Source organism: Procambarus clarkii, chromosome 39 (assembly GCF_040958095.1).
Source record: "Procambarus clarkii isolate CNS0578487 chromosome 39, FALCON_Pclarkii_2.0, whole genome shotgun sequence".
Classification (NCBI taxonomy): Eukaryota; Metazoa; Arthropoda; class Malacostraca; order Decapoda; family Cambaridae; genus Procambarus; species Procambarus clarkii.
The window spans coordinates 19,712,140-19,784,228 of NC_091188.1; the positions used below are offsets into that span (position 1 = coordinate 19,712,140).

The 72,089-nt window shown below is 40.6% G+C and overlaps 1 protein-coding gene across 1 annotated transcript; it reads left to right on the forward strand.

Annotated features, from left to right (window-relative positions):
- The first annotated feature begins 33,757 nt into the window (after nucleotides 1-33,757).
- LOC138372592 (proteoglycan 4-like) lies at nucleotides 33,758-41,447 on the forward strand. Its single transcript, XM_069338079.1, has 2 exons — nucleotides 33,758-33,851; nucleotides 40,663-41,447. Exons 1-2 carry the CDS (start codon nucleotides 33,758-33,760, stop codon nucleotides 41,445-41,447), a joined length of 879 nt encoding a protein of 292 aa, XP_069194180.1.
- Nucleotides 41,448-72,089: the final 30,642 nt, after the last annotated feature.

Genomic DNA, 72,089 nt, shown 5'->3' on the forward strand with positions numbered 1-72,089 from the left:
TTCGCCAGATATTCGTCTTTTTTAAGAATGACATATATTGGCGACTTAGCACCTCTCCTGACGACTATCTCCTTGTTCTCACAAAGGCTCTTGGATGCCGCTTTGAGCTCGGGGGACAGTATGGTGCTTCTGTAGTTGCCTCGAATCTTTCCTCCTCCTGCAATTATTCTCCTTTACAATACATATCAATACAGCTATTCTCCTCTACAACTGTTTTCCAGTCTTCAACTATCCAATCCTCACTATAACTATCCTGGGGAACTCTGTTATGAATAATAAGAGTATATGAATAACAGAGGTCCCAGGACAGAGCCTTGAGGCACTCCACTTACAAAATTTTCCCACTCTGACTTAACTCCATTTATACAAACTCTTTGCTTCTTTTGGTATAGCCATGCCCTAATCCAACTTAATATGAACTTGATTTTCGCACTGGTTTTAGTGATTTGTTTTATTAACGTAATCATAGTGTCAAATATAGATGCACAAAGTTCACTAGTGTATCCCATTCTTCAACGCAGCTGCTCTTGTTGGTTGAATGATGAGTTCAAGCCCTGAAGCACAGGACTTCAGTTGCTTCTCATTCCAGTAAGTAATGTAATAGTGGCATTTATGCATCGGTTCCACATATATGACACTCTTTAACTATTGGGTTTATTAACTTATAGCAATATTTGAAGCAAAGTCTGAATATGTGCATGGCACCTGCAATGTCTCTGGATAGGTTTTTGTCAGGCTTCAAGGAGTATTACCTAGTGGCTAATTTGTACCACATCGCAGTGGATCTGCCTTCGCTACTTTGGCTCTGTGGCGACTTTTGATAGTTGGGAGTATTTTCTTTTTGATTTGCTTCTTAATCTGTGAGAAGCTTGGAGGTATTTTTACCTGTCCAACAGGTAGAGCAGTGGCAGTTTTTGCAAGTGAATCTGCCTTTTCATTACTATCTAATGCCAATGTGACTTGGCATCCAATTTAGGGTGATTGTTTGTCCAAAATTGTGTGATTCTTTTCCAATACGTTTGATTTCAGTGATGAGTTGTACATTATCTCTGGGCTGGCTGGATAATGCCTAGAACGAAGATTTAGAGTCGGTACATATGATGACATCTTGTAAATTATTCTCAACTTCACAATTAATGGTCTCTTTAACGGCATGTAATTCTGTTTGGAATGTGCTATTCTACCCACTATTCGTGCTCCAGTAAGCTTCATGGTTGTTGGTGTAAACTGCTGCCCCGGCAGAATAACTTTCTTCATTAACTGATCCATCTGTGAAGGTGTGAGTGGTTGTCGGTCTTGAGATGGTTTCATTTATTGCTCTATTATTGCTTTGAGCCTCTGTGAGTCGCAAGGTTATTTTCTAACCGGTAATCCTTCATTGATTATCTCTAGACTTGATTCTTTCCATGGAGGATGCTACCGAAAGTGTTGATATGAGCTATCTTCTCCTTTGTTTCTAATGATTCGTTTCAAGTCCACCTTCTCTAGAATCTTTCTCTAGAATATCGATTATCCGTCCATACACTGGTTCTATATTGAAGGTTCCTGTAAAGCTATCTATGTATGTTATCTTTGATTGAAAGTCTGGTTGTGGTTCCAACAAGTGTTGCTGTTATGGTGGCTATTCTTTGTTTAATCCTGTTTTCTTAGGCTGGCAAGTTGGATTCCATTCTTAGATTTTCTCGCCGTGTCTACATAGGTAATCCCAGCATTGGTTTGAGCGCATTATTTTATGTCTCCACCAGTATTTATGAGTTGTGTCATTGGTCAGTAGACCATGTACTGACCAGTGACCACTTTGCTACAAAAACAGTTATTAATATAGCACTACCTCCCAGATCTTCAGCTCCCGAGCCCGGATGAGATTTTTTCAAATCAGATTGGACGACGTTTCAGGAACTTCTTGAAACTTGATATCAAAACTACACTCCAACCTGACAACACCGAAGAAATGGAACAAGATTTTGTAAATGCAATACAAGGAGCAGCAAATCACTTCATCCCTACGAAAATACAATTGCATAGCAACATAAGAACCATAGGTATTACTGTGATAGAATCAAAGAACTACATAACAGACTAAATTGTGCACGGCAGAATTTCAGAAGAAACAGAACCGAAGCTAATCTACGACTTCTTAAAGCTGTCGGAGATCATGGGCATGAAGAAACAGTAAAAATCAGAGAAGAAAAATGACTTGATTGGTGTGCCAAGTTTAATCAGCATACATCCTTGGGCGACATCTGCAGACAGATCAACAAGGCCTAAGGAAAATAGCCTCCTGCTTCGCCCCTTCTTGTTCATCCAGAACAAGAAATTGAAATTGAAATAAGTTTCTTGAGGTAAAATACACAAAAAGGGATGATGTAGCTCAAGCTATTCTCACCCCGTTCAGTACAACGTGTTCATACATACATAGACACACATCACAAACAATAAACATATTGCCGAACATTCTAAGAGATAAACATATACAATTCCTCCATTACACAAGTAGTATGGTATCAGACGTACACACAAACATTTTTATGACTTAGGTATACTGTATAGACAATTTGCAAGATACATGCAGATAATTTAACAAAAGTTTACAGTCTTGTGCAAAATTCTTATATCTCTCCAGAATATCATCAACCTTTCCGTTGTGACACATCCAGGCTATTTGTTCAGGAACAGTCCTTATCTCAGTGTTTCTATATACATTAATAAACGGACAATCAAGAACATAATGGGCAAGGGTGTGAGACCTTAACATACCAAACAGTTTATACTTCGTGTCATTATCATGAACATCTATCCCATATTCCCAGTAATATTTGTACCCCAAGCCTGAGCCGCATGTGCACCGAGTCACTCCAAGCATTTCTCCTTTTACCATAAGTGAAATGGGTGTTTTGACTCACATACATGTAGTGTTGCAGGGTTTGACTTCCCTCATACATTATACCTCTCCTCGCCACTTCTGCCTGTGCCTGATTATTTCTGATTTTGCTTCTTATTTGTCTCATTGTGAATTCACATTCGATGTCAACTTGTGGTTTTGATGTGGCACGTTTGGTCAAGTCATCCGCCACCTCGTTGAGCACTATTCCAACATGAGATGGAATCCACATGAATTTCACATTGTGACCTTTCAGCTGTATCTCAGTTATCCGTTTCTTACAATCTTCAACTATGGACATGAAGACTGGATTTCTGTCCAAAATTTCAAGGAATCAAGGAATCAAGTGCTCCTCGGCTATCGACAAATACAAAAACATCTTTGTCGTCATGACGTACTTCCTCCAAATACACCAGAATGGCCTGCAGTTCAGCTTGTGTGGATGATATATAATTACTAAGTCGAAGTTTAATTATCCTGTCCACAGTCCCAAACCCAGTATATTCCCTTATTAGGACACCACACCCTGCCCTGCCATCCTCCACCACCGACCCGTCACAATATACATGTAAACTATTGCCTTTTTGTAACCGAGAGATGCTTCCATACAAACACTGTAATTGTCCCTGTTCATGACGAATCTTTTTCTTCTTGAAGGATACAATTTCGACGTCTATTTTTCTGTACTTTCCAGGGAGCAGACCTATTACACTATCGAGTGGGTTTGCAGCAGTCAAGTACATCGTATTTCCTGAGGTCATGAGCTAATCCCCTCGTGTAGCGTGTCTCTCTCAGTTTCCTGGCACTGTGTACGTGATTCAAACAGGTCTGAATGCTCTGAAATAGTTATCCCCTCCTTTTCTCCGCATGAAACGAATAGATACTCTAGCGTTAATGTCATGGACTCTTTCATACACACTCTGTAAATTGAATTCCATTCTCATTATTTCAATCATTGCATTTCCTTAACATCCAAGAATAATCCTCATAGCCTCGTTCTGTATCAGCTCTATTTTTTTTTAATTCTGCCTTGCACTGTGTAAGACAAAACGGGTGCTGCTTAGTCTTATCAGGGACCGAACAGTGCTTATGTATAACATCCGCAAGATAGCAACCCCAACACCTTTACCAGAAAAAGCAAATGCTTTTAGAGGATGCAGATGGGCTTTGCATAAGGTGCTGATATGATTTATTTCAGCATTTTTACTCTCACATGTGTATCCAACTTACATGCCCAGATACTTGTACTTCTGAACACGGCTCAGTTCCACACCATTTAGAGTGTTATATTTCTTCGTTTCCTATACTCATATTTGGTTTTGTCTGCATTTATAACTAAGCCTAACTTGTGACAGGTTGTATCAAGTATGTTAAGAGCAGTTTGTATTTTGTTCCCAGAAGTGCTTTGTATAAGAATGTCATCAGCATATATAATCGTCGTGACCCCTGGAGGATACATCTTTGATGCTAATCTGTTCATTAATACATTGAATAAAGTAGGACTTAAAACTCCCCCTTGTGGGGTACCTAACTGAAACCTCTGTTCCTCAGATATGTATCCCTGGTAATACACCTGACCTTTTCTCCCTTGTAGATAATCTCTTATCCAATGTAGCAGTCTCCCTGTTATTCCCAGATTGGCTAATTCGTATAAGATTACTGTTCCATTGGCTTTATCAAATGCTCCTTGCAAATCAACAAAAACTTTACAATTGTCATCCACATTAGACAAACACTTTAAGTGACAGTCCGCAGTACTTTTGCCTTTGATAAAACCAAAGAGATTATTGGACATGTTATCACCTACAAGGCAAAGTAGCCTATTTAACAAAATCCTTTCCATCATTTTACAAAAGTAGGATGTTAAGGAGACAGGCCTGTAGCCTCCGTTAGTCTTAGGGATAGGAATGATGACAGCCTCCTTCCATTTTTCTTGGTAACTTTCCCTCCCTATAACTAATGTTAAACAAATCAAGTAAGGGACTAGGTTTCATACCGGCTAAATAATTAAGAATGTCATACGTTACTCCATCTTTCCCTGGAGGAGTAGAGGTGCCACTTTTTATAGCATTCCGTAGCTCATCATAAGTTATCTCAGTGCATGTTACAGATCCTGTATTTAAAACACATAAAGTTATTCCATTTCTAATATTTTCCCATGACTCAATGGTGACTCTCGTGTCTGCAGGTAAGGACTCCATACCAGCAGCACTAGCTCATTTATCTACTAAGTCATTAGCAACCTTCCCAGGATCTGAGTGAGCTATGAATTTGGGCTTAAAACCCCGGATTTTATTTACTGCTCTCCATATGTCTGTAAGGTTCTTAGTATTACCAATGGACTGAGCAAAGTCTTGCCAGTATCTGTCCCGCGCCTCCTTCCTCAATTGACTGCATTCCCTAGCCACTTCCAATATTGTATTTTTCTCTTCATCCCTCATTCCATTTTTTAACCATTCTTTATGTGCACTCCGTAGCATTCTCTCCCATCCCTTCACTTGCTGATCATTGGAATATTTAAATTTCTTAGGTCCATGCGTCTTGCTACCCCTGCCCCCGTTATTTTCTCTCTTTACTATTTTATCTATGTTCTCGACCATGTCCTCATAAAAACTATCAACGCAGAGCGGCGTGTATTGTTGATACCAATCTCCCATATTTTGAAAAAAATATTTTTTCATATCTTTATTAATATTTAGTCTTTTCCTTTGAAAGTGGACTTGTGTTTTCGCCAGCGGTAATTCAACGTTCAAGGCAAAGTGATCACTAAGTAGTTCCCGAACAACCCGAGCCTCCCCCATAATCCCCTGAGAGTTTAAAATGCAGGCATAGTCAAGCCTTCCTTCCCTGATGTGAGTTGGTTCATTGTTTCCCAAGAGACAGGTATCTGGATGGTCTTGTAGCAACTGTAACCACTTGACCCCATTAGTATTAATACTTCCCACTGTCCCAAGGCTTGTGTGCCGAGCATTAAGGTCCCCAATTACCAGTGAAGGATTAGTATAAGTGCAGTCAGGTAGATAGTGAGCGTCGAAGCAGTTCCTGGATACATACAAATTAACTACAATAATTTCCCCTTCCCTTAATGATAATTTAACATAGACACTCTCTATACTTTGCCTTTTTGATGGCAGTTCTACTAATTCTGCTGGTATGGAGTTCTTAACATAAATCGACGTCCCTCTGATGTTATTTGCAGCGAAGAGGTGAAACCCTTTATAGCCATTTAATTTCAATAAGCCTTCATTCCTATCCCCTGTCTCCTGGAGAGCTACAACATCAATATCATTTCCCATCACATAACAATGAACATCTGTAACCCTGTTTCTTAAACCATTAACATTCCATGACAACATTTTCAGTCTAGGATAATCCATTATTAAACTATTCACTTTCTAAGTCATCCACAATAAGTTCACTAAATGATAGCCATACCTTGTATAACATCTCCCACCTCCTCCCAACTTCACCGGTAAAAGCAACATTGCGTTTCTCAAGAGATTTTTTCAGTCCCGTGATGTCCATTATTGGCCCAAATGATTCCTCCATTTTATGTTTAATTACAGAGTTCTTCCTTTCACTACGACTACCATCAATTACACACACTTCACTTTCCTTCATTTCACCACTCATTGTTGCATTATTGTCCTCAACCACTATTTCCTGACTTTCCTTCACTGTTTTGTGACTTTCATTGACCTTTACCTGAACGTTTAATTTCTCCTCGATGGACTCGATTCTCTGTCCAAGATTTCGGAGAGACTCACCAGTTTTTCTTAGATCAGCCCACACCTCCTTGACCATATCATTATGGCCCTCTTTCTGAGTCCCAGTAACCACTTCACTCACCGTTACATTGTCACTGCCGGAGTCCTGAGTGGTGGCGTGGCTGCTTGTTGCTTGAGCCTGACGAAGTAAAGATGACTCCTTTACCCACGCATTCGTCCTGTTCACTGGCGCTGTTTGAGGCAGACTATTCTGCTGTGCTCCCGGTGTCTGGGTAAGAGCTCATGCCTGCTCTGTAACATTCACCGGCCGGGGAACATCCATACTCGGCCTCTTGCTACACACAGCCGAGCTGGCGTTGTGAACACCTCCACAGTTGCAGCATCTGGGAACTATTTTCTCACCCAGATTAAGTCTGTTTCTACACAGAGAAAGGCGAGACTTTCTGCAAAAACGACATCGTGGTTCATGTTGACACCTCCAGGATTTATGCCCTCATCTGCAGGATTTCAGGCATATTATGGGTTCTTACACATACTTTGCTACATGCCTGTAACCCGCCCCGGTGATGAACACTCGGGAATTTCACCTTTCACTAGAGCAACAACCGGATTCCTAGCCTCACCTATAATAAGGTGACGCTTGGCCCACACAAATCGTTGGTCGTCGAGGATGAATTCGGTGTCTAGAATCTGAGGATATTTGTAGATAATTACCTTCGTCAGCTTCTCGTTCTCCTCCGGTATTTGCATAACAATTCCATCATATCCTTGCTGGGTAAGCAACACAACTGCCTCCATAGAACCTACCGTTAAGTAAGGTCTGTTCACACCTTCCTTCAGCAGGGGCTCGAACTTGCGGTGCTCTCTTCCAAGTTTGACTATCCGCAGCAGCTTGTGGTGGTAGGCCAGCGTGCATGAGGCAGGGAAGAGAAACCTCCACCTCCGCTGACCCTCACCTTCCTGACATCGTTCTGTCCTTTCGTCGATACTGGTTTGATCAGTCTCAGCGTCGTTCCTCATTCTCTTGTCGTTTCCATTAGGTACACTATCACTGTCAACACTACGCCCCACATTCTGTCTTCTCCGTTTCTACTGTCCCTTGGTAAGAACTTCTTGAAAATTACTCTCTTTTACTGGCTGGCTGCTTTCCACGTTTGTGTCCATGTGAATATTGCCGTGGGGAGTAGCCAGTTCTTCTGTTGAGCGATTCTCCATCTCAGTACCCAGCATGGGGGGGATGGAAATGTATAGAATGCGATATGTTGTAGAGGTGTTACCCAGGCAAGGGTGCAGGAGAGACGAGAGCAGCGGACCGACGTCCTCACCCGTCGACTGTATTGTAAACACTGTCCAGAACAAGAAGCAGAATGATTAACAAATCGATTTGCTTCAAGAGCCAGTTCCACTCAATTTCCTCAAGCAACTCTGTCTCACCAACAAAGACTTCAAGCGGCAAGATGGAACAAAAACATACGATGCTTTAGAACTAGAACCTGATGAACTAGACCAACTTTTCAATCTGAAAGAACTCAGAAGAGCTACAAAGAAAACTAAACACACAGCTCCAGGTGAGGACAAGGAATTACAACACGCTGGCCACCTTTGGAGGAAAAAGTGAATCCTTTCTTAATCTCATCAACAGAGTATGGGTGACAAGAACTCCACTACTCTCTTGGAATAGCGCAATTATTGTTCCCATTCCAAAACCCAAAGACCCAGGAAATCCAAGACCCATTTTATTAACAAGTTGTCTGGCCAAAACTGCAGAAAGAATGGCTCTTAATGGAATCGAATGGAAAGCCAAACCGCTGCACAAAAATGTTTACTTACAGAAACGGTGTTGGAACCACAGAATGTCTTACCTCCCTCCTGGATCAAATAAATGACAAACCCGGAATCCTAATTTTTCTGGACCTTGAAAAAGTCTTCGAGCTAGCCAATGATCCAGTTACACTGTGCTGCCAGGTGGATAAGGAAATCAAAGGACCCATATCAACTATAGGTTAAGGGGGGCATAACTGCGTTTCTTATAAATTGTTGAATTGTTCAATGTCAACCAATCTTTTTTGATTAGTTGTACATAATAAGGGCTGCAATTATTCAAAGTTTCAGTATTGCAGCCTAAATAGAAAGGGAGATTTTTTCAACGAATTTTACACATTTTGAAATCGAAACTACAACCACAAGTTTCAAATGAAATAATTTCTATGACACTTTTCTATCACATTTGCATATAATAAAAGGATCTGTTTAGCGAACTTTTTAAAATATGTTTAGTTTTACTGATACAAATAGTCAAAGTGCCATAAAAAAATTATGCAAATATTTGATGGTTTATTACTATTATAAAATCACTACATAAATTTATGAAAAAATGCTTTTTACAGATTTGTAGAGTCATAACTCTACATATAAGGTGTAAGTTTCATGTAAATTGAATATAAATGAAAGAGTTATAAGAACGTTTATGTCACTTGATTTTTTTTTAAATAAAGTCTATGGTGCTGCCATCTGTGGTTGAGATTGACATCAACCAATTTCCTGGCACCCTTGGCACTCTTGGCACCCTTACAGATAGGCTTACGTGCAGTCAGGTGTATACGTTTCATGGAAATCGTCCGATAAACAAATAAGAAAAAAAAGATAAAAAATATATTTGTTTTAACTAAATTTTGTTTGGATAAAACTAATTACTAAGTATTTTTATTATATACTATTGTGATAGCTGAGAGTCATAGACATGACTTTAGTTGACACTTGTGTTTGATGTTAATTTTTGACCATTTTAGAAAATTTTTGACACATAATTCAATATTTTTTTCTCCTTTTCTATTTATGCTACGATGCTGAGACTTGGACCAGATGAAACCCTTTTCATATACAACTAGTCAAAAAAGTTTGATTGAAATCGAATTAGTTTTCATTTATTGCATATTTTTGGACTGATGCTCTCTTAAAACTGATTCTAAAATCACCATCAGGAGACGAATTTAAACTCATTAAAAAATACCGCCTTCTTAGTACTCTGGTTGTTATGTCCTGTCACCCATCCATATACGTCACCCTTGTCACCCATCCATATACGTCACCCTTGTCACCCATCCATATACGTCACCCTTGTCACCCATCCATATACGTCACCCTTGTTACCCATCCATATACGTCACCCGTGTCACCCATCCATATACGTCATCCTTGTCACCCATCCATATACGTCACCCTTGTCACCCATCCATATGTCACCCTTGTCACCCATCCATATGTCACCCATCCATATACGTCACCCTTGTCACCCATCCATACACGTCACCCTTATCACCCATCCATATACGTCACCCTTGTCACCCATCAATATACGTCACCCTTGTCACCCATCCATACACGTCACCCTTGTCAACCATCCATATACGTCACCCTTATCATCCATCCATATACGTCACCCTTATCACCCATCCATATACGTCACCCTTGTCACCCATCCATACACGTTACCCTTGTCACCCATCCATATACGTCACTCTTGTCACCCATCCATATACGTCACCCATCCATATACGTCACCCTTGTTACCCATCCATATACGTCACCCTTGTCACCCATCCATATACGTCACCCTTGTCACCCATCCATATACGTCACCCTTGTCACCATCCATATACGTAACCACTGTCACCCCTTACTCCAGCGCTCTTGCCTTTGACAAAGGACGTCTGTTCAACAGAGAAGCTAAAGTCAAATTTCAAGGAAAAACATTCTCCTCAAAGAGGCTGGAAAATGGAACTCCGCAGGGAGGTATACTAAGCCCCTTCCTCTTCAACTGTCTCATGGAATAATTCATGAAGCTCAAATTACCAAAAACCAAACTGCTTAACTATACAGACGACTTTGTTATCATTAACAATGACAAAGGCGCCAGGAATAATGCACAAAAATGCCTAGACATCATCAGCAGGGAAGCGGAACGCATAGCAGTGAAAATAAACAACAATAAAACCAAAACAATGGTCGTTAAGATGAGAACTCAAAACATCAGACTCGCAATACAAGGACAAGAAATTGAGTGGGTCACCTCTTATCAATACCTTGGTGCAACCCGTTCTCGCGCTTTCTTTTAGTCAATATTGACTTATTAAATACGTGCATATGTGACATACTAATTTATTGTGAATATTTTAGTTTACCTTGAAAAGCTTCATAGAAAACACCGACCTTACCTAACCTTCTTAGTATGTTAAGATACACATCTTATTGCTTCGTAATTACAATTATTACTTAACCTATTATAGGTATAGGTTAAGTAATAATTGTAATTACGAAGCAATAAGATGCTTATCTTAACATACTAAGAAGGTTAGGTAAGGTCGGTGTTTTCTATGAAGCTTTTCAAAGTAAACTTAAATATTCACAATAAATTAGTATGTCCCATATGCACGTATTTAATAAGTCAATATTGACTATAAGAAAGTGCGAGAACGGGTTGCTTGGTGTCATAATAGACAGCCAGTTGAAATTCACTCAAGAAATTTAATATCTTCGGCAACGTCGCAAAGCCAGAAACTCAGCTTTGCGCTCCCTGACAAGTCTTAGAGAGGGTCAACTCTACCAGTACTCAAAATGTACCACGTTCAAGGAGTTAGGTCACTAATTGACTATGCTGCTCCTGCCCTTACATCGCTCAGTGATAACCAATGGGAGAAACTCGAAGTGTTAAGCTTTGCCAATCTCTCGTCGTATGACAGGTTTCTAATTTGAGGGATTAACTTTGTCATCCTACGCTGGACGTGTTCTAGTGAATTGATATCCATTCTATAGTATAGCGACCAAAACTGAACTGCATATCTTAATGGGGCTTAACAAGAGCAAGATATAGCTGAAGTATAACACCATGTCTTTTATTACTAACGCTTTGAGAAATAAATCCCTCTGTCCTATTCGCCTTATTATGAACATTTATAAATTTATTTTTGGTTTTAAATTCTTACTAATCATAACTCTCAGATCCCTTTCGCAATCACAACACCATCTAGCTCGTATCGTGTAAATCTATCATCATTTCCTAGTCTCAAAACCTTACATTTGCCTGCATTGAACTGCACCTGCCAATCTTTTGACAATTTCAAAACCCCATTTAGATCTTCTTGCTATGAGAGGAAATCTTTTTCAGTGTTTATTTCCCTTCCATTTTCCCGAATTAGCTCTCTCTCTGCAACAATCCTGCCTCACTACAACAATCCTCCCTCACTACAACTATCCTCAATCACTACAACTATGCTCCCTCACTACGACTATCCTCCCACACTCCGACTATCCTCCTACACTACGACTATCCTCCCACAGGACGACTATCCTCCTACATTACGACTATCCTCCCACAGGACGACCATCATCCCACACTACAACTATCCTCCCACACTCCGACTATCCTCCCACACTCCGACTATCCTCCCACACTACGACTATCCTTCCACACTACGACTATCCTCCCACACTACAACTATCCTCTCACACTACGACTATCCTCCCACACTACGACTATCCTCCCCCACTACGACTATCCTCCCACACTACGACTATCCTCCCACACTACGACTATCCTCCCACACTACGACTATCCTCCCACACTACAACTATCCTCTCACACTACGACTATCCTCCCACACTACGACTATCCTTCCACACTACGACTATCCTCCCACACTACAACTATCCTCTCACACTACAACTATCCTCTCACACTACGACTATCCTCTCACACTATGACTATCCTCCCACACTACGACTATACCCTCTCCCCCTGTCCTATTTCCCTTACCATAACCATCCTTTTGTCTCTCTCCTCTCTGCGACCACACACCAACCCTCCTGTTCCTCCCCTCTCCCTTTCCTGCCACCATCCCACACTGCACCTTACAACTAGCCTCTCTTTTATACTTTTCCTTTCCCCTCGTTCTGCCCTCATATTCTTTACATCCTCTCGCAACACAAAAGGTGAGTGGCAGAATCAGAGTGACTGGGTGCGAACCAGTGCCAGCCACTGCCATTCACCCGTCCACAAGCAACACAAATCTGGCATTATGGAGACCCTCCCTGACACCGCCACACTGAAGAATACTGAGAAGCGGTGAACGGGGCTGCAGGGTGGAATGTGTTATGGGCGAGGAGAGCCGTGTTGTGAGGCGCCCGGCCATATACATATTGAGATTTTACATAAACCTGATTTCCAAATTCCTCTTCGCAGTTTCTTACCCCTACAGTTGTAGTAAGTTAAACTAAATATTTATGATGCTAACGAATGGTTCGGAGTCTACATTGATTACGTAAAGAATATCACCAATGTTAAACTTGAATATTACTGCTCTTCGTGACATGTTAGTTAATACAATATGATAGGAGTAATTTGATCTTAAATGGTAATAGATCAAACAAAAATCCTGCTTGATATGAGCTTGGTCTTGAAACCCAAGACGAAACAGCTTGGTCTTCTAACCCAAGACCAAACAGATTAGTCTTGAAACCCAAGACGAAACAGCTTGATCTTGAAACCCAAGACCAAACAGCTTAGTCTTGAAACAAACACAAACATAATGAGAGCTGTAATGTAATCCAGTAACATGATTTGGGTAAAGTTTAAGCCACCGAGGCAACATTTATTGCTTAAAAGAGGAGGAATCAAGGTAAGGGAAGGAAATTATCAGGCGAAAGTGCCTAGCCTGTATGCCTATATCGCACATCGAAGGTGTATGAGAACAATGAGCTAGGATGTTAGGATGGATTGATGGAACGTGCTCAATCATTTAGACCATTGGGTATTGAACACTGACCCTGCAAAAAGCGAGCCGTCGTTCTAACGACTAGAGAAACAATCATTTGGTAGAGGAACAATCTTTGAATTCAGAATCACTATCACTTACCACAGAGTAAAAGCATTTGTTTCTGTTAGTAGGAGCTGGAACCCTCCTTACTATTAGTTAGCCTGCCAATGACTTGTGATCTACGGGCTCACCATAGCCCGTGCTACTTGGAACTTTTTGTTCCAAGTAGCTGAACCTTAAACAACATTGGTGTAATACTACACCTGAAAATGCTGACGGCATAGTGTCACTCAACACTACCTGTTGTTTCCATTAGGTAAAGTAAAAATGGTCTTGCCTATTGAAAACAGCAGTGGTTGAGTGACAGCTCACTCTCAGTGCTTCAGATATTGCTGTAAGTTGATGTAAATGTAACTTTTTTATTGTATGAACAAATCCACTAGGGCCGTGATGAGGATTCGAACCTCCGTCCGAGAGCATCCCAGACGCTTTGTGGTTCTATCCCAGCATCCCAGCTGGATGGGTTCCATCTCAGCATCCCAGACAGGTTTGTGCCTCGGAGAGGCTGCAGGATCCAGTAAGTTCAGTTGAACTTCGGTTTCAACTCCTTTTGACCATGTCGTAGCTCAGTCGATTAAGGCAGCTCTCGGGATGCTCTCGGACGCAGGTTCGAATCCTCGTCACGGCCCTAGTGGATTTGTTAATTTGATGCATCACGCAATTGTGATTTCTGTGTGTTTTATATTGTATATTATTTAATAAAGAAAAAAAAGATAAGCAGATACATCTATATTGCAACTACAAATAGCAAAACCTTGATAATAATAATATTAATATATGTAACGTTAAGTAAAATACATCATATGAAGTGTTCTCGGTGACTTTACACTACAAACTCTCCTGTGAGGCGGAGAATAAATACCTCACTTGACATTATTTTATATATTTTTACCTGCAATCTTTGCCAGGTTCCAGGTGCACCTTCCCGTGTCATGGAGGATGGGATCAATTAACACTGTATTTTGAAATTCACTGAATCGATAGTGAAGTTGTCACCAGTTATCCATCGAGGATACGTCTGTTGATCACTCCACTCATTAGGGGATGGATTCCTCGTGGCCCACCCGCTGTGATGCATTCCTCGCGGCCCACCCGTTGAGTAACGGACCCCCTCCAGCCCCCACCTCCATCCTGCCCCTCCAACCCCACCTCCACCCTGCTCCTCCAGCCCCCACCTCCTCCTCCCAGAAAAGTGCTCGGGAAAACACACTCCACACAGACAACAACAGAATTCAATGGTGGCGAAAAAATCACATTGTTGGTAGTTTTGTAAAAAAAAAGAACATAATAGGTTTATTTCAGTGTTTTCTTTCTATTCTGGAGCTGTTTTGGAGAACTGTGAGGGGTAAATGGAGGTTCTGAGCTGCGTAAATGGCCAATGATGGTTGGCCGCCACCTGCATAGAACAGCGGAAACAGGAGAAGGAGGAGGAAGAGGAGGAGGAGGAAGAGGAGGAGGAGGAGGGAAGGGAGGGAATTGTCAGGGGGAAAGCGCCAAGTCATTACGACTATATAGCACTTGGAAGGGGTCAGGATAAGTGATTTGGGATGGAACGAGGGATAGGAATGTTGTCAAAGGAAGAGAAAGAGGAGGAGGAGATGAAAGAGGAGGAGGAGAAAGAGGATGTGAAAGACACTCCAAACAGACAACAACAGAATTGAATGGAGATGAATTAGGCGTGTAACTGTTCCTATGATCACATGTCTTAAGGATTACTATCTCCGGGCTGGTCCCAACGTGTCGGAGAGATTGGACGCATTCTACGTTCCTCTAACACAGCTGAGAATGTTACCAGTTTTGATTTGTAGATAATGCCTTTTAATTATTGAGAGTCTTCTAATTTCCATATATTTGCATATTTATTATTTACTTGATTTAACCACTGATAGGCATTTATATTGCTACATTTTATTAACAAATGTTGCATTTAATTAACCATTACTTATTGCATAATTTATAAATCATATCTATGCATTTATTATTTTATCACATATGCAATTTATTATACATTACATGAATTACGTAGACTAATTTTATCGGTTCCCCCCTTCCCCCCAATGTGTTACGGGAAGCAGCTCGAGAATATATTGAATTTACAGTTTATTATTGCATAATGATAGAATCTTTAGAATTTAATTGCATTTAATCAGAGATCCATAAGCTACTGGTTCCTTCATTTATCATAGCATTTTAGTCCCTCGAGCATCTTAGAATACATATCATTTTATTAGCATATAAACTAGAGCCAAATTTCCCCACAACACACAACTCACAACTTCACGTTCTGGTAATAACCTTCTACACTTCTGCTCGCACACAGCTGATATTATTCACAAATTACACACAAATATATAAATAAAAATGTGTACAAATACATAGATATTTATATATAATAATACTCGGGTTGTAATCTGATATGTAAATTGACATATAAATATTTAAATGCCTAGTGTAGAATTTGTATCTCTCTCTCCAGCGTATAACTATCTTCATGACCAAGGTTCTAGTACCTCCAAGGCCATGGTCAGGTATGTTGAGTGCCTCTAAAGACCCGGTTAGGGCACTTGACTGCCTCCAAAGACAAGGTTTGGAATCTTGACCGGCCCCAAGAACCGAACTAGGGGTTTCGAATGCCTCCAAGGACCCAACTAGGGGTTTCGAATGTCTCCAAGGACCGAACTGGGGGTCTCGAATGCCTTCAAGAACCGAATTAGGGGTTTCGAATGCCTTCAAGTAACGGATTAGGAGTTTCGAGTTCCTTCAAGGAACGGATTAGGGGGTTTTGAGTGCCTCCAAGGAACGGATGAGGGGTTTCGAGTGCCTTCAAGGAACGGATTAGGGGTTTCGAGTGCCTCCAAGGAACGGATTAGGGGTTTCGAGTGCCTCCAAGGAACGGATTAGGGGTTTTGAGTGCCTCCAAGGAACGGATTAAGGGTTTCGAGTGCCTCCAAGGAACGGATTAGGGGTTTCGAGTGCCTCCAAGGAACTGATTACGTGTCTTTAGTGCCTCCAAGGACGGAGTTGAAGGTCTCGAGTGCCTTTAAGACCAAGATAGCGGCTCTAATGCCTCCACGTCCAGGGTAGTGAGAGACTAATGCCTCCAAGACCAAGGTAGGGAGAGACTACTGCCCATCAACAGTGAAGGTCTTTGGAACTTCCCCAAAATTACGTTGTGAACTTTGTTTTGAAATTTTTCCCAAAAAACAATTCTGCAGAAACAAGGCAATTAGAACGTACCTTAGAATTAGAAGAACTTTGTCCCTCGAGGAGCTGTTTGGGTGCACTTACCTGTAAAGACATGAAAGAGAATTATTTGCAAGAATTAGCGGTCTTCATAACATTAGATCCTCAAACATACATAATGTAATACCTATACGAATGGTCACATTTTTATCCATATATTCCCAAGCAGCTCAGGTGAAGGTGACACTTGAGGGTCGAGGAGTTACCTGCCTTGTGTGGAGGACGAGGGCGCTGAGGAAGGTCCTGTAGGGAGGTCAAACAGGTGGTGGTTGACATGACCTGCCACATGGCTGCATACACAAACTTGTCCGTTGCAGTCAGAATATATTATGCAATATTCACGAACCTTTCAAAACGTCTAAAACAATCAACACAAGACAAGAAACACTAGACGACGACTTGCAGATGTTAACAGGCACGTAACCCTGCCACCAGAGAAATGCCCATTTTACACAAGTATTTTCTTCAGGACAGTGAACACTTCCTAGAATCATGCTAGACAAGGAACGAGGAATTAAAGTTCAAGCGGCACTTATAACACAAGAACTGTTCATTGACATCATCTTTTGTCAACATTTGTTCATCTAAAACTCTGTGTCCGAACACATGTTTATTTTGTTCTTTAATAACACTTAAGACGTTTCCTTTACACTTATCACAAAACACACTTCACAAAGTTGGCGTTTGGCTTAAGGCCCATCAACCTCTGGAAGGGTTATTAAGGCCACTACAGTTTTTACTGATCATCCATCAAGTACACTTTAGCCCTGAACACACGACTAAGGAAAACTCTCTGTATATACACCTAGAAATGGTAAACTTCTTGGTGTATATGTATCCCACGTCCATCACCAAGTATAGCAAACGACATACTGAGCGGCCCTAAGCAAGTACAGGGTTCAGAAGGTCCTCCTCTGGAGCCAACCTGTCCTCGACTCAATTTCATTATATCCAGGGGACGACCCCACTGACGCATTCATAAATTTTAGCATACTGTTCATTCAAAACGGGAATTTTCTCATATATAAATTAATATTATAATATATTATCTTATTGGACATATATAGGCATAGGTTACACACAAAAATCACAATAGCGTTATGCATCAAATGACCAAATCCACAAGGGTGGATTTGATGCATCACGCTATTGTGATTTCTGTATGTAATGAAGTAAGGGCGAAGAGGTAGAACAGTTTATTGACATAGCTCAGGTGCATGGGGGGAAATGCGTAAAACCCTGGTTTGTGTCTCGGAGAAACTGCAGGAACCGTTGGTAAATCAGGATGAGTTCCCGGTTGCAATTCTTTTAACCATGTCGTAGCTCAGTCGATTAGGACAGCGTCTGGGATCCTCTCGGACGTAGGTTCGAACCCTCGTCACGGCCCTTGTGGATTTGTTCATAGGCATAGGTTAGGTTAGGTGTTTAGGTTCTGTTTGCGATTATTTGTATTTGTAGTACGTGGGTGTAGCATTTATAGCGTTGTGGTTCGAACAGAATTCGTCAGTGAAGCACTTGTTCCAGATGTGTTGGAACGAAATCAGTTGTGAGTCGTGTGTATACCGTCTTTTATTCATAAACACAGAGTTTGGTGGGTGTATGCAACCCGTCCTCGACTCAAGTCTATTACATTCAGCGGTCAACCGCACAGACGCAATCATAAATTTTAACATACTGTTCATTCAAAACGGGAATTTTCTCAAGTATAAATTAACATTATAATATATTAGCATATTGTGTATATATAGGCATAGGATAGGTTAGGTTAGGTGTTTAGGTTCTGGTGGCGATTATTTGTATTTGTAGTACGTGGGTGAAGCATTTATAGCGTTGTGATTCGAACAAAATTCGTCAGTGAAGCATATGTTCCGGATATGTTCGAATGTCAGCAGTTGTGAGTCGTGTGTAAACCGCTTTTCATTCATAAACAGGGGTTTGGCGGGTGCATGGAATCACTTTTGGATCTTTGTTTGGAGGACGGGCTGGGCTGTGATGAAACTCGAAGAGGCTTCGAGCGGGTTTGTGATTGGGTTGGCTCGATGCTCGCAGCCCGTCCTCCAAACAAAGACCCAAAAGTAATTCCATACACCAGCCAGTCCTCCAAACAAAGATCCAAAAGTGATTCCATGTACCCTCCAAACCCCCTGTTTATGAATGAAAAGCGGTTTACACACGACTCACAACTGCTGACGTTCGAACATATTCGGAACAAGTGCTTCACTGACGAATTTTGTTCGAACCACAACGCTGTAAATGCTTCACCCACGTACTACAAATACAAATAATCGCCAACAGAACCTAAACACCTAACCCATGCCTATTTATACACAATATGCTAATATATTATAATATTAATTTATACTTGAGTCTTTGGGGTTGACCGCTGGATGTAATGGACTTGAGTCGAGAATGGGTTGGAGGAGACAACTTGTCCACTCAAGTAATACATCACATTTTGGTGTAAAGATCCTCAACGGACAGAATATGATGTACTGTAAATCACAGCAGCTCACTAAAGTTCACGTTTCCTACGCACGGGTCCGTGGTTAGGGTCGGGCAATTTAGTACATTCTGTGATGTGACAACTAGAGCAACCTGTCCTCAGGCAAGCCCCGTTAGAGCGGCGCCTTCCCTCCCCCCACCCCCTCCCCTGGAAATATTCGGCAATTTTAACATACTGAGTATTCAAAATTGGTTTGTTCTCATATGAAAATTAACATTATTAAATATTATATTTCTAATTAATATTTCTATGAAGGTTTAGTTATGTTAGGTTAGGTGTTTAGGTTTTGTTGGCGATTATTTGTGTTGTAAGTTGTTGGGTGAAGCATTTACAAAGTTGTGGTTCGAGCAGAGGTCGTCAGTGAAGCACTGTTCCATGAAATGATCGAACGTCATCAGTTGTGATTCGTGTGTACACCGTTTTTCCTTCATAAACAGAGGGCTGACGGCCAGATTACCGACCACTTGGCCTTTGTTTATAAGGATGGGCTGACTTGAGAGGAGGGGCTGCTGGCTGTGATTAAACTCCACGAGGCTTCGAGCGGGTTTGTGATTGGGTTGGCTCCATGCTCGAGAGGAGGACATTCTGAACCCTGTACTTGCTTGGGGCCGCTCAGTATGTCGTTTGCTATACTTGGTGATGGACGTGGGATACATATACACCACTGGGATACATATACACCAAGAAGTTTACCATTTCTAGGTGTATATACAGAGAGTTTCCTTTAGTCGTGTGTTCAGGGCTCAAGTGTACTTGACGGATGATAAGTAAAAATTGTAGTGGCCTTAATAACCCTTCCAGAGGTTGATGGGCCTTAAGCCCAACGCCAACTTAGTGAAGTGTGTTTTGTGTTAAGTGTAAAGGAAACATCTTAAGTGTTATTAATGAACAAAATAAACATGAGTTCGGACACAGTTTTAGAGTAACAAATGTTGACAAAAGATATGTTATCACTGAACAGTTCTTGTGTTATGAGTGCCGCGGGAACTTTAATTCCTCGTTCCTTGTCAAGCATGATTCTAAAATCCACATTGAAGTTATGAATGAACATGACTTTTAATAAATATACATTAATTACTTGTTTCTGTGTCAAGTAAGATCCTAAGTCATATTTGGAGTATAAGTGAAAGGTTGTTAGACCTAAGACACAGGAATAATAATGTATGTGATTTTGTGGACTTGCAAGTGTTTAGTGTTTTGTATGAAATACCAGTGGAAAACTGTGCATTTCTCTCGTGGCGATGTTACGTGCCTGTTGACAGCTGCAAGTCTTGTCTAGTGTTCTTATCTTATGATGAAAGTTTAAAGCGTTTTGAGAGATTCGTGAATATTGAATAACATTTTCTGATTGCAACTTACAAGTTTATGAATGCAGCCATATGACAGGTCATGTCAACCACCACCTGTCTGAACTCCCTACACGACCATGTGGCAGGTCATGTCAACCACCACCTGGCTGAACACTCTACACGACCATGTGGCAGGTCATGTCAACCACCACCTGGCTGACCTCCCTACACGACCTTCCTCAGCGCCCTCGTCCTCCACACAAGGCAGGTAACTCCTCGACCCTCAAGTGTCACCTTCACCTGAGCTGCTTGTGATTATATGGATAAAAATGTGATCATTTGTATAGGTATTACATTATGTATGTTTGAGGATATAATCTTACGAAGACTTCACTAATTCTTGCGAATAATTTGCTTTCATGTCTTTACAGGTAAGTGCACCCAAACAGCTCCTCGAGGGACAAAGTTCTTCTAATTATAAGGTACGTTCTAATTGCCTTGTTTTGTTTTGGGGTAAATTACAAGCCAAAGTTCACAACGTAATTTTGGGGAAGTTCCAAAGACCTTCACTGTTGATGGGCAGTAGTCTCTCCCTACCTTGGTCATGGAGGCAATAGTCTCTCCCTACCCTGGACGTGGAGGCATTACAGCCGCAATCTTGGTCTTAAAGGCACTCGAGACCGTCAACTCCGGACTTGGAGGCACTAAAGACCAGTAATCCGTTCCTTGGAGGCACTCGAAACCCCTAGTCCGTTCCCAGGAGGCACTCGAAACCCCTAATCCGTTCCTTGGAGGCACTCGAAACCCCTAATCCGTTCCTAGGAGGCACTCGAAACCCCTAATCCGTTCCTAGGAGGCACACGAAACCCCTAATCCGTTCATTGGAGGCCCTCGAAACCATTAATCTGTTCCTTGATGGCACTCGAAACCCCTAATCCGTTCCTTGATGGCACTCGAAACCCCTAATCCGTTCCTTGATGGAACTCGAAACCCCTAATCCGTTCCTTGGAGGCACTCGAAACCCCTAATCCGTTTTTTGGAGGCATTCGAGACCCCTAGTTCGGTCCTTGGAGGCATTCGAGACCCCTAGTTCGGTCCTTGGAGGCATTCGAGACCCCTAGTTCGGTCCTTGGAGGCATTCGAGACCCGTTGTTCGGTCCTTGGAGGCATTCGAGACCCCTAGTTCGGTCCTTGGAGGCATTCGAGACCCCTAGTTCGGTCCTTGGAGGCATTCGAGACCCCTAGTTCGGTCCTTGGAGGCATTCGAGACCCCTAGTTTGGTCCTTGGAGGCATTCGAGACCCCTAGTTCGGTCCTTGGAGGCATTCGAGACCCCTAGTTCGGTCCTTGGAGGCATTCGAGACCCCTAGTTCGGTCCTTGGAGGCGTTCAAAACCCCTAGTTCGGTCCTTGGAGGCATTCGAGACCCCTAGTTCGGTCCTTGGAGGCATTCGAGACCCCTAGTTCGGTCCTTGGAGGCATTCGAGACCCCTAGTTCGGTCCTTGGAGGCATTCGAGACCCCTAGTTCGGTCCTTGGAGGCATTCGAAACCCCAAGTTCGGTCTTTGGAGGCCCCTTGTTCGGTCTTTGGAGGCATTCGAGACCCCTAGTTCGGTCTTTGGAGGCATTCAAAACCCCAAGATCGGTCCTTGGAGGCATTCGAAATCAATAGTTCGGTCCTTAGAGCCATTCGAAACCCCTAGTTCGGTTCTTGGGTATGGTCAAGATTCCAAACCTTGTCTTTGGAGGCAGTCAAGTGCCCTAACAGGGTCTTTAGAGGCACTCAACATACCTAACCAGGGCCTGGGAGGTATTGGAACCTTGGTCATGAAGATAGTTATACTCTGGAGAGAGAGATACAAATTCTGCACTAGGCTTTTAAATATTTGTCAATTTGCATATCGGTTTACAACCACAGTATTATTATATATAAATTTCTATGTATTTGTACACATTTTTAACATTTATGTATTTGTGAATAATATCAGCTGTGTGCGAGCAGAAGTGTAGAAGGTTATTACCAGAACGTGAAGCTGTGAGTTGTGTGTTGTGGGGAAATTTGGCTCTAGTTTATATGCTAATAAAATGATATGTATTCTAAGATGCTCGAGGGACTAAAATGCTATGATAAATGAGAGAACCAGTAGCTTATGGATCTCTGATTAAATGCAATTAAATTCTACAGATTCTATCATTACGTAATAATGAACTGTAAATTCAATATATTCTAGAGCTGCTTCACATAATACATTTTGGGGGAGGGGTATTCTATAAGATTAATCTATGCAATGCATGTAATGTATAATAAATAGGATACGTGAGAAAGTAATAAATGCAAAAAGATATGGATTATAAATTATGCAATAAGTAATGGTTAATCAAATGCAACATATGTTGATAAAATGTAGCAATATAAATGCATATCAGTGGTTAAATCAAGTAAATAATAAATATGCAAATATATGGAAATTAGAAGACTCAATAATTAAAAGGCATTATCTACAAATCAAAACTGGTAACATTCTCAGCTGTGTTAGAGGAACGTAGAATGCGTCCAATCTCTCCGACACGTTGGGACCAGCCCGTAGATAGTACTCCTTGGGACATGTGGTCATAGGGACAGTCACATGCCTCCTCAGTTGACTTACACCACGCTGAAATAATTAACTTCCATAATTTCCACACCAATCTAGTATTCACGCATTTAAATGCAAGATCTAAAATAATTGGAGGGGTGGAAGCCACACTTACATGGGTGCTCTAGTTCGCCTACAGCATCACGACAGGGTATCTACATTTGTGATATATTCCTAAGCTCAAAAATAAAACTAAGTGGTAAAATACCTGCCGAAACTGGTGTCCATGATTTCGGTAAGCTGCACTCTCAATCTGAAGCCCCAAGATGTACAGATGCTTGCAGAATTGGATGATTTGGTCGGGGAGCTTGGGATCACATGCTGCCAGTTGATCGAAAATGGCAAGAGTCCCTCTTCACCCCCTTCGCTCTCCAGTACACGCATGTGCAAAAGCTCCCAGTAGAGGCCTGGAGCATAAATTATATTAATCATTTAATTCTAAATAGGGAAGGAAGCAGTTATGACAAATATTTGTCATACATAAATGCTTTATATGGTAATATATTTTCTCGTATGGCAATTTGGTTAATTCAGACAGCACAAAATAAACGAGAAAGATTTAAGTGAAGAATAATTTGTATAATAATATTACTTACTGGCACAGCTATCTAGCTGAATAAATGATTTCCAGTAAACGGTAATATACGAATTAAAGTAAAATTATTAATAAATGATTATCCTTAATAAAGGAAGGAAATAAGTAGACTCGATTTGGGTCTACTACAGATATGTGGAAAATTATTCACTGTGGCTGGCTGACTCATCACTTCCACAATTCTAGGAAAAATTATGACACTCCACATCCTAATGCAATGAATTTTGTATTCCATAAACTATGGATTAGTAGTGTAGTTAATTATGACGTTTAGTACAGGAAATACAACCCATTGTACTAAGGATTAGTAAATGAGAATTAGATGATCATGATGCCTAATACAGGAAATACAACCTATTGTATTAGGGATTAGGAATCAGGTGTTGGATAATTCCAACATAACTCCCGGGGGAGAGAACTCGGCTCGTAGTTCATGTCTTAGTATTCATATACCTGTCTCTCTACCCTGAAGTTATCTTTATGGAGTTAATAGGTTAGTACGCACATAATGGATATCCCAGATCTGTGTGACAAGTATTCTCTGTTGTCATGGGTACATCTATGTAATTAATGAATTATTCTTATGTCTGAGATCAAGGCGATACTGAATCTACAGTGAGATCAATGTCTAAGGTTGCTGTGACTTGTAACTAGATGGGTTACTAGACACTAACTAATCACTGGAAACTCATAAATCACCTCAACATCAAGCGAGGAATGCTATATGTTTATTCAAAATTAAATTTAGCCTGAGGTGCAGTTTTTGCTGAACAAGTATTTTAGGCTATGCTATAATAATAACTAAGTTCCAAACCTAGCTAAATTCAATATAAAGTAGAGAACCGAGTATATGGCATCAGTCTCTATGAATGTAGTCAGTCGTAAGCTTTAGTGAGCACAGATTCAACTTTCATTCTGCTGACCCTAATTAATGTTCCCTAATCTACCTAAGTAGTCGGTAAATGAGAATTATATTCATTAGGTTACAGTTCTATAACTCTCTGGAGGTTATGTTGCTAAACACATATAGCAACCTAACGATTCTGAATGAGCTGTAGACCTGCTCGGTTTATAAACATTAAGTTACAATACTATAACTCTCTGGAGGTATAGTTAAGCACATAAATGATGTGTACGAGTTTATTCTATGGTGAGAAACAATTTGTTACACTACAGATAGTTTTCTGGTAAATGTTCACTTACAGGCTGTTGCAAAGTTCAATTTTTCTTGTGCTAAGATACTTCTTCAAACTGTCTATAAGGTTGCTTGTGGGCAGAGACAAGAAAGCAGAAGGAGCTCATACAAAACTGGTACAACCCTGCAGGTGTATCACATTAAGTGGATTACTAAATCCTAGTCCAGACGATTTGGTATAAATGCTGTCTTCTCTGGAAGACTTACCCTAAGGTATGATAAATGCGATAAGGATTGAATGTGGTCAAGTATTATTGTCGAGAATAGTTCTGGGTCTGCAGTGGGGTCAGTGACATTTGTCGCTGTGACGTGAACCGGTTTAGGCTGCTGGTCACTGATTTATCCACTGAGATCCATGGAAACTATCTCTGCCAATATTAATTGTACCAGACTCAATCTTTTCAGATTAGTATTGGTTGTCAGCTGGCATAGGCTTCTTCAGGCTTAAGACCACTACCTGTTAGTAAGTAGCCCCCTGCTGAATTTAATTGGTTCATTCCCTTTTGTTTTGCTGTTCCAGTAATGAACTGATAATAATGATCTGCGCCTACTAACAGACTTACATCAGTGAGGCAGTCAGACGTTATCTTGGTGTCAGCCAGTTTGATTTTATTTTTCTACTAAATTCTTACTGTGGTCCCTAGACCATTGACATTAAGGTCAAATGGGATGTAGTCAATTACTATGGCCTGTACAGGTCAGACATAACCACCCAGGCGTACTAGAGGTTGTGCTACTTCACATTCTTGAGGTCCAGTATCTGTAAGGAATCTTGTTATGTTCAATGTTACATTACACAAGGGTTTAAGTTCCAGCTTGTTAGCTGCTTGTTGAGTGATGAACGTTCTCTGTGATCCCTGGTCGTATAGACCTCTTGTAATGATTCTGGAATTCTTATTATTCAATTGTAATTGTGCAGCAGGTAATGTGACATGATTATGAGACTTGGTGTTAAGCCCTTTAACCTCTTGTCGTACCTTACAGCACTGCGCAGTGGTGGAAGTATCCTATTCCTCCTGGAGTTTAGGCAATTTGGGCCTATCAACTCCACACAATGCGGAATGATGTTGATCCTGATGGCACCTGTTACATATGTGTAAAGGGGTGGTGTAGGTATTAGGATCATGTTGCATCAAGCACCTGGTGCATTTGTGCAATTCCCTGAGGCGCTTTATCCTAGAAACGCGATCAGGAAAGGTTTGACACTGATAAATGGTATGATTCTCTTGACAGAATAGACAGCATCTCCTCCCTGTAGTAGATGCATGAGTTACAGCTTTGGGCGACGTATGGACTACAGGTTTAGAAGGGCTGACTGTATGAGCATCCATGCGGTTATTTGCTCGCACCTTACAGCACTCTACTTGAGTGGATTTTCTGTCTCTCACTCTGGGTTTTGAATACTTTGATTTAGTGTGCTTTCACAGTCCAGCATGATGCTGGCCCCTTCGACACCTATTGCATGTGTTCAATGGGATCTCACAGCTGGTTGCATTATGCGGTTTGAGACAGCTGGTACATCTGTGTATCTGCTTGAGTCGTCTGACTTGGGTGTGTCTATTACGATAACTTGTACATTTATATGAAGAATGATCTTGATGGCAAAACGAACATAACCCAAGACATACAGCTCGTTTAAGGGTCACCGGTTTAGGCGAAACTGTAACTACAGGTTGTGAAGGCTTTGCTGCTTGCATATGCTTGCTGGTTTGTTTCTTAGGAGTACTTGTTGTACCTTTAGGTCTCACTGATAAATTGGTGTTAGACCTGTTAATGCTAGATGAATTATTAGTACCCGTATTACCTAGAGACTGTCACTTTAGGAGGTTCAGTTAAGGAATATGATGTGGGTACATTTTCTATAGATTTGGTGTAGGCTACAAGTGCCTGGTTTGCTTGTCTCTTCTTCATGACTAAATGCAAACCTTCTAAGATAGCCTTCATAGTCAGAATGGTATTCTCTTGATGAGATAAGTCCAATAACTGGCATACGAGATTTATGATAGTCCTTTATCCTTAAGACCATCACTATTCTGACTCAAAGTTACTGATTCAGCTGCAGATTAACCCTTAGGTTCACTTTGGACGTATATTGGTTCTGTAGCCTCATGTAGTGAGTTTTCTGAATCCATAGAACCTGTGGATAAATTCAGAAAGCTGTTCATTTCTGTTAATGTAGCGTTGAGTGAAGCTGTATTAGATGAGACTTTTGAGAATGAATTCTGAACTTCTATTCTTGACCCAGTGTAAGGATCTACTCCGTATCGAGGTTCAGGCTTATAATTATCCAGATCATCCAGACGTATACATACACCCTCCTTAAACTTTCTGCTTCTGCATGGAAGGCGTCTAGCTGACCAGGCTCAGCATTCTGTTGTATGAGGACTCTGAGATAGTCATCTGCAGCTGCATTTTTTTTTCTGCAACGTTTGTTTAATAATTTCTATACGGTCTTTCAGTACTGGGGCTATGACAACTGACTGAACTAACTGATCACACCTAGCTGTCGAGTCACGTGCTCTGTGTGATGCAAGTATGTTCTATGATACAATTCACTGTTGCAGGAAATTTTGGCAGATGCACAGTCTGTGGATTTTGGCTTAGGTGGTGCCATGGTTTGGTTATGAAAATAACTGGGGTACTGATTCATTTATACCTGGATCCAGTACAGTTACTGATAGCCTAATATCCAATTCCTTAGTTATGTTAATCTTACCTCATATAGAGGTTAGCTTACCTACCTAACAGTAAATAGCTAATATTTGGGTAGTACTTTGGTGTCTCTACATGATTTTCCTAGGCTTAGCTCATGATAATCAGCGTTGGATGGGTAGTGACACCTCAGTAGCACTCAAAAGGTACACAGTAAATTATAATAAGATATGGTAAACACAATTCGTGTAAAATTATGATAAGTCCTACCCTGATTTGGGTTTGCACAATAATAAATGTTGACTAGGTTGTATTGCCTGGTACAATGCTAGTCTACTAGTATTTCCTACCTAACTAGGTTGGCTAAGAATAATGAGTTAGGCTAGAGTTGTACACTACTCAGTATAATTCAAGTCTAAAACCTACTTGTATGGGTTGGCATTAATACAATAATGTTAATGGTGCAAATTCAGGATAGTGCTATGCTTTTGGGTTTTTATAATTTTTGATTTATATAGAGTATATAAAAGTGATTATACAGTTGTACCTCGCATAATGATCGCCCCAAAAGGCGAACATTTTGGGTAACGAACAGCATCAAATCGTCCTGTATGGCGAACGCTCGTTTGAGTAACGTCAACACCACATGGTGGTGTCGCGCTGCTTCTTGCACATTCTCCGACGCCTCCGACGATGCACATAAATTATGTTGTTCTTGTTTAAAAATACTAATGATGCTGGGATATAAAGGGGTGACTGCTGAGATGTTGCAAAGCATTGACGTTTTTGTAGAAAAAAGAAATGAAATTTCTGATATACAACAAATGTCAAAAAGGTTCGTTCGGTGTTCGGCATAATGTCGTAGGCAGCTCCATTATAACAACCTTTCTTTGTTTCAAATGTGTTCTATTTTTTTTTGTATTTGTCATTTACGTCTCAATAATGGAGCAGCCTACCTTACATACATTGAACACACCATTATGACATTTTCCTTTCTTCAAATGTGTTCAATATTTATTTTTCCATTTGTCTTATAGCAAAAGCTTTGTTCGGTGGTCGGCAGGTAGGCTGCTCCATGTTTCTTACATAATAAAAATGTAAATAATAAAAAACAATGAAGAATTTTGAAAACAAGAATATATATATATATATATATATATATATATATATATATATATATATATATATATATATATATATATATATATATATATATATAAATAATAATAATAATAATAAATTTAAAAACTCATTGATCTAAAAAGTAATAACAATAAATTGGCAATAGAGACAACAAAGCTGAGGGCCATGTTGCCTGTATTCAGCGCCAGAGCTGAAGGGATTAAACAAATCCTGTTTAACGGAAGAGAATTCGTGACTCGATTTTTATTTGCGACTTTACCAGCTCTTGCGGCAGCTGACTCGTTCCGGGTTTAGGAAGAGAGAGGGGGAGGATAGGATAAAAATGGAAGTGAGAAATAAAGGTAACACGACTGAAATGGAGTTAATATTAGTCTGCTTGCATCCTGAAATAAGGAGAAAGGAACGAAAATTAATGAAAATATCTAAACAAAAAAAAAACTAAAGAGAGAGAAAATAAGAACTTACAGGGAGCAGAAATATAGTGGGAACTCTATGTTGGATACAAGAGAATAAAGTACAGAAGAAAAAGTTCAAGGAAAAATAAAGATTCTAAACGTTGGTTGCATGCAGGTATTCGCGGGGAGGGGAGTAGGGCAGGAACATCCTCGACTCCTCAGCTGAAAAGTTCACTTCAAGTGGTCACGGCGAAGTGAACAAGGAGGCTGCCAGCAGCGTCGCCCTTGATAGGGGAAGAGGCTGTCAGAACCCGCCAGTTACTGCAATAGGAGTAATAGCATTGAGAGAGACGGTCATGATTGCGCTGGGGACTCTTGGAATGACTTTGGGAATGGTTGTCAGGACTCCACTACCGTGTCTCTGGGAAGCATAATTTGTTGTGTTGTGGGGACAGGTTGCCAGAGTGTGCTTATTCACGTTAGGCTTATATCGATAGACTCCCCGTGAGGTCGGATTAGAGACCCCCTCATGATGCAACCCCACAACAAGCTGACTAACTCCTGGGTACCTACTTGATGCTAGGTAAATAGGAGCATTAGTTGATAGAAATGCACCCAACCATTTTTGTCCCGTCCGGAATTCGAACCCGGAATTATCGATTGTGAGTCGAGAATGAACCCGACTGTACTACCGGAACCCTTACACATAATAAGGAACCGGGAATCCTGGTCACTGGAAAATGACTCCTTAATTTTAAGGAAGAATTACGAGCGTGAAGAGTATAGACTAGGACAATTATTAACCATTAACGGTGAGGCAGGAAGGGACGCTCGCTGGTAGCACAGTCACAAAGTGGCCGTCATAACAGCAGGACATCTTCCCACTATTTTATTTAACTTATATTTGGTGTTAAGGTAGAGTAGTCTGACTAGAATGTGTGTGATGTTTAAGACCATTTTAGTGTTGCATCTCATGGATCTGACCTTATCTTCGCTTCTGCTCTCGTTTTACGGTTAAGCTGTACATAGAAGGGGAGTAAACATGAAGAACACTAGCCACATGTCACGAATGAAACAAGGATGAAAAAAGCAATGCCGATATGAGGAAGTTAGGATCTGGAAGAAGAAGAAGAAGAGAGGGGTTAAGTAGGGCATTATGAGTGAGTGTTCTAGAGGTCTCCAAATGATCAGCATAGATGACTACTATACCTCAGGGACAGGAGCTGAAGGTCCACCTTAGAGAGAGGGGCAGAAGGTACACCTCAGGTGGAGGTCATGACGATACTCCTCAGGGGGATGGGCTCAGAGTATACCTTAGGAGTAAAGGCTGAAGATAGTTCTCAAGGAGAGAGATCCCGAGGGTATACCTCAGGGAGGTGCTGAGGGTACACGTAAGAGAAAGGGGGCTGAGAGTGTAACTCAGGTGGAAGGGCTGAAAGTAAGTCTCAGGGTGAGGGCCTGAAGGGGTCTTCACCCTGAGACCTTCAGCCCCTACACCTCATGGGTAGGGGCTGAAGGTACACCTCAGGGGGGGGGGGCGGTAGGTACCTAAAGATACATTTAAGGGAAAGGGGCTGAAGATATACTTGAGATGGAGAGGCTGAATGCACACCAAATGGGGCTCAATAAGAAAAGTGTTCACAAACACTTAATGGGGCGTAAAAATGTCACTTGAACTGGGTAACGCAGACGTGTGATTAAATGCTGAGGTGTTCAGTTGGCTGTTATAAAGTGTTCTGTCGCTTGCAGGAGCAGATATATTTGAGTCCTCGTTTCTACTCTTCTTCTTAACTCTCTCTTTCTTTCCCTCTCCCTCCTTTAACAATTGCCACTCAAAATCAACCTTTTGCAGCACAGGTGGTTCGACCACAGCAGCAGCACCAACAAAACAGCTCATCACACAAAAGATCTAACGAGGAGGAAAGCCAGTAAACTGCCACTGAGAACCTTCATCAAATTAACCAAACTCAATTAATCTCCAGGAAAGAAAGACATGTGCAGACAGTGAGTTAATTAGGACTAGCGCGTTTATGGACGCCATCTTGCCCTGTGGTGGAAAATAGAGGAGAGGCGTTAAATTCGTATCAGACCGAAAGCGTTGTGGGGTGTGATTCTGAACTTCTTGCAAACACACAAAGTAATGGATCATATGATTCCCTTGTTACAACTTGTAATAAAGTTGTTACATGTTGTTATGACGTTTTTATAAGGTATTAGAACGTTGCTACAACTTGAAATATCGACTTACAAATGTTGGAAGGTGTTAAACCTTGATCAAACGTTGAAACAACGTCGTAATTTCGTCGTGATTGGCAGGAGCCGGGCGAAGAGCAGTCAGGGGCATCTGGACGCCGATAGACACAGCCAATGATTGATCTTCGAGTTAACAAAAAACACAGTGACTGGTCCTCACCCTAACAATCCAACTTGTCTTCTGTCACAACACATTGTATTTTGACGTAAAAAAAGTCAAAGTAAGATCATGGTGTCCTATTCTCTAACTGTGGGTCCTCGGATTGATTAGGTTAGGGCAAGTTAGTACATAATTTTAGTAACGTTGTGATCGCTCGAGACGATGAGCTGAACAATCAACATGGTGGCTGGTTGAATAGATAGTGACTTTTCATCAAGCTGTGGTTCAGTAACGCGCAGGTGTTGCTGAGTCACAACAACCCTCCTCAGTTCCCCCCCCCCTCTCCCACCCATCCTGCCCGCTATTTCCCTCTCCCCCCGTCCCTCCATCCTCCCAACCATTCCCCACTCACCCATCCCCTCGTCCTCCCCATCATTCCCCCCCTCCCACCATCCCCTCCTCCCAACCATCCCCCACTCTCCTGTCCGCTCGTCCTCCCCACCTTTCCCTCCCTCCCCTGTCCCCTCATCCTCCCCACCGTCCCCCCTTCCCTCGTCCACCCCACTATTTCCTTCTCCCCATCCTCTTGTCCTCCCCAACATCCTGTCCCTCCACTACCCCAGGGAGCCGGTCGGCCGAGCGGACAGCACGCTGGACTTGTGATCCTGTGGTCCTGGGTTCGATCCCAGGCGCCGGCGAGAAACAATGGGCAGAGTTTCTTTCACCCTATGCCCCTGTTACCTAGCAGTAAAATAGGTACCTGGGTGTTAGTCAGCTGTCACGGGCTGCTTCCTGGGGGTGGAGGCCTTGCCGAGGACCGGGCCGCGGGGACACTAAAAAAAGCCCCGAAATCATCTCAAGATAACCTCAAGAAGATCCCCTCATCCTCCCCACCATTCCCCCTCTCATTCGTCTGATGCATTCCCAAATGATCTGATGTTCCCATCAGAAAAATGGGAACATCAAATGATCTGATGTTCCCATCACTGAAAAATAAGAAAAACAGTTAAAATAAACTATACTCACGAAATGAACAGTATGGTAAATGATTCAGCTCAATTCCAATGCAATGTCACACGAAATAATTAAATCGAAATGAAAATAAATCAAATGCTATGAAAATTCAATTTAACGATGCAACTGGAAACATTGAAATGGAATCGTAAAATATTTAGTATAGTGCATGCTGCTTTTACGTTCAACAGATGTTGAAAAACATGTTTTTCAAAAAAGCATGTTTTTACCTGTCACAGGTGTGGCACCTATATAGCAGGTACATAAAAACATGTATTTATTCAAATTAAATGTTGTCAAATTTCAAAGCAATCAGTGAAGAACTTTTGGAGATTACAGCGTGTGTGTTGCTTTTATATCCAACAGATGATCATGTTTTTTTATAAAAAAAACGTTTTTACCTTCCACAGGTGTGGCTTGTATATAGTAGGTATATAAAAACATGCGCGTATATGAATGCAACATTGTGTCAAAATTTCAAAGCAATCGGTAGAGAGTTTTTGGAGATTTCCCTCACATTAAAATTCACATGAAAAAACACAGTTTTTTAAAAAAACATGTTTTTACCTGTCACAGATGTGACATCTATATAGTAGGTAAATAAAAACACATGTGTATTCGAATGGACCGTTGTGTCAAAATTTCAAAGCAATCGGTAAAGAGTTTTTGGAGATTTCCTTCACATGAAAATTCACATGAAAAATCATATTTAAAAAAAAGCATGTTTCTACCTGTCACAGACGTGACATCTAAATAGTAGGTATAAAAAAACAGGTGTGTACTCGAATGGACCGTTGTGTCAAAATTTCAAAGCAATTGGTGAAGAACTTTCGTTGATTCGCTATTTTGAACAAACGAACATTTACATTTTTATTTATTTACTAGCTGTACCCGGTCAGCTAGGAAACATTTATTTACTAGCTATACCCGAATCGCTGGGCAAAAAACCACTACTTCACGCCACAGAACAATGGAGAATGGAGACACACCAACATCGACAAGGACCTCCGTACTCGAATCTACCAACATGTCGACATCCTTACAGATCGACATCGCCTCAGCACCAAAACCAGGATCATCAAGAAACTGACAACATTATATGGAGGACCTATGGCGCTTCTTCGACCAAGAGAGAGCTTCTTAAACCTTAACGGAATCACTCTCACAGAGGACCAAATCACTCTCTTGAATCTGGGTATAAACTGTCACGTTATGTCCAGACCAAGTGAGATGGCCCGGAAAGTGGAGTTGGAGATCCTAATGGACGACATATTCGACCTCAAGACACAAAAGAAGGTAACCACTAAAGACACCTTGCAAGCGGAACTTATTGCAGGAGGAGGAATGATTCGAGGTAATTACAGAAGCACCATACTGTCCCCCGAGCTCTGAGCAGCAGCTAAGAGCCTTCAGGAGAATAAGGAGATTGTCGTCAGGAGAGGTGACAAGTCGCCAATATCCGTTATTCTTAAAAAAGGCGAATCTGGCAAAAGTGAGCCTCATATTTGCTGACCAAACTAAATTCCAAAGGGTAACAAAGGACACTACAGACGAATTCAAAACGAAGGTAAACAGATTGATTGTAACTGTGAACGACAAGAAATCCGGAATCCACCTGCCAAAGGTTATCGGTGAATACAAACCTTGTTATGCGTATGGGAATGTCAGGACCCACAAGCCTGGAAACCCACTTCGACCAATCATCAGCCAGATACCCACACCCTCATACAGACTGGCTAAGCGACTTAACTGTCTGCTGACTCCTTATATGCCTTGTGCCTTTATTGTGAAGTCTCCAAAGGAATTTGTTGACTTACTGCGGGAAGCACGGGCCACGGGGATAAAAGGCTCTTTGGATGTGGAGTCTCTGTTAACCAACGTACCTGTAGATGAAACAATCGGGATGATAATGGACAGAGTGATCCAGCTTGAACCCCCATCTTGACATACAAGAGAGCATACTGAGAAAGTTACTCCAAGCCTGCACTAAAGAGGCACCTTTCTTGAGTCCTGATGGGCACATGTACAAGAAAGTAGATGGGGTCGCCATGGGTTCTTCCCTAGGTGTCCTGTTTGCGAACATCTACTTGGGTACCATAGAACAGAGGGACTTAGTGGACATGGACTTGAAATCCACCATATACTGTAGGTATGTTCACAACATTTTTATGTTGTTACCTGATGTCAGACATCTGCAGCAGCTGAAGGAGGCATTCGAACAAAATTCGTTGTTAAATTTTACTTACGAGATGGAGAGTGATGTGAAGCTGCCTTGTCTAGATGTAACAGTCACGGAAAGGAACGGAGGCTTCCACACTGCAGTCTACACTAAGAAAACAAACATAGGAATGTGCCTTAATGCTAATAGCGACTGCCCAGACAGGTACAAGATGAGCGTTGTCAACGCTTACATTGACCGGGCTCTCAGTCACAGCTCTGGTTGGAAGTAAGTCGATGAAGTACTCTGTAGGGTTAGCAATGTCCTAGTCAACAATGGCTTCTCTAACGGTTATGTTGAAGACGTCACAAAATGAAAGGTGAAACGCATGCAACCTCTGAAGAGTCAACTAGCACAACACTTATACCCCTATTAGACTGGGCTCTGTCGGCCAGGGCAGAGGGCAACACAGCCGACCAGGGCAGAGAACAACACAGCCGGCCAGGGCAGAGGATAACACAGCCGACCAGGGCAGAGGACAGCACAGCCGGCCAGGGCAGAGGATAACAACACAGCCGGCCAGGGCAGAGGATAACACAGCCGACCAGGGCAGAGCACAACACAGCCGACCAGGGCAGAGGACAACACAGCCGACCAGGGCAGAGAACAACACAGCCGGCCAGGGCAGAGGACAATACAGCCGACCAGGGCAGAGGACAACATAGCCGACCAGGGCAGAGAACAACACAGCCGGCCAGGGCAGAGGATAACACAGCCGACCAGGGCAGAGGACAACACAGCCGACCAGGGCAGAGAACAACACAGCCGATCAGGGCAGACAACGACTCAACCGAACAGGGAAGAGGAAGACACAGCTATCAAGGGGAGAGGTCAACACAGCCGACCAGGGCAGAGGACAACACAGGCGACCAGGGCAGAGAACAACACAGCCGACCAGGGCAGACAACAACTCAACCGAACAGGGAAGAGGACAACATAGCCGACCAGAGCAGAGGACAACACATCCGACCAGGGAAGAGGATGACCCAACCGACCAGGGCAGAGGACAACACAGCCGACCAGGGCAGAGAACAACACAGCCGACCAGGGCAGAGGACAACACAGCCGACCAGGGCAGAGGACAACACAGCCGACCAGGGCAGAGGACAACATAGCCGACCAGAGCAGAGGACAACACATCCGACCAGGGAAGAGGATGACCCAACCGACCAGGGCAGAGGACAACACAGCCGACCAGGGCAGAGAACAACATAGCCGACCAGGTCAGAGGACAACACAGCCGACCAGGTCAGAGGACAACACAGCCGACCAGGGCAGAGGACGACACAGCCGACCAGGTCAGAGAACGACACAACCGACCTGGGTAGAGGACATCACAGCCGACCAGGGCAGAGGACATCACAGCCGACCAGGGCAGAGGACATCACAGCCGACCAGGGCAGAGGACATCACAGCCGACCAGGGCAGAGGACATCACAGCCGACCAGGGCAGAGGACATCACAGCCGACCAGAGCAGAGGACATCACAGCCGACCAGGGCAGAGGACATCACAGCCGACCAGGGCAGAGGACATCACAGCCGACCAGGGCAGAGGACATCACAGCCGACCAGGGCAGAGGACATCACAGCCGACCAGGGCAGAGGACATCACAGCCGACCAGGGCAGAGGACATCACAGCCGACCAGGGCAGAGGACATCACAGCCGACCAGGGCAGAGGACATCACAGCCGACCAGAGCAGAGGACATCACAGCCGACCAGGGCAGAGGACATCACAGCCGACCAGAGCAGAGGACATCACAGCCGACCAGGGCAGAGAACATCACAGCCGACCAGGGCAGAGAACAACACAGCCGACCAGGGCAGAGGACAACACAGCCGACCAGGGCAGAGAACATCACAGCCGACCAGGGCAGAGAACAACACAGCCGACCAGGGCAGAGCACAACACAGCCGACCAGGGCAGAGGACAACAAAGTTATCCGGGCCAGAGGACAACACAGCTGGCCAGGGCAGAGGACAACACAGCTGGCCAGGGCAGAGGACAACATGGTACATACAAAATGTTAGTTGATAACGCAAAATTGTCGGGGAAGTTACATAATCTTAATCTCTAGTTTCCAATCCATCTCACTCTCATCCATGCTCCCCCATTTCGTCGAATCCTTAGAATGGGAGCTGCTTCCTTTCCAGCACTTCCAAAAGGTGAAGGGAACTATGAGGAGAAAACGCCAAGCAATTACCACTATATAGCATTTGGAAGTGGTTAGAATACGGATTTTGGATTGGACGGGGAATGAAGAAATGTTGCCCAATCTCTTGGCCAGTCGGGGATTGAACGTCGACCTGCATGAAGCGAAACCGTCGCTCAAATGCCCAGCCCAAGTGGTCCAGAAAGTGAAGTACCATCTTAGGAAACAACTGTTGTGTCGTTAGGACTGATGGCGTCTTGTGTGAGGTCTTCTTCCTCATCCCAACATGCGCGTACACGACTCCTAGTCTACAGTAAACCCGTAAAAGGAAATTCACAAATATTTTTAACCAAATATTTCTAATGACAGTAATTTTGTTAATGCTGTTGGTTACTCACGCACCACAGGTGAGTGTGGGATCAACAGCAGTCAAATGAGTACAGTATTACACAGTGCCAAATGGAACCTTGTGAACCATCTAACCATTCTTGACCACCTTGTGAACAATCTAGCATGATCCTTGAAAACGTTTCAGGAAAAAAATAATAATTATTTTTCTAACTATTGTCATGATTTGACCTACAGCCTAGCATACGGTTCTTGCTTCATTGAGAGTTGTTCTCTCACTTGGTATTGTTCTTTTGACTCGTTTATTTTCCTTGTCACTATTAACCTAGACGAGCAAAGGCGAGGTCAATGTGAATGATATTTTGATCAAGGAGATTTTTATTTTGTCATAAGATTAGTAGAAGCCAGAAGTCGACGAAGTTATTTCCCACCGTGCAAATGACGACGTTGAAAGCTTTGAGAAGCATACTACGTTCCACTAACATCGTAACAGCACAAGGAATTGCGAGAGAGAGAGAGAGAGTTGGAGGAGAGGATTGGGAGAGAGAGAAAGAGCAAGAGGGATGGAAGAAAGAGGAGAGAGCTGGGAGAGAGATGGAGGGACCACGTAACCCTCCAATCGAGACTGCAGCATCCGCCTGGGGACGTGTTCACTGGTTGAGAAGAACACACACCTGCCAAGCATCAGTCCACACTGGGTACACCACCTGGTATATACCACCCCCTATGTTTTTAACTGTATACTTTATTGTACATGATAGCAAATTGTGTGGCACTAACATATCAAATAATTACCATTTCAAGCAAAATAACAAACGAATCTAATTCATTAATGGATATCACAAACCAACTTCAGAGCTACTGAAAATCAATCACCACCTAGAACTTCTCCAAGGTTGTACTTTTGCCCAAGATGCAACAGGAATTTTCTCTCTTTAAACGGCAACACCGAGGCACTGCTCCGAGAAACGTTTTGCTCTTTGGTCTTTTGTGGTCCTGCTTAGTTTGTCACCTAATTCTTTCAGGAACTTTAATGCACATTTACCCCAGGCACCAAGGGTTTCTGAGCCAATCGGAACAAACCTGTAGCAAAGTGGCAGACCTGTGTATATCATGGCTTTCTACATTCCCCGAAAGAAGCAATGCCACCTCTTTGACTGCACTATCCTGAAGGTAAGTACTGATAGATATGAATGTGAATGTGTAGTCTCACGCCACTCGCTTGCCATCCTTCCAGGAGAACATGGTTAAGGTCTGGATACTTCTGAACGTCGTTGGGACTGTATAGGTGTCGTTCTCTTTGCGCCTGACAGCAGGCTGTGGCAAGGCTCCTCTTGAGGATGATGTTCAATTCTTCGTGTTTTGCAATCTCGCCCAGTGCATTACGACATATTAGATCATGTTAGCCGTTTTGCTCGGTCAACACTTCTGCAGCTGCACCTGTGTTTGGTGAGGATGGGAACGACAAGGCGAAGGGCTAAACAAGTTAAAAGGGCACCGTGAAAAATTAAGGTGTGTTCCAAGGACCGAGTTGAGAACAGCAAATAAAAAAAAAACAGCATGAGGTATATCATCAATAAGAGACGGGCTTCATTCTCAACAGATGCATTTTCGGGTATTGTTGCGACAATCTTTCCATTGTGGGACTAATATAGTGAGTCTGTCTGTGGTCATTTAAGGCTGGTGATCGGGGTAAAGAAAGTGCAGTAGTTTCCTACTACCTGACTCCTTCCATGAATTTTGGGTTGTATGCTCCTCCTTAGTCTCTCATGCACTCTGGTAGGATCTTTCCTACTAATTTGCTGGAAGTAGATCTTGAGGATATAAATGCTGGTAGTGCTACTTCAGTTGCTGCTGTGTGTGCCTAGACCCCCAAGTCTGACTTGTAGTGTTACATGGTCCCACTGACTGTCATCTAAGGTTTGGTGTATTGTCTTCCTGAATATTGATTTCAAGAACTCGTCAAATCGGTTTAACAGTGGGCTACCAAATGTGGGTGTGTACCTTGAAAAGTACGTTAGGTAATATATGATAAGGTAAGGCACTTTGTGATAAAATACAAATCCAACACAGAGCCAGCACCTTTCAAGGTCACGACAACACCAATAGAGTTTCAGCATGAGGCAGGACCCTAATTGCAACAATACTTCTACAGCACCAAGCTCTTGCAAGATAACAGCAAAATATGACCAGCACCTAGCAGAGCCCTGACAACATCGAAACAATACCAACACAGCTCTAGCACCAGAAAAGAATTAAAAAACCAAGAAAGAACCAACATCTAGTAGGACCTTCACACCGACAACAAAGCTAAAAAAAAGTGCTAGATAACAAATAATTAAACTCAAGCACTGGACTGGTACAGGGAAGGGAATTATCAGGGGAAAGCGCCAAGCCATTACGACTATATCGCACTTGGAAAGAGTCAGGATAAGGATTTGGTTTGGGATGGGGCATACAGGGTTGACGGCCCTCTTGTGTAGCCGGCGTGGAGCCGGTCGGCCGAGCGGACAGCACACTGGACTTGTGATCCTGTGGTCCCGGGTTCGATCCCGGGCGCCGGTGAGAAACAGTGGGCAGAGTTTCTTTCACCCTATGCCCCTGTAACCTAGCAGTAAAATAGGTACCTGGGTGTTAGTTAGCTGTCACGGGCTGCTTCCTGGGGCTGGAGGCCTGGTCGAGGACTGGGCCGCGGGGACACTAAAAAGCCCCGAAATCATCTCAAGATAACCTCAAGATGTGTGTATCCTCGCACCGTATTATAATACGATGCGTAGTGGATGGACTCGCGCAGTGTACGCGACGGAGATAAATAACATCCAGGACACTTCACAATAGGTGTGCAAGGGATTCCTCTCCAGTTTGCTACCATGAATGTCTGCTGAGCTGAAGATGAGCAAAACTTTTGTGCTTCCTGACCTGCGGTCAGGCCGGCAGCGCCGTGGTTCTGCAGCTGGGTGACTGTGAGGTGGAAATCGTTACTTGAAAGATGGCAAGAATGGCTATCGCTATGAGGGCGGAAAATGCCGGTTGCAGACAGGTAACAACATAACATAACCATGTCTGAACGAACAGAGAGAGAGAGTTCTAGTAAAAATGTGCGATACAAGTTAAGGTAAGGTAATTATCAGGAGAAAGCACTAAACCACTGCGACTATACAGCACTTGGAAGGGATATGAGGATGATGATTTAGGAAAGGACCAAGTAAAGGTATTTGACGGGCGGGACTTGAACGGTGACCTGCTAGAAGCAAGGCATTTACATGGAGTGGTGTTGCTTGCCGGCACATTGCCACTGGTGTTGTGTTTTACGTGAGCTCACGCTCGAAGTCCATATCTTAACTCTGACGCCGTGACTGAACCTCAATGACTCGCCTCTCGCTTATTACACATATTTTATCAATTCTTGCGTATTCTAACTCCCCTGGCACATTTTCCTTATGAGCTTCCATCTCGCCTTCCCGCGCTAACTGTCAGAACCCGACGACTTTTGCCATTCCACAACACCCGACCACTTTCGCTCGCCCGCTCCACGACGCCCCGACCACTCTCGCTCGCCCGCTCCACGACGCCCCGACCACTCTCGCCCGCCCGCTCCACGACGCCCCGACCACTCTCGCCCGCCCGCTCCACGACGCCCCGACCACTCTCGCCCGCCCGCTCCACGACGCCCCGACCACTCTCGCCCGCCCGCTCCACGACGCCCCGACCACTCTCGCCCGCCCGCTCCACGACGCCCCGACCACTCTCGCCCGCCCGCTCCACGACGCCTCGACCACTCTCGCCCGCCCGCTCCACGACGCCCCGACCACTCTCGCCCGCCCGCTCCACGACGCCCCGACCACTCTCGCCCGCCCGCTCCACGACGCCGCGACCACTCTCGCCCGCCCGCTCCACGACACCCCGACCACTCTCGCCCGCCCGCTCCACGACGCCCCGACCACTCTCGCCCGCCCGCTCCGCGACGCCCCGACCAATCTCGCCCGGCCACTCCACGAATCCAGGACCACTCTCGCCCACCCGCTACACGACACCCCGACCACTCTTGTCCACCCGCTCCACGACGCCCCGACCACGCTCTCCCGCCCGTTACACGACGCCCCGACAACTCTCGCCCGCCCGCTCCACGACGCCCCAACCACTCTCGCCCGCCCGCTCCACGACACCCTGACCACCCTTCGCTCGTCTACTACACGACGGCCCGACAACTCTCGCCCGCCCGCTCCATGATGCCCCGCCCATTCCCGCAACCACGCTCAGTGTGCCACGTGGAATATTTGTGCGGGAGTAAAAAATATCTGCATGTGTGTGACAGCGTGAGGAATGAGGAATCACAGTACAGGTCTGAGCTATCAGTTCCGAAAAGATGATTTTAGTATTACCCTTGATGTTGTTTTTCGTCAATACATGTCAAATACACTCACCAACATGGTGCTATTGATTTAACTTGCCTTCCCATAAATACCTGTTAGTAAAACTGTTTCTGTACCCTTATCAGTTTTTCAATACTCTTTCTCTCTCTCTCGTTCTCTCTTAGATTGAAGAAGAGATTGCCTTAGCACAGATACGGGACAGAATAGAGCTTGTTAAATTTTTCAGCTTGTTTGGTCAGTACCACAACTACTGGCTTCCATGAATAGGTTTTCCAGTTTGTTATATCAGGAGCAGTTTTGTTACGTTGTTATGGCCGGAGCTTCACTATACTTATACAAGACTCGATATATATATATACATATATATATATATATATATATATATATATATATATATATATATATATATATATATATATAATATGTATATATATATATATATATATATATATATATATATATATATATATATATAATATATAATATATATATAATGTCGTACTTAGTAGCGAGAACGCACTTCTCGGCCTGCTATGCAAGGCCCGATTTGCCTAATAGGCCGAGTGATTTTCTTTATTTTCCATAAATTGTTTCCAATTGGTTTATTTGAATTATTATTATTATAGTATAATATGAACATAAATTATTGACTTAGTTATATTAGTTTAGGCTAGGTTAAGATAGGTTAGGTTAGGTAGGATAGGTTAGGTTCAGTCATATATCTACGTTAGTTTTAACTCAAAATAAATAAAATGAACTCATACATATTTAAATAGATTGATCTATCATTTCATAAGACAAAAATTAGAAAAATATATAAATTCAGGAAAACTTGGCTTATTAGGCAAATTGAGCCTTGCATAGTAGGCCAAATACGATGTTCTGGCTAATAGGTACAACATATATATATATATATATATATATATATATATATATATATATATATATATATATATATATATATATATATATAATAATAATATTACAAACCTAGAAGGAGTACCACCTCTGGTGCAAGTGTTGGGACCCATAGCCTCGGAGAAGAAAATATAGAGTCCTCTGAGAAGACCTTGTGGCTCCTCACTGAACACTAATATTTTCTTCTCCTACCACCGCTAATCTTTTGGTATGTGTGTATATATATTTAGCTTTATTTGAAAATGTCATTACACAAAAAAAGTTACAACATTGGTTACATGCAAGGTACAAGGCTACTTGTCGCAAGTTGTATAGATCCTCCAGCTCCTCAGATTGCGGGCAGGAACCATCGATGCAGTGAGCATTTTCTCTCTGGATCGCCACACTAAGGCGCTGATAGAGAAAACTGGCAGCTGTAGGGTCTCTAGTTGTTTCAATTAGCTTGGACCCCAACTCCTTCAAAAATCTAGCAGCACTTTTACCCCAGGCACCATGTGTGTCTGAGGCAATGGGGACAAAATTGTAGTGGTGCTCAAGGTCTCTGTATTTACGTGACTTGGCTGCTTCCCGGTGACTGGTGGCACCTCCTGCTTGTGTAGCACTGAAGTCAACATAGGTGTTGGCTAAAGTTGAAACGTAAGTGTAGTCCCACACCAACTGTCTACCATTCTTCCAGGGGTTCACCGTGATTCCGTCTCGGCGACCGACAGGCTCATGAAAGTTGCGGGACATTAGGTAACGGGGCTCTCTCTCTACTGGACAACCGGCTGTGGTAAGGCTTCTCTTAATAATGTCGTTAACCTCGCCGTGTCTTGCATGCCATCCTCTTGTCCTTTGGCAGAGAAGGCCATGCCGTCCGTACTTATCGGCCTCTGCCTCGCTGCAAATATACCTGTATATGGTGTGGATTGGGGCAGCGAGGCGGAGAGCCACAGCAATTCAGAGGGCCTGCGGTGTGAGACGGGTGCCAGTTGCTGACATTGCGGTTGCTAATAGGAAGTCATCTGCATTGGGAGCTGCTAGAGCTCTAAGTCGGGCAGTGTCATGTGGTGTTGTCCCAGCTTATAGCAAAGTCGCAGCTGCTTGGTTGGCAATGGGGCGATCCCAGCTGGATTGCTTATGGGCTTCAGAAGGCGGTGGTTGGGGTGCTGGTCCTGCGAGAGAGACCTATTTGGTTGTGCAGTCTGGGAAGCTGGGATCGTGTACCCCCTGCCTGTTGAACTAGGTGCTCAGGTAGGATTTCCTTCACCAAGTTGTCAGACGCCACTGAAGAGGACAGGAACGCTGGTACAGCAATTTGTGTTGCTATGCGCACGACAAGGCATCCCCCCCGAGTCTGACAGGAAGGGAGGCCTGTTTCCACTGAGTCGCTGAGGGAAAGGTTGAGGGCTTTTTGTAGTGTTGATTTCAGCAAGCTGTCGTACTCTTCTAGTTTAATATTGTTGAAAGATGGTGAACATCTTAGAAAGTAGGTCAGCCTGGGGAGGGACAAGCATCTGGTGATGAGGTAAAGTGTATCATGAGCATCGATGCCTTCAATCCTCTTGTTCATCCTCTTCAGGTCAGTGGTCTTCTTTCCAAGGACCTTGTCGATGGCATTCCCTCCAAGAGGAGCACCTAGGAGTGTGCTGTTCTCAGGGTTGGTTATATGAATATCAGACAAAACAACCTTTATTTGCTCTATTATGTGCTGGTTGGTGGAGGTTATTTCGCACTTGGAAGAGTTCAGGGTCAGGCCTAGACTTGCTCCTTGCTCCTGAATTATACTTATGTCGTCCAAGAGTGAGGCTGGGGAGCCGGCTAGAGTACCATCATCCAAAAACCAAATATTGAGCTCACTGGACAGGTTATCAGTGACTTCCTTGATGACTAGGCAAAAAAAGAAAAGGAGCAAGGGGGTCACCCTATTGGACACCTTCTTGTGATTCAATTTCATGTTCCCCAAATAGCAGAATTAGATTCTTGCTGTAGCATGAGTTTACAAATGAGTAGAGGGAGGGAAAAAGGCGATGAACCGCACTGAGTACTGCATCCATTCTAACGAGATTGAAAGCATTTTTGAAGTCCAGTTTTATCAGGGCTTTTTCATCCATAATGTTGGCAATGTAGGCTGTAGCTGCATGAGCCGCTGCTTCACACCATTGAGGAATGCAAAACCCAAGCTGTTTTGGCTTCAGCATGTCGGCTGCTGCCTGACTAACTGTTCTAGTAGCAGCCTTAGCGACGAGGAGCCAGAGTGAATTGCCCACAGCTATCGGTCTGATTCCTCTATCTTTTTTTCCTCAGGGCACAGAGGGTAGCGCCAAGAAAGAGAGGCCGTATAGTCTCTGGCATGTTGCCAGCTAGACATGTGTTAGCGAATCTAGTTAGTTCCACCAGGAGGCCCTGTGCAATGTCTCCCAGTACAGCATTGAGCATTTGTTTGATGTGGTTGGGTCTTAGTCTTTTGAACCCACCTGTTGATCCTTGTGGGAAGGATAAAGCTGCTTTATGCACCACAGATTCGAGCACACACAGGGGTTCTGCTCTGGTGACACTGACTAGGGGAACACTGTCGTCACGAGGAGCTCTGAGTGGGTGTTTTTCCCTCAGGGCTTGTGCTGTATTGGCATCCCTGGTGGCAACTGTCTCTTCACTGGTGATGATTCTGATTGCCCCTATTGTGTTGCCTTCTATTTTCTTGCTGACTGCTGCTCTGATTTTGGATGCCTCGGTTCTTCTGTTGATACCTGGGGAGGTGGGGGGGGGGGGTGTTTTTGGCATGGGTGGGGAGGGGTGCCTGGTTGTCCTCTCTAGGAAAACTATTTATAGCCATAATGACTGAGGAAGCTAGTGATTTCTCTCTCCTTGCAGGGACAGCTAGGCATAAGTTTCCAAACAGGAGAAGATTGCGGCATGCTTGGATGGTTCCGGGGGAGTCATTAACCTTTTTCAAGAGGCTGGATAATTTGGCCTGCTGCCTGGGGCCGGGCAGCTTTAGGGATGTGCTGCAAGGATCCAACCGATGTTGCTTTGATGACTTCCAGCACATTCTCAGTCGAAATGGAGCTGTTGGAGGTGTTTTTCCTGACTGCTGGTGTGGGGCCTTGATTGATACTCAATTTGGGAGGGCGCCACATACCCGGAAAATTGGTTCCGTTGTGAGCATGCTTGCGCACATCTCCGTTACGCTTGAGTTTTCACACCTTGTCACACTCTAGGCACGTGCCGTACCTATCGTCTATTGATGGCTCCTCTTGGCTGAGAGAAGCCTGGCTGTCAGTCGTGACCTGCGACATCGGCGGGCGCTGAGCGGACGTAGCCTGGGGGGGGGGGGGGGGGACACAGGGAGGTCGCAGTTGGGTATGGTGGGGGAAAATATATATATATATATATATATATATATATATATATATATATATATATATATATATATATATATATATATATATATATATATGCAATAATTATCACAAAACACTGATCCAAGTATACAGAATAACCACATGTGAAAAAAAGAGAATGCTTAACGCGTTTTTGGCTAATTTGACTTCATCAGAGCAAAGCAGAGTGAAGATGAGTAGAATGAAGATCATCTTCACATGTGGTTATTCTGCATATATATATCTATATATATAAACTGGATATATATATATATATATATATATATATATATATATATATATATATACACACAAGTAGTGTGGATGACGGCGTACAGAAGAATTTTGTTTCTGGGAGAAAAATTCCTGTTTGTGGAACAGGGTTTTCAGGTGAATTTAGAAATTCTCGTTTGTGAGTCAGGGTTTTTCAGGTAAATTTAGGCAGTCACAGATTTGGATGTAAGAAATTCTTGTGAGAAAAATAATTTCCGAGATTTTAGAAGTTTGTTAAAGTTCTTATTATGAAAATAAGCAGGAAAATCTTAAAGAAAATTTTTAGAAAATATCGTGTTTGTGTCACAGCATTTCCAGGTAAAATCTACGGACATATTTTGCCTGTTTTCAACATCGGAAAGTCCTGTTTGTGAGTCAGGGTTTTCAGGTTCCAATATCCCCTGTAGCATGTCAGGTTTTTCAGGTAAATTTGGGGAGTCACAGATGTGGAATTATGGAATTCTTTTGAGAAAAATAATTTCCGAGATTTTAGAAGTTTGTTAAAAGTTCTTATGATGAAAATAATGTCATAAGAGTTTGGTTAAGTTCTTATGGGACAAATTCAAATTCGTGTTTATGAGCCAGGGTTTTCAGGTAAATTTTGTCAGTCATAGATTTGGAATTCTTATGATGAAATAATGTCATACGAGTTTGTTAAAGTTCTTATGATGAAAATAATGTCATACGAGTTTTGTTAGGAGTTCTTATGGGCAAAATTCAAGTCACTGATGTGGAATTAAGGAAATTCTTATGATGAAATAATGTCATACGAGTTTGTTAAAAGTTCTTATGATAAAAATAATGTCATAAGAGTTTTGTTAGGAGTTCTTATGGGAGAAATTTTTCAGAGTTCCTACCGATAATAAACCGATATTTAGGCTTTATACATTCAAGTAGGATTCTTACTTAGAAACTAGTATATTGCTATATAACTGATTCATTTCCCTGCATCTCCTGCTCATATATCACACCCCCTCCCTCCCTCCCTCCCCCTTACCTCGCAATCTCTCGCCACACCTGTGATTACCTTATGGCCCCAGTCAGACGCTCCCTTCAGGTCACCTCTTTAATCTTATCTTATCTTCTCCATAATATCTGGACCGTCCCTCTCCTTCATATTGTTCATTCATAGTTCCTTCTCATTAAACTAGTCAGTTTTACATATATAAACAAAGTCAGGGTCTAGCTCACGTTCCCGCCTTAATTTTACTAATACATTTTCTTTAGTATCCAATCATTTTCTTCGAGATTTAAAACACAGCTATTTCAAACGTATTAAAATACAATAATTTTGTTATCGAGCTCCAGCTCCTATCCCCGCCTTAGTCCCCTGTCGTATAATGAGTACTAACAGTCCAATTCCTCTAAAATTTAAATAATCATATTTCAAACGTAGTTCAATACAGAAATTTAGTTACCAAACTCTAGCTCTTGTGCTCCGCCTTAGCTCTCTCTCGTATCTTCGTTAATACCTATTCAAATTCCCCAAAATGTCTACCCGCTGTATTTCAGACATGGTTTAGTAAATGCAAACAGTTACCGAACTCTAGCTCTTATCCTCCGCCTTAGCTCTCTCTCGTATCTTCGTTAATACCTAATCAAATTCCCTGAAATTTAAACCTCTGTATGTCAGTCACAGTAAATAAGATCAAGTCAGTTACTGAGCTCCAGCTCTCATCCCCCACCTTACTTCCCTCTCGTGTCTTCGGTAATATCCTATCAAATTCCTTGAAATTTATACCTCTGTATGTCAGTCACAGTAAATAAGATCAAGTCAGTTACTGAGCTCCAGCTCTCATCCCCCACCTTACTTCCCTCTCGTGTCTTCGGTAATATCCTATCAAATTCCCTGAAATTTCTACCCTCTGTATTTCAGACATAGTTTAGTAAATCCAAACAATTATCAAACTCTAGCTTTTGTCCCCCACCCTACTTCCCCCTCAAATCTTTGTTAATATCCTATCAATTCCCCTGAAATATTTACCCTCTGTATTTCAGACACCGTAAATAAGATCAAAAACAGTTATCGAGCTCCAGCTCTTGTCCCCACCTTAGTTCTCTCCCGTATCTTTGTAAATAACCCATCAATTTTCCCTGAAATTTTTACCCTCTGTATTTCAGACATAGTAAATATGATATAAACAATTATAAAACTCTAGCTCTTGTCCTCTGTCCGAGTTCACTCCTGTAAATTCATTACTATCAGTCCAAATCCCCCAAAGATTTAAACACCCAACTACATTTTCAGACATAGTAAATAAAAGCCAGTTCAGTTACCGAGTTTCAACTCTTGTTCCCGCTTATCTCATTTTATACAAGTTCTTTATAATCCAACTAAATCACCTGAGATTTAAGATCACCTTACTTCTAACGTAGTAAAATTAATCAGGACATTAGCCAAGCTCCATTTCCTCTGTCTTAGATCATCTAACATAATTATATCCGATCAAGTCCCTCTCCAGCCTAACTCTTTATCAGAGTAATCACCTTACCCTTTCCCTCCCTTACCTTCTCATCCCCAACGTATCCAAACCTTCAATAATCATACTGTATTTTCATATTTTCTCTATATTCAGCTGTGTTCTTCACATTTTTTCCATGTTATCTGTGTTCACTCCATGTTCTACACATGTTCACAGCATGCTCAGTTCAAATTTTTTTTCTACCATTTTCCCTGTATGTTCACTATGTTCTTTGTCATATTTTCATGTACATCATATGTTCTCTGTATAACTTTTATACTCAATATTCATGTTCTCAATGTTCTTAGCTTGTTCTTCACATGTTCAGTGTTCATTCTTTGTATTCCCTATGTTCCTTATTATGTCTTCATATTCTCTATAAGTTCATATTCCCTGCATGTTCACTCTATTCATCAACTTTTTCTTACATGTTTTCTGTGTTCACCGTATGTTCACTGTGTTCATTCCCTTACTTAACCTCAATTTTTTATGTTCTTTGTTTCTTTAAACCAATTTGTTTTTTCCATTCACTAACTAGTTCTTTGTCAAATATTATACAACAATATTATACTGCAATACAGTTCCCTCAACAATTTTAGTCACCCAGTTTTATTTGCAAAACTATGTCAAAGCAATTCTCGTAGTCAACTTAATAGTTCTACCAACCCTGTTCTTAAACAAATCTACACTTTATTCAGTTCCAAATTTACAAAGACAAACCTTTCTTGTAACTTCTTAACTAAAAATCTTTCGCCAATCAACTAAAACATAGTCACTTTCGTCATTTCTCAACTAAACTTATTATCCAATCAACCAAAAATAGTCAGGATTAATCGCATTCAACACCGTTCTTAACTAAAACAACCTTTCTCTTAGCTAAAAATTGTCAAAGGAATCTTTCCAACACTGTTCATAACTAACTTTATCCATCGTCATTCAACTAAAAATAATAACTTTCATCATTTCCTAACTAATCTTATTCCATAGTCAACAGAAAATAACTGCGTTCATCATGTTTCATTGTCAATTCTTATCTAAAAAATTATCCGCCAATCATCAGAAAAGTCATGTTCATCATGTTTTGTCTTTTGCTTAACTAAAAGTATTCATCAGTCAACTAAAAAATAGTTACTTCATCATGTTTCCCTGTCATTTCTTAACTGAAATATCACTTCTCTCATCTGAAATAGTCATGTGTAGCCTCTTTCCAACACTGTTCTTAACTAAAGTAACCTTTCACTTCGCTAAAATAGTCATATTCATCATTGTTCCTAACTAAAATTATATGTCGTTAAGTAAGAAATATAGTCAAAGACACTCTTCGAGACATCAAGGACTTACTCAAAGACATCAAAGTTGCACTCAAAGACATCCTTTGAGACATCAAAAACATCCTTTAAGACTTCAAGGGCACTCTTCGAGATATCAAGAAGACACTCTCAAACATTCAGAAAATTTACTCGCATCCTCAAAGTTATTCTCAGTCATCAAAAAGTTAATCTCAGTCATCAAATGTTATTCTCTAAGTAACCTTTCGTTCGTCAGAGAAACTTTCTAAGACATCTTCGTTCATTAAAGTTAATCTCAGAGGCATAAAAGTTATTCTTTAAGACAACAAAGTCATTCTCAGAGTCATCAAAAGTTATTCTCTGAGTCACCTTTGATATTCAAAGAAGCCTTCTGAGACATCCTCGTTCAACAAAAACTGTTCTCAGAGCCATCAAAAAGTTAAATACAGTCATCAAAGTTATTCTCTAAGTATCGTTTCGTTCATCAGAGAAGCTTTCTAAGACATCTTTGTTCATCAAAGTTGTTCTCTAAGACATCAATCTTGTTCTCTAAGACATCAAAGATGTTCTCTAAATCATAAAGTTAATCTCTAAGTCCCCTTCGTTCATTAGAGAAACTTTCAAATCCATCTTCGTTGATCAAAGTTATTCTCAGAGTCATCAAAGTGATCTCTAAATTCACCTTCGTTCACCAAAAAGTTGTTCTCTAAGACATCTTTGTTCATCAAAGTTGTTCTCTAAGACATCAATGTTGTTCTCTATGACATCAAAGATGTTCTCTAAATCATAAAGTTAATCTCTAAGTCACCTTCGTTCATTAGAGAAACTTTCCAATCCATCTTCGTTGATCAAAGTTATTCTCAGAGTCATCAAAGTGATCTCTAATTCACCTTCGTTCTCCAAAAAGTTGTTCTCTAAGACACCTTCGTTCATCAAAGAAACTCTCCTTCTTCCATCATGTTATTCTTTAAGACATCTTCAGTCATAAAATTTCTCTCCAAAATGTAACTAGTTCAGCTTTTCATACCAAACCTCCACTTCTGTTAAAATATATTTTCTTAGTCACTTTACCCTAAAACTGTTCTCTGAACTACACTGCTCAAACCTACGTAACCTATCCTCTCCACCCAATGTTACTTAGTTAATGTAACGTTCATAAACCTAACTTTACCTATCCTAACATAACTTACCTATCTTACCTAACTTACCTAACCTAACTTATCCTGCTTAACCTAACTTAACCTGCTTAACCTAACTTTACCTATCCTAACTTAACTTACCTTTACCTATCTTACCTAACTTAACCTGCATAACCTAACTTTACCTATCCTAACTTAACTTACCTTACCTTACCTATCTTACCTAACTTAACCTGCTTAACCTAACTTTACCTATCCTAACTTAGCTTACCTTACCTTACCTATCTTACCTAACTTACCTAACTTAACCTGTATAACCTAACCTTCTTAACCTAACTTACCTTACCTTACCTATCTTACCTAACTTACCTAACTTATCCTGCTTAACCTAACTTACCTACATTACCTAACTTAACCTGCTTAACCTAACTTACCTTACCTTACCTATCTTACCTATCTTACCTATCTTACCTAACTTAACCTAACTTTACCTATCCTAACATAACTTACTTTACCTATCTTACCTAACTTTACCTATCCTAACTTACCTTACCTTACCTATCTTACCTAACTTACCTAACTTATCCTGCTTACCCTAACTTACCTTACCTTACCTACCTTACCTTACCTTACCTAACTTAACCTGCTTAACCTAACTTACATAACTTAACCTAACCTAACCTGCTCAACCTAACTTACCTTACATTACCTATCTTACCTATCTTACCTAACTTATCTAACTTAACCTAACTTATCCTGCTTAACCTAACTTACCTACCTTACCTAACTTAAAATAACCTATCTTACCTAACTTACCTTACCTATCTTACCTAACTTACCTAACTTAACCTGCTTAACCTAACTTACGTAACTTATCTTACCTATCCTAACCTAACCTAACTTGCTTTACCTAACTTAATCTTACATTCCCAAACTGATGTATCCTAACTTATCTAGTCCAACCAGACAAGATCTAACTTGCATAATTATTCCTGCTTGTCTTTTGTGTTTCATCAATCATTGTCTCATATTCATTTACTCATTTCAAGGGTTAATTTCTCAAATGGACATTTTGCATTTCAAGTGTTATTTGTTTAAGATTGGGTGTTTAACCATTTCAAAGGATTTTTGTTATATATGGGAATTTACTCGTTTCAAGGGCTAATTTCTCAAATGGTCATTTTTGCAGATCAAGGGTTATTTGTTAAAGTTCATCAAGTTGCTTATAAGTTGTATTTATTATGTTTGTTATCATTTGTTCTTATTCCCCAACCCCTTAACCTAACCTCTTGTAATCTTAGTGTATTTAGTAGGTTCTATCATATGTTCTTATTCCCCAACCCTTTAACCTAACCTTTCAGATGTAGTTTATTGTGTTTTTGACGTATTTGTTGAATATATTATCCTTTTCATAACCTTTCAGATGTAGTTTTGTTTCTCCTTTGTATATTTTTATTACCCACCATCCCACTTAACCTTCTTTCCTTCTTTTACTTTGTTTCTCCTACTCCTTCTAACCCCCTTTTCTATCTCTCTCCCTTATTCTCTCTCTTCCTCCCCTTCTCTCTCACACATTTGCTCAAATGCTCTCTTGTTTCTCAAATTCAAGTCTTAATGCTCCCATTCTCTCACCCTCACTCTCATTCACTTAGTTTTTCTTTTTCTCAAATTCAAGTCTTAGTGCTCCCATGCTCTTCCTCCCCCTCTCTCTTACTCTTTTCTCCTCTGTCATGCTCTCACTCACTTGCTCTCTTGTTTTTTCTCAATTTCAAGTCTTAGTAGATCTGATTCTTTACTATTGTAATTTTATTATTACTAAAATAAAGAATGAACTTATATGTGAAAAGAAAGTAAAAGAAGGAAAGAAGGTTAAATGGGATGGTGGGTAAAAAAAAAATATACAAAGGAGAAACAAAACTACATCTGAAAGGTTATGAAAAGGATAATATATTCAACAAACACGTCAAAAACACAATAAACTACATCTGAAAGGTTATGTTAAAGCGTTGGGGAATAAGAACATATGATAGAACCTACTAAATACACTAAGATTACAAGAGGTTAGGTTAAGGGGTTGGGGAATAAGAAGAAATGATAACAAACATAATAAATACAACTTATGAGCAACTTGATGAACTTTAACAAATAACCCTTGATATGCAAAAATGACCATTTGAGAAATTTGCCCTTGAAACGAGTAAATTCCCATATATTACAAAAATCCTTTGAAATGGTTAAACACCCAATCTTAAACAAATAACACTTGAAATTGAAAATGTCCATTTGACAAATTAACCCTTGAAATGAGTAAATGAATATGAGACAATGATTGACGAAACACAAAAGACAAGCAGGAATAATTATGTAAGTTAGATCATGTCTGGTTGGACTAGATAAGTTAGGATACATCAGTTTGGGAATGTAAGATTAAGTTAGGTAAAGCAAGTTAGGTTAGGTTAGGATAGGTAAGATAAGTTACGTAAGTTAGGTTAAGCAGGTTAAGTTAGGTAAATTAGGTAAGATAGGTAAGGTAAGGTAAGTTAGGTAAGATAGGATAAGTTAAGTTAGGTAAGGTAGGTAAGTTAGGTTAAGCAGGATAAGTTAGGTTAAGTTAGATAAGTTAGGTAAGGTAAGGTAAGTTAGGTTGAGCAGGTTAGGTTAGGTTAAGTTATGTAAGTTAGGTTAAGCAGGTTAAGTTAGGTAAGGTAAGTTAGGTTAAGCAGGTTAAGTTAGGTTAAGCAGGTTAAGTTAGGTAAGGTAGGTAAGTTAGGTTAAGCAGGATAAGTTAGGATAAGTCAGGTAAGTTAGGTAAGATAGGTAAGGTAAGGTAAGTTAGGATAGGTAAAGTTAGGTAAGATAGGTAAGGTAAGGTAAGTTATGTTAGGATAGGTAAAGTAAGGTTACATTAGGTATGATAGGTAAAGTAAGGTAAGTTAGGTTAAGCAGGTTAAGTTAGGTAATGTAGGTAAGTTAGGTTAAGCAGGATAAGTTAGGTTAAGTTAGGTAAGTTAGGTAAGATAGGTAAGGTAAGGTAAGTTAGGTTAAGCAGGTTAGGTTATACAGGTTAAGTTAGGTAAGACAGGTAAGGTAAGGAAAGTAAAGTTAGGATAGGTAAAGTTAGGTTAAGCAGGTTATGCAGGTTAAGTTAGGTAAGATAGGTAAGGTAAGTTAAGTTAGGATAGGTAAAGTTAGGTTATGCAGGTTAAGTTAGGTAAGATAGGTAAAGGTAAGGTAAGTTAAGTTAGGATAGGTAAAGTTAGGTTAAGCAGGTTAAGTTAGGTTAAGCAGGATAAGTTAGGTTAGGTTAGGTAAGTTAGGTAAGATAGGTAAGGTAAGGTAAGTTATGTTAGGATAGGTAAAGTTAGGTTTAGGAACGTTACATTAGCTAAGTAACATTGGGTGGAGAGGATAGGTTACGTAGGTTTGAGCAGTGTAGTTCAGAGAACAGTTTTAGGGTAAAGTGACTAAGAAAATATATTTTAACAGAAGTGGAGGTTTGGTATGAAAAGCTGAACTAGTTACATTTTGGAGAGAAATTTTATGACTGAAGATGTCTTAAAGAATAACATGATGGAAGAAGGAGAGTTTCTTTGATGAACGAAGATGTCTTAGAGAACAACTTTTTGGAGAACGAAGGTGAATTAGAGATCACTTTGATGACTCTGAGAATAACTTTGATCAACGAAGATGGATTGGAAAGTTTCTCTAATGAACGAAGGTGACTTAGAGATTAACTTTATGATTTAGAGAACATCTTTGATGTCTTAGAGAACAAGATTGATGTCTTAGAGAACAACTTTGGTGAACAAAGATGTCTTAGAAAGCTTCTCTGATGAACGAAAAGATACTTGGAGAATAACTTTGATGACTGTATTTAACTTTGTGATGGCTCTGAGGACAGTTTTTGTTGTACGAGGATGTCTCAGAAGGCTTCTTTGAATATCAAAGGTGACTCTGAGAATAACTTTTGATGACTCTGAGAATGACTTTGTTGTCTTAAAGAATAACTTTTATGCCTCTGAGATTAACTTTAATGAACGAAGATGTCTTAGAAAGTTTCTCTGACGAACGAAAGGTTACTTAGAGAATAACATTTGATGACTGAGATTAACTTTTTGATGACTGAGAATAACTTTGAGGATGCGAGTAAATTTTCTGAATGTTTGAGAGTGTCTTCTTGATATCTCGAAGAGCGCCCTTGAAGTCTTAAAGGATGTTTTTGATGTCTCAAAGGATGTCTTTGAGTGCAACTTTGATGTCTTTGAGTAAGTCCTTGATGTCTCGAAGAGTGTCTTTGACTATATTTCTTACTTAACGACATATAATTTTAGTTAGGAACAATGATGAATATGACTATTTTAGCGAAGTGAAAGGTTACTTTAGTTAAGAACAGTGTTGGAAAGAGGCTACACATGACTATTTCAGATGAGAGAAGTGATATTTCAGTTAAGAAATGACAGGGAAACATGAGGAAGTAACTATTTTTTAGTTGACTGATCAATACTTTTAGTTAAGCAAAAGACAAAACATGATGAACATGACTTTTCTGATGATTGGCGGATAATTTTTTAGATAAGAATTGACAATGAAACATGATGAACACAGTTATTTTCTGTTGACTATGGAATAAGATTAGTTAGGAAATGATGAAAGTTATTATTTTTAGTTGAATGACGATGGATAAAGTTAGTTATGAACAGTGTTGGAAAGATTCCTTTGACAATTTTTAGCTAAGAGAAAGGTTGTTTTAGTTAAGAACGGTGTTGAATGCGATTAATCCTGACTATTTTTGGTTGATTGGATAATAAGTTTAGTTGAGAAATGACGAAAGTGACTATGTTTTAGTTGATTAGCGAAAGATTTTTAGTTAAGAAGTTACAAGAAAGGTTTGTCTTTGTAAATTTGGAACTGAATAAAGTGTAGATTTGTTTAAGAACAGGGTTGGTAGAAGTATTAAGTTGACTACGAGAATTACTTTGACATAGTTTTGCAAATAAAACTGGGTGACTAAAATTGTTGAGGGAACTGTATTGCAGTATAATATTGTTGTATAATATTTGACAAAGAACTAGTTAGTGAATGGAAGAAACAAATTGGTTTAAAGAAACAAAGAACATAAAAAATTGAGGTTAAGTAAGGGGAATGAACACAGTGAACATACGGTGAACACAGAAAACATGTAAGAAAAAGTTGATGAATAGAGTGAACATGCAGGGAATATGAACTTATAGAGAATATGAAGACATGATAAGGAACATAGGGAATACAAAGAATGAACACTGAACATGTGAAGAACAAGCTAAGAACATCGAGAACATGAATATTGAGTATAAAAGTTATACAGAGAACATATGATGTACATGAAAATATGACAAAGAACATGGTGAACATACGGGGAAAATGGTAGAAAAAAATTTGAACTGAGCATGCTGTGAACATTTGTAGAACATGGAGTGAACACAGATAACATGGACAAAATGTGAAGAACACAACTGAATATAGAGAAAATATGAAAATACAGTATGATTATTGAAGGTTTGGATACGTTGGGGATGAGAAGGTAAGGGAGGGAAAGGGTAAGGTGATTACTCTGATAAAGAGTTAGGCTGGAGAGGGACTTGATCAGATATAATTATGTTAGATGATCTAAGACAGAGGAAATGGAGCTTGGCTAATGTCCTGATTAATTTTATTACGTTAGAAGTAAGGTGATCTTAAATCTCAGGTGATTTAGTTGGATTATAAAGAACTTGTATAAAATGAGATAAGCGGGGAACAAGAGTTGAAACTCGGTAACTGAACTGGCCTTTATTTACTATGTCTGAAAATGTAGTTGGGTGTTTAAATCTTAGGGGGATTTGGACTGATAGTAATGAATTTACAGGAGTGAACTCGGACAGAGGACAAGAGCTAGAGTTTTATAATTGTTTATATCATATTTACTATGTCTGAAATACAGAGGGTAAAAATTTCAGGGAAAATTGATGGGTTATTTACAAAGATACGAGAGAGAACTAAGGTGGGGACGAGAGCTGGAGATCGATAACTGTTTTTGATCTTATTTACGGTGTCTGAAATACAGAGGGTAAATATTTCAGGGGAATTGATAGGATATTACCGAAGACACGAGAGGGAAGTAAGATGGGGGATGAGAACTGGAGCTCAGTAACTGACTTGATCTTATTTACTGTGACTGTAATACAGAGGTATAAATTTCAGGGAATTTGATTAGGTATTAACGAAGATACGAGAGAGAGCTAAGGCGGAGGATAAGAGCTAGAGTTCGGTAACTGTTTGCATTTACTAAACCATGTCTGAAATACAGCGGGTAGACATTTCGGGGAATTTGAATAGGTATTAACGAAGATACGAGAGAGAGCTAAGGCGGAGGACAAGAGCTAGAGTTTGGTAACTAAATTACTGTATTGAACTACGTTTGAAATATGATTATTTAAATTTTAGAGGAATTGAACTGTTAGTACTCATTATACGACAGGGTACTAAGGCGGGGACAGGAGCTGGAGCTCGATAACAAAATTATTGTATTTTAATACGTTTGAAATAGCTGTGTTTTAAATCTCGAAGAAAATGATTGGATACTAAAGAAGATGTATTAGTAAAACTAAGGCGGGAACGTGAACTAGACCCTGACTTTGTTTATATATGTAAAACTGACTGGTTTAATGAAAAGGAACTATGAATGAACAATATGAAGGAGAGGGATGGTCCAGATATTATGGAGAAGATAAGATAAGATTAAAGAGGTGACCTGAAGGCAGCGTCTGACTGGGGCCGTAAGGTAAACACAGATGCGGCGAGAGATTGCGAGGTAAGGGGGAGGGAGGGAGGGGGTGTGATGTATGAGCAGGAGATGCAGGGGGAGGGGGCAGGGAAATGAATCAGTTATATAGCAATATACTAGTTTCTAAGTAAGAATCGTAATTGAATGTATAAAGCCTAAATATCGGTTTATTATCGGTAGGAACTATGAAAAATTTCTCCCATAAGAACTCTTAACAAAACTCGTATGACATTATTTTTATCATAGGAACTTTTAACAAACTCGTATGACATTATTTCATCATAAGAATTTCCTTAATTCCACATCATTGACTTGAATTTTGCCCATAAGAACTCTTAACAAACTCGTATGACATTATTTTCATCATAAGAACTTTAACAAACTCGCATGACATTATTTCATCATAAGAATTCCAAATCTATGACTGACAAAATTTACCTGAAAACCCTGGCTCATAAACACGAATTTGAATTTCTCCCATAAGAACTTTAACAAAACTCGTATGACATTATTTTCATCATAAGAACTTTTAACAAACTTCTAAAATCTCGAAAATTATTTTTCTCATAAGAATTCAATAATTCCACATCTGTGACTCCCCAAATTTACCATAAAAACCTGACACACTACAGGGGATATTGGAACCTGAAAACCCCGACTCACAAATGGGAATTTCTAAATTCACTTGAAAACCCTTACTCACAAACAGGAATTTCCGATGTTGAAAACAGGCAAAATATGTCCGTAGAATTTACCTGGAAATGCTGTGACACAAACACTTTATTTTCTAAAAATATTCTTTAAGATTTTCCTGCTTATTTTCATCATAAGAACTTTAACAAACTTCTAAAATCTCGGAAATTATTTTTCTCATAAGAATTCCTTACTTCCAAATCTGTGACTGCCTAAATTTACCTGAAAAACCTTTACACACAAACGGGAATTTCTAAATTCACCTGAAAACCCTGTTCCACAAACAGAAATTTTTCTCCCAGAAACAAAATTCCTCTGTATGCCGTTATCCACACTACTTATATATAAATATATATATATATATATATATATATATATATATATATATATATATATATATATATATATATATATATATATATATATATATTTATATGTATATATATATATATATATATATATATATATATATATATATATATATATATATATATATTTATATGTATATATATATATATATATATATATATATATATATATATATATATATATATATATTTATATGTATATATATATATATATATATATATATATATATATATATATATATATATATATATATTTATATGTATATATATATATATATGTCGTACCTAATAGCCAGAACGCACTTCTCAGCCTACTATTCAAGGCCCGATTTGCCTAATAAGCCAAGTTTTCATGAATTAATGTTTTTTCGTCTACCTAACCTACCTAACCTAACCTAACCTAGCTTTTTTTGGCTACCTAACCTAACCTTACCTATAAATATAGGTTAGGTTAGGTTAGGTAGGGTTGGTTAGGTTCGGTCATATATCTACGTTAATTTTAACTCCAATAAAAAAAAATTGACCTCATACATAGAGAAAAGGGTTGCTTTATCATTTCATAAGAAAAAAATTATAGTAAATATATTAATTCAGGAAAACTTGGCTTATTAGGCAAATCGGGCCTTGAATAGTAGGCTGAGAAGTGAGTTCTGGCTACTAGGTACGACATATATATATATATATATATATATATATATATATATATATATATATATATATGTCGTACCTAGTAGCCAGAACTCACTTCTCAGCCTACTATTCAAGGCCCGATTTGCCTAATAAGCCAAGTTTTCCTGAATTAATATATTTACTATAATTTTTTTCTTATGAAATGATAAAGCAACCCTTTTCTCTATGTATGAGGTCAATTTTTTTTTATTGGAGTTAAAATTAACGTAGATATATGACCGAACCTAACCAACCCTACCTAACCTAACCTAACCTATATTTATAGGTAAGGTTAGGTTAGGTAGCCAAAAAAAGCTAGGTAGGTTAGGTAGACGAAAAAACATTAATTCATGAAAACTTGGCTTATTAGGCAAATCGGGCCTTGAATAGTAGGCTGAGAAGTGCGTTCTGGCTACTAGGTACGACATATATATATATTTATATGTATATATATATATATATATACATATATATATATATATGTCGTACCTAGTAGCCAGAATGCACTTCTCGGTCTACTATGCAAGGCCTGATTTGCCTAATAGGCTGAGTGATTTTCTTTATTTTCAATACATTCTTTCTAATTAGTTTTTTGAATCATTAATATTATTTTATATTAAGAACATAATATATTCACTTAGTTTTGTTAGTTTAGGTTAGGTTAAGATAGGTTAGGTTAGGTAGGGTTGGTTAAGTTCGGTCATATATATACGTTAATTTTAACTCCAATAAAATAAAATTGACCTCATACATAATGAAATGGGTAGCTTTATCATTTCATAAGAAAAAACTAGAGAAAATATATTAATTCAGGAAAACTTGGCTTATTAGGCAAATCGGGATTTGCATAGCAGGCCGAGTACGACGTTCTGGCTACTAAGTACAACACACACATCTATATATATATATATATATATATATATATATATATATATATATATATATATATGTCGTACCTTGTAGCCAGAACACACTTCTTAGCCTACTATAAAAAGCCCGATTTGCCTAATAAGCCAAGTTTTCCTGAATTAATATATTTTCTATATTTTTTTTCTTATCAAATGATAAAGCTACCCATTTCATTATGTATGAGTTCAATTTTTTTTTATTGGAGTTAAAATCAACGTAGATATATGACCGAACCTAACCAACCCTACCTAACCTAACCAAACCTATATTTATAGGTTAGGTTAGGTTAGGTAGCCGAAAATGTTAGGTTAGGTTAGGTTAGGTAGGTTAGGTAGTCGAAAAAACATTATTTCATGAAAACTTGGCTTATTAGGCAAATCGGGCCTTGCATAGTTGGCTGAGAAGTGCGTTCTGGCTATTAGGTATGACATTTATATATATATATATATATATATATATATATATATATATATATATATATATATATATATATATATATATATATGTCGTACCTAGTAGCCAGGACGCACTTCTCTGCCTACTATGCAAGGCCCGATTTGCCTAATAAGCCAAGTTTTCATGAATTAATTGTTTTTCGACTACCTAACCTACCTAACTTAACCTAACCTACCTTTTTCGGCTACCTAACATAACCTGTAAAGATAAGTTAGGTTAGGTTAGGTAGGGTTGGTTAGGTTCAGTCATATATCTACGTTAATTTTAACTCCAATAAAAAAAAATTGACCTCATACATAATGAAATGGGTAGCTTTATCATTTAATTAGAAAAAAAATAGAGAAAATATATTAATTTAGGAAAACGTGGCTTATTAGGCAAATCGGGCCTTGCATAGTAGGCCGAAAAGTGCGTTCTGGCTACTAGGTACGACATATATATATATATATATATATATATAATATATATATATATATATATATATATATATATATATATATATATATATATATATATATATATATATATATATATACATATATATATATATATTATTAAATATGACCGAAAAGTAAGATTAATAATTCTAACACGAATTTTCTCAATGTTTCTTATATTTTTCTTCGCTGTTGATGATAACTTAAAAATCAATTCTCCAAAATTCATTTTTATTTCTAGTCTGACGCGACACTTGAGCGTGTTTTGTAAAACTTATTACATTTTCAAAGATTTTAGTTTACACACACATAACTATAACTGAACAGAGCTTAAATATCTTCGATTTTATACCTGCATTTGGGTGAGGTGATATGTTACAACAGTTTTGGATGAGGTGAAAACAAACTTTCAACACAAGACAGAACACGAAACAATGGGTATAATACTTTGTAAGTTAAAGGGAAGAATGGAAGTAACTGCAAACGGCCTATTGGCCCATATTTCTTGATGCTTCTATATTGGTGCGGTGTCTTGAAGTGGGTAGAATATAGTTGTGCATTAATTGGCTGTTGATTGCTGGTGTCGACTTCTTAATGTGTAGTGCCTCGCATATATCTAGCCGCCTGCTATCGCTGTATCTATCGATGATTTCCGTGTTCTGGTGATTTCTCTGGTGATGGTCTGGTTGTGGGAAGAGATTATATGTGCCTTAATGGAGCCCTGTTGCATATGCATCGTTAATCACCTGGAAAGAGATGTTGTTGTCATGCCTATATACTGAATTCTTTGAGGCTTACAGTCCCCAAGTGGGCATTTGAAGGCATAGACGACATTGGTCTCTTTTAAAAGAGACCAATTTTAGAACTGCTCAAACGTCTAGATTTTGACACAACGTTATATTCGCATACGAGCTTGTTTTTATGTGTCTACTATATAGATGTCACGTCTGTGATAGGTAAAAATATGCGTTTTCATGTGAGGGGAAATCTCTGAAACCTCTTTATGAATTGCTTTGAAATTTTGACACTACGTTGCAATTGAATACGCTTGTGTTTTTATATACATACTGTATACATGCCACACCTGTGACAAGTAAAAACATGTTTTTTTTTTTCAAAGAACAGCGCCATATGTTGCACCTAAAAGTAACCCATTCTATACTAAATATGTTAGGATTCTATTTCAATGTTCCAATTGCATTGATAAAATGAATTTTCATAGATTTCGATTTATTTTCATTTTGATTTAATTATTTTGTGTGACATTGCTTTGGAATTGAGCTGTGTTGTTTACCATATCGTTCATTTCATAGGTATAGGTTATTTTTTACTTTTTCATTGTTTTTCATTTCGTTTTTTTAACTGTTTTTTCAGTGATGGGAGCAACAGATCATTTGGGAATGCATCAGATGAGGGAGTGGGGCATGGTGGAAAGGACGAGGTGACGGAAGTGGGGTATGGTGGGGAGGACGAGGAGATGGGCTATGGGGAATGGTGGGGAGGACGAGTGGGGCAGGAGTGGGGGATGGTTGGGAGGACGAGGGGATGGGGGAGGGGGTAATCATGGGGGGACTGGGGGAGGACGAGGGGATGGGAGAGTTGAAAATGTTGGGGAGGACAAACGGACAAGGGTGTGGAGGATGGTGAGGAGGACGAGGGGATGGGGGATGGAGGGAGAACGAGAGGATGGGGAAGGGGAGGACGGGGAGGGGACAGCGGAGGGTTGCCACAGCAACACGTGGCCTGGTACAGCTAATCAGTTATATATATATATATATATATATAACTGAAAACTCACACCCCAGAAGTGACTCGAACCCATACTCCCAGGAGCTACGCAACTGGTATGTACAAGACGCCTTAATCCACTTGACCATCACGACCGGACAAAATGAGGTGATAGCCTAAGCTATTTGAACCACCCCACCGCCGGCACTCGGATAGTAATCTTGGGCATAGCATTTTACCAAATCACCTCATTCTTTGGGGCACACGTGAGGAACACAAATGCGAACAAGCCTGAATGGTCCCCAGGACAATATGCAACTGAAAACTCACACCCCAGAAGTGACTCGAACCCATACTCCCAGGAGCTACGCAACTGGTATGTACAAGACGCCTTAATCCACTTGACCATCACGACCGGACAAAATGAGGTGATAGCCTAAGCTATTTGAACCACCCCACCGCCGGCACTCGGATAGTAATCTTGGGCATAGCATTTTACCAAATCACCTCATTCTTTGGGGCACACGTGAGGAACACAAATGCGAACAAGCCTGAATGGTCCCCAGGACAATATGCAACTGAAAACTCACACCCCAGAAGTGACTCGAACCCATACTCCCAGGAGCTACGCAACTGGTATGTACAAGACGCCTTAATCCACTTGACCATCACGACCGGACAAAATGAGGTGATAGCCTAAGCTATTTGAACCACCCCACCGCCGGCACTCGGATAGTAATCTTGGGCATAGCATTTTACCAAATCACCTCATTCTTTGGGGCACACGTGAGGAACACAAATGCGAACAAGCCTGAATGGTCCCCAGGACAATATGCAACTGAAAACTCACACCCCAGAAGTGACTCGAACCCATACTCCCAGGAGCTACGCAACTGGTATGTACAAGACGCCTTAATCCACTTGACCATCACGACCGGACAAAATGAGGTGATAGCCTAAGCTATTTGAACCACCCCACCGCCGGCACTCGGATAGTAATCTTGGGCATAGCATTTTACCAAATCACCTCATTCTTTGGGGCACACGTGAGGAACACAAATGCGAACAAGCCTGAATGGTCCCCAGGACAATATGCAACTGAAAACTCACACCCCAGAAGTGACTCGAACCCATACTCCCAGGAGCTACGCAACTGGTATGTACAAGACGCCTTAATCCACTTGACCATCACGACCGGACAAAATGAGGTGATAGCCTAAGCTATTTGAACCACCCCACCGCCGGCACTCGGATAGTAATCTTGGGCATAGCATTTTACCAAATCACCTCATTCTTTGGGGCACACGTGAGGAACACAAATGCGAACAAGCCTGAATGGTCCCCAGGACAATATGCAACTGAAAACTCACACCCCAGAAGTGACTCGAACCCATACTCCCAGGAGCTACGCAACTGGTATGTACAAGACGCCTTAATCCACTTGACCATCACGACCGGACAAAATGAGGTGATAGCCTAAGCTATTTGAACCACCCCACCGCCGGCACTCGGATAGTAATCTTGGGCATAGCATTTTACCAAATCACCTCATTCTTTGGGGCACACGTGAGGAACACAAATGCGAACAAGCCTGAATGGTCCCCAGGACAATATGCAACTGAAAACTCACACCCCAAAAGTGACTCGAACCCATACTCCCAGGAGCTACGCAACTGGTATGTACAAGACGCCTTAATCCACTTGACCATCACGACCGGACAAAATGAGGTGATAGCCTAAGCTATTTGAACCACCCCACCGCCGGCACTCGGATAGTAATCTTGGGCATAGCATTTTACCAAATCACCTCATTCTTTGGGGCACACGTGAGGAACACAAATGCGAACAAGCCTGAATGGTCCCCAGGACAATATGCAACTGAAAACTCATTTGTGTTCCTCACGTGTGCCCCAAAGAATGAGGTGATTTGGTAAAATACTATGCCCAAGATTACTATCCGAGTGCCGGCGGTGGGGTGGTTCAAATAGCTTAGGCTATCACCTCATTTTGTCCGGTCGTGATGGTCAAGTAGATTAAGGCATCTTGTACATACCAGTTGCGTAGCTCCTGGGAGTATGGGTTCGAGTCAATTCTGGGGTGTGAGTTTTCAGTTGCATATTGTCCTGGGGACCATTCAGGCTCGTTCGCATTTGTGTTCCTCACGTGTGCCCCAAAGAATGAGGTGATTTGGTAAAATGCTATGCCCAAGATTACTATCCGAGTGCCGGCGGTGGGGTGGTTCAAATAGCTTAGGCTATCACCTCATTTTGTCCGGTCGTGATGGTCAAGTGGATTAAGGCGTCTTGTACATACCAGTTGCGTAGCTCCTGGGAGTATGGGTTCGAGTCACTTCTGGGGTGTGAGTTTTCAGTTGCATATTGTCCTGGGGACCATTCAGGCTTGTTCGCATTTGTGTTCCTCACGTGTGCCCCAAAGAATGAGGTGATTTGGTAAAATGCTATGCCCAAGATTACTATCCGAGTGCCGGCGGTGGGGTGGTTCAAATAGCTTAGGCTATCACCTCATTTTGTCCGGTCGTGATGGTCAAGTGGATTAAGGCGTCTTGTACATACCAGTTGCGTAGCTCCTGGGAGTATGGGTTCGAGTCACTTCTGGGGTGTGAGTTTTCAGTTGCATATTGTCCTGGGGACCATTCAGGCTTGTTCGCATATATATATATATATATATATATATATATATATATATATATATAAATATATATATATATATATATATATATATATATATATATAAATATATATATATATATATATATATATATATATATATATATATATATATATATATATATATATATCGTCCCTAGTAGCCAGAACGCACTTCTTAGCCTACTATGCAAGACCCGATTTGCCTAATAAGCCAAGTTTTCATGAATTAATTGTTTCGACTACCTAACCTACCTAACCTAACCTAACCTAACTTTTTCAGCTACCTAACCTAACCTTCAAAGATAGGTTAGGTTAGGTTAGGTAGGGTTGGTTAGGTTCGGTCATATATCTACGTTAATTTTATCTCCAATAAAAAGAAAATGACCTCATACATAATGAAATGGGTAGCTTTATCATTTCATAAGAAAAAAATTAGAGAAAACATAATAATTCAGGAAAACTTGGCTTATTAGGCAAATCGGGCCTTGCATAGTAGGCCGAGAAGTGCGTTCTGGCTACTTGGTACGACATATATATATATATATATATATATATATTAGTATATTTTGGTAGCAGTCTTTCCTGTAGACATATATTATTAAATATGACCGAAAAAGTAAGATTAATAATTCTAACACGAATTTTCTCAATCTTTCGTACATTACGCTTCACTGTTGGAGGTAAATTAAAAATCACTTCTCCAAAATTCATTTTTATTTCTAGTCTGACGCGACACGGGCGCGTTTCGTAAAACTTATTACATTTTCAAAGACTTCACAAATACACAACTGATTAGAACTTACGTATCTCTGATTTTATTTCTACATTTGAGTGAGGTGGGAGGGGTGATGTGGCATTAACACAAGACAGAACAAGAGGGGATATTAATAGGGTATTAAAAGTATCAACACAAGACAGAACAGAAACAATGGGTATTGAATAGAAGTGTTTGTAGAAAGCCTATTGCTCCATATTTCTTGATGCTTCTATATTGGAGCGGAGTCTTGAGGTGGGTAGAATATAGTTGTGCAATAATTGGCTGTTGATTGCTGGTGTTGACTTCTTGATGTGTAGTGCCTCGCAAACGTCAAGCCGCCTGCTATCGCTGTATCTATCGATGATTTCTGTGTTGTTTACTAGGATTTCTCTGGCGATGGTTTGGTTATGGGAAGTGATTATATGTTCCTTAATGGAGCCCTGTTGCTTATGCATCGTTAAACGCCTAGAAAGAGATGTTGTTGTCTTAACCTCTGAAGAGACAACTAACACAACACCTATACCCCCTATTAGACTATTTTACAGGAACTTCTTTTCCACAGCTCATAAAACGGAGGAAAGGGTCCTGAAAGATATTGTTAATAGAAACGTTATCTCTACAGACAAAAATCAGAGGATACAACTGACGATTTACTATAAAACCAGAAAAACGGCCAGCCTACTCATGAGAAACTCTCCAGACACAAAACAGAACGCTTTAAAAGAGACTAATGTCGTCTATGCCTTCAAATGCCCACTTGGGGACTGTAAGCTCCAAAAAACCCAGTATATAGGCAAGACAACAACATCTCTTTCTAGGCGTTTAACGATGCATAAGCAACAGGGCTCCATTAAGGAACATATAATCTCTTCCCATAACCAAACCATCGCCAGAGAAATCCTAGTAAACAACACAGAAATCATCGATAGATACAGCGATAGCAGGCGGCTTGACGTTTGCGAGGCACTACACATCAAGAAGTCAACACCAGCAATCAACAGCCAATTATTGCACAACTATATTCTACCCACCTCAAGACTCTTCTCCAATATAGAAGCATCAAGAAATATGGACCAATAGGCTTTCTACAAACACTTCTATTCAATACCCATTGTTTCTGTTCTGTCTTGTGTTGATACTTTTAATACCCTATTAATATCCCCTCTTGTTCTGTCTTGTGTTAATGCCACATCACCCCTCCCACCTCACTCAAATGTAGATATAAAATCAGAGATACTTAAGTTCTAATCAGTTGTGTATTTGTGAAGTCTTTGAAAATGTAATAAGTTTTACGAAACGCGCCCGTGTCGCGTCAGACTAGAAATAAAAATGAATTTTGGAGAAGTGATTTTTGATTTACCTCCAACAGTGAAGCGTAATGTACGAAAGATTGAGAAAATTCGTGTTAGAATTATTAATCTTACTTTTTCGGTCATATTTAATAATATATATATATATATATATATATATATATATATATATATATATATATATGTCGTACCTAGTAGCCAGAACGCACTTCTCAGCCTACTATGCAAGGCCCGATTTGCCTAATAAGCCAAGTTTTCCTGAATTAATATATTTTCTTTAATTTTTTTCTTATGAAATGATAAAGCTACCCATTTCATTATGTATGAGGTCAATTTTTTTTTATTGGAGTTAAAATTAACGTAGGTATATGACCGAACCTAACCAACCCTACCTAACCTAACCTAACCTATCTTTATAGGTTAGGTTAGGTTAGGTTGCCGAAAAAGTTAGGTTAGGTAGGTTAGGTAGTCGAAGAAACATTAATTCATGAAAACTTGGCTTATTAGGCAAATCGGGCCTTGAATAGTAGGCTGAGAAGTGCGTTCTGGCTACTAGGTACGACATATATATATATATATATATATATATATAATATATATATATATATATATATATATATATATATATATATATATATATATATATATATATATATATATATATATATGTCTGTCGTACCTAGTAGCTAGAACACCCTTCTCGGCCTACTATGAAAGGCCCGATTTGCCTAATAGGCCAAGTGATTTTCTTTATTTTCCCAAAAAAATTTCAATTGGTTTATTTGAAATAATATTATTTTATTATATTAAGAATATAAATTATTGACTTAGTTATATTAGTGTGCCGTGGATGAGATCAATGGAATGAGGATGTTTACCGAGATCCTGCTTGTACTCCCGCTTGACATCCAAGAGGGAACACTTACGAAGCAACTAGAAGCATATACCAAAGAGGGAACCTTTCTGAGTCCTTTTTTTCGTTTCTAATACTGACGCGGCCACACATTTACAATGCTAACCAGGAAATACACATTTTGTTCTGTCCTCCATGGACAGTGCTAGAGATCTGTTAAACATAGAGTTCAGTGATTTATTAAATAATCAATAAATAGAACTATACTTAAATATAAAAATTTCAAAGTTAATTCCAGGAACTTGAAATCCCCTTATAGAGAGAGATTATAAACGTTTACTTTATAGGTCTTTTACTATAAAGGTCTTCATAGGCCTTTCTATAGTGTAAGACGAATATTAATAAGTGACAAGGTTGAATTACGTTACTGTCTGAAACATTATAACAATAGGAATAGAATTATCGTTTTTAAATATGCACAAAACAAAATGAATTCAAAACAATGTGTGTAAATTGGAGAAGTTTAGATTTAGAAAAGACTCTGGAAGATAACTGTTTGGAAAAAAGGTTGTTGATTTATGGAGCAAATTATCGAGTAACATTATAAACGTGAGATCCCTAGATTGTTTCACCCTTATGTTCGACATGTAAATGATTTTGGATGGATATTTATACGAGCTGTCTCGTATAGATCAATAAGTTTCCTGCAGTTCGCTTTATTCTTCTTTGTTGCAGCATTTGACGGTTTAAGTCGTGATTTCTTTTCAGGCAACCAAAACAGAGGAATTACCTGAATGTGTCACTGTCTAGGCTGCTCAGACACGCTCAGCAGACAGCCCATTGATCATCAACGTGCCTTAAACACTTTTGTCAATAAAGACCATTAAATCTCCTGAGGAGTCATTACAAGACACATACAAAAACAATAAGGATTTTTCTTGATAATTTGTTGCGTGATAATTGTTTGAGCAAATGAAAATGTTTCAGATATATTAGGTAAATATTGTAACAGTCTGTAATAATTTCTTGCGGGTAATATATATTACTTCCAACAAAATGTTATTGAGGTCGTGGCCTTAGAATATCAACTCTCAAAACAGCTTTTGAACGTTGATGAATGCTCCCTGACCAACTACAGCAGCAAATAGAAAAGAGGTTGAAAAAATTGTCACTAGTAAACCTAAAATTTTATGAAACATTCCGTATCATTCACAAGCCGCTCAGAATATTTATGACCACGCTCGGTGGGTATCGAACCGCTCCGAATTACAGGTTAATGATTCATACCAAAGTGCCACTCTGCCACCGTGTTATGAGCCTGGTAATGTTTGTGTTTCTATTTGAAAGCTGCTACAGCCCATTTATGTTCCCAAATTAGAAGCATCTGGGCCATTAAGTGCACTTGGCTTCAGTTGTTGATGAGAGACACTTGACAAAAATATATCTAGGTGCAATAAAAGCTGTGGATAGATGGAGGTAATGTTGCATATCTGTGTGGGAGCACATCATCAACAATTGCCACGTTATTGTGGGGGTTTATAATGCCCAAGTGTGTGTTTTACCACTGTCCAATGCTCCCCACGGAGGCGTTATAATAATCCTGGAAGTCTGTTGCATTTTTCCTGCGCCAAGTACCGAGTTGAGTTGATACGATGCTTAAACTAGTTTGGAAATTCCAAAATACACACACACACACACACACACACACACACACACACACACACACACACACACACACACACACACACACACACACATACACTCTGTAGTTAAAACACACCGTATGCGGCCCCAGCATGGAGCCTGTACCTTGTCAAGCACAAGACGAAGCTGGAAAAAGTTCAGAGGTATGCCACTAGGCTAGTCCCAGAACTAAGAGGCATGAGTTACGAGGAAAGGCTGCGTGAAATGCACCTCACGACACTGGAAGACAGAAGAGTAAGGGAAGACATGATCACAACCTGCAAAACTCTCAGAAGAATTGACAGGGTAGATAAGGATAAACTGTTGAACACGGGTGGTACGCAAACAAGGGGATACCGGTGGAGATTGGATACCCAAATGAGCCACAGGGAGGTTAGAAAAAACTTTTTCAGTGTCAGAGTAGTTAACAGGTGGAATGTTAACTACTCTCCAGCTCTTCTCTATTTCTGTCCCTACTCTCCTACTCTCCACCCCCCTCACCCGTCCCTGTATCCATCAATCTCCCTTCCCCTGTTCCCTTTCTCTCTCGTCTCTCATCTCCCTCCACCTCCCTCCTATATCCTCCTCTCCCTAAGTCTGCCCCATTGCCATCCCTCTCTATCTCCCCCTCTCTCTCTCTCTTCACATCTCTGATCCTTGTAGTCTAACATTAACCCTACGTACTAAGTACAAAATAAGGGATCAAGCATGATGATAGGACAACAGAACATACGTGGAGAAGAGGGACAGAGCAAGTCATGCATGGAGATTACCACTCGTGCATGGAGGCAAATCACTGTGAATTTGAAAGGCATGAGGAAAACCAACATTAAACTACAGATGGAACTGAGTGCATCACAGGAGAAGATAAAAAGCCGATTAATGCCCTCCTCGCCCAGGCAACCAACCTGGGCGAGGAGGTTTGCTGAAATGCTGAGGAAGAGCCCAGAAGCCATATCCACGCTTAAGGAAGTTGCAATGAAAGCAGTAACTTCACAGGAGGCAGCAAGATGCACGAGTCAGCTAATGAAAAGGAATCCCAGGCAAGATCTAAGCTCTCCATCCTCTACCCCACCTCCCACCCATACCCTGGTATCTACCTCACCGGAGGACGAGGCCTCACCCCAAGCACTCCCTACCCCCCCCCCCTGGACTTCTTCCTGCCTCAAGCTGGCCCAGGCAAGATCTTAACCCTTCATCAAACTCCCCCACCTCCCTCCAAACCCATGGTAAATACCCGACAGGAGGATGAGCCTACTTAAGTAGCCCTGCCCATGGAATTCTACACCAGTGGGAAGTGTGTGTGATAATGTATATAGGAAAATGAGTTTCAAGGTTATGTACTCAAACATCGATGCGATTACTGGCCGAAAGGGTGCAGGAAGGAAACCCGGATGTAATTGGACTCATAGAAACAAAATTGTCAGGCGTCATAACAATTGCAGTGTTTCCGCAGGAATACAATATAGTAAGGAAAGAGAGGAAAGGGAGAGGAGGAGTAGTGGCGGCCCTGCTGATAAGGAAGGACTGGAGTTTTGAAGAGATGGAAATTCCGGGCTATATGCTCAGAGACTATGTACATAACATGAACTAGAACAATAGGTGGACCTAAGTTAATAGTAGCAGTCATTTACAACCCTCCATTATATAGCAGAAGACCCAGATACAAGCTTGTTAGGAGCAACATGACAACCAATAATATGATAGAGAGCAGCAGCTTCA

Excerpts from the sequence above, each read along its gene's own strand:
- LOC138372592 (XM_069338079.1), top strand. The coding sequence starts at position 33,758 with ATGGACGACATATTCGACCTCAAGACACAAAAGAAGGTAACCACTAAA. Across the intron at positions 33,852-40,662 it reads AGGAGGAGGAATGATTCGAG|CTTCCATCTCGCCTTCCCGC; the intron begins GTAATTACAGAA and ends TTTCCTTATGAG.